Below are 62,583 nucleotides of genomic sequence, written 5' to 3'. Positions count from 1 at the left end.
ATTTTCTGCACGCTCAATTTACAAACCATTAATCTAATGGGTAATTTCCAGCGGCGGAGGCCAGCGCTGCAATCACACGCTCTCCCGCTAGGAGGAAACAAACGCTGTGCAATTGGTAAGGCTAGACGTGGAGAATGCTCTTCTGGAGGTGTTTTTATAATTGCATCTGTTTATGTCTGTTTTTTCAGCAGCTTGCTGCCTGTCTGAGCCCAGGTATCTAACTAAGAGTGCTGCAGAAACAAGCTTGGCACAAAGCACCTTTTCATCTGCAGAGGCTCATGGGGTTTGAATCCAGGAACTGGTTGTTATCACCAGTTCCCCAAAAGCCAGCAGCAGAGCTGACCACAGACCTTCCTGAAATCTTTGGGATACCCTAGGGTTTTGGGCCTTTTTCTGGGGCCGTCAGGGCAGCCTGCAGAAGAAGTTGGGGTCTGTGAAATTCATGTTACAGAATCGCATAGCAGTTGCATGGGGATTTTCCTTTGAAGTGTGATACAGCCAGCTAAAGACGTCGAAACGTGAGTCAGTGCTGTATCATCGTTGCTCACTGCGCTAACGGAAGAACATCTTATAATAGCAGGAAGGGTAACGCTGTAGGCGTGAAACCAAACATTAGTACGGCAAAGAAACCTTGTCAGCTGGCTTCTCTTTCCCTGTCCTGAGCACACAGGTCTTGGCTTTTTTTTGAGCTCCTGAGGCTGCCTTCAAGGCTGATAAAACCCACCCAGGGCCCTGGCTGGCTTGGGCAGGAGGTTGTGCTGTCCCTGTGGCACGTCGGTGGTGAGGTTGGGCCCCGGCACGTCGTTGGTGAGGTTGGGCCCCAGCACGGCTGCCACCAGCCTGAGTTCATCGGGGCTCAGCATCGCTATTTTGGGCCGGTCAGACACATCCCACGGACCTGCTGAGAAGACCAAATGCCTCCTTGGTTGTCACTGCAGATACTGATACTGTCAGATACTACAAACACTGTCATGTATTAAGTCGAGCAGCTTTGGATAACCATTCCCCAAAAAGTTTTGTGCACTCAGGCTTGCTCTGCTGTCTTTTCCCTGTATCAGCGTGACTCTTCTGCACCATCAGGAGAACGACCATTTTCCTAGAGCCATCATTAATTTAGGATGGGTATCGGGGCTGCTGCTAATGCAGCGAGGAGCAAGCTAGAGAAGATTTAATGCCACATAACATTGCTGGGTGGTATCAATGGGATAAATCAAAGCACAGAAGACAATGTGTCGCACTTCATTATCCCTCTTAATAGGGTGAAGTGTAAGATGTACAAAGTGACTCTTCATTAGCTCCAGAGACGAGGCAAATTTGTTATCCAAAATCTTTCCCTTGGAGAGCCTGCGGGGTTATGTGCCTTGAACAGACCTCTGCTAGTTACCGTGTGTTCCCTCCTCAACTGTTTGTGAAATGCTGCAGTACTGCACAGAAAGCAGCATATGCTTACACCATGGGTCCCCCATTAGCAGGCCAATGTTCGTGCATGCCTACCTTTGTAAAGTGTTTAATTAGTTGTGCAATTATAGTAAATAGGAGTGTTTACCTGTATTCTTCCTGAAGCTGGTAAAACTGCAGCAGGCTTATGTCATTGCAGCACAGGGGAATTCGGTCCACCTCGCTCACCTATGGTTTGGACACATTTATACACACACCCCCAAAAAAAGTGCCTTCTGCTCTCCAGGAGAAGCCTGTGCGTAGAAGTGGAGCTTCCTGAGCACACCAGAAATTACAGCTCCGATGTGTGAAGCATTCAAAATTCAGCATTCTGCAAAGATCCGCTCAGTAGCTGGAATGTTTGCGCTGTTCAGTCAAGTCAGCTGGCAACAGGAACGCAGCAAAATGAATGATAAGGTCACTGACTGTGTAACTTTTCTCAAATACTTTTCTGCAGCTGGCAAATATAACCATACATGGATAAAACGTGGTCAAGACGCACTGTCTGTTCACAGCCAGGACTCTTGCTCTAGACTTGAGTACCAAAACAACGGCCAGAACTGACTTACGCTTCAGTAATTATTGAATTTGTTGCTCTTTTTAAACAATGTGATCTTGCTCTTTCCGTCTCTTCTTGGCTCCAACATCTGTGCAGGTTAAATTACTTTTTAAGGGTTGAAATTCTTTTGCTTTGCAGACAAAGTTCAGGCAAAAAATACCGTTTAGTAGAAGAGACCTATTTTTTAAATGCCACTTGGCAGTGGGTTTAGTCAATAAATAGGTGTTTAATTTTACAGCACATGGAGGCAATGTAACTGGCCTCTAGGGAAAGACAAAGAGGCATTTTAAATAAACCTCTTGGCATGTTAATCATCTTAAACCAAGAACCAGGGTCATCTTAAAGCATTAGGATGTGACTGGTAAAATGCCATCATGCATTTGTAAAACCTGAGCAATGCTCTGGTAGAGATACAAGACTGTACTCATAAAATCTTTGTTTAGAAAGGCAAAGGGAGTAGTCTTTAGCTACCTGCAATCTACAAGACCAGGTGACAGTACTAAAGACATTGCTCTCATGCCACTGTTTCAGAACTAAGTGTAACTTGTTGCCCCAAGATGTCAAAGTTACACATCTCTCCTGGCTGTTTTCTGGGTCTGGAGGCAGTAAAACCAAGTTTCCACAAATCACGGTGTAATTCCATCTTCTGCATTGATTAAGTAATGGTACGTTCTATCCTCCACAAGAGACCAGGCATGCAAGCCGGACTTGGTACACGGCATGCTGGGGCTATGCAAAGCAGCTCAATGATGCCTTTTGTCTTTCTCAACGCTCTTCCTGATGTTGCCCAACATTTTGTTGGCTGGTTTTGGCTGCAGATGCATGCTGAGCTGATGATCTCAGACAACTGTCAACAGTGACTTGAGGATCTCTTTCCTGGGCAGTGACAGCCAGTTCCAGGTTCAGCTTTGGCGTGGATTATTTTCCTTTACGTGTGTTATCTTAGGCTGATCCACGCAGAAGCTCCTGTGCCAACGTTGTGCCTTTCATTGGACTGCCCCGAGGTCAGGAGCATCCGCAGACCTGACGATTTCGTGCACACTTCCTTCTGCAGGTCATGAATGAAGATGATGAATAAAACTGATCTCGGTACCCACCCTCTGCTGCCTCCTCTCCACCCTTCTATTTGCTGCCTGGCCTTTAACCTCCTTTCAGTCCAAAAATGAACCTTTCCTCCAAATCCAGTGCTTGGTTTATTTAATGATACATAAAAAAAAAAAGTCCACTAACTTTGAGGAAGAAAGAAACTATTGAAATTAGCCTCCTATCTTTACTGCCCTTGTAGCTTTCTAATACAAAACAGACTTCCAAAATGTAAAGCTGCAGCTCAGTTTGTAGAAGAGGTGATCTGGAAAATGCACAACGAATTAACCTCAAAATAAATTTTTTAAAGGTTCTGTATTATCTCTGGAGAGTGTAGGTTGTTGTTTGACAATGTCGCTCTGTTTTCACACTGGAAAACCCCAGGCGTACCTGGTTGCTAGGGCGGAGAGTAATGTCAGAGAGGTTGCATCAGTCACGGCCAAGTAAAATATTAATCAGAGAGGCTCCTGTTGTGGGACCCGATGCTTAAGTGAAAAGGCAATGGCTGGGAAAGAAAATGGGATAGCGCAGTGAGCTTTAGAGCTACAACAGGTGAAGGTAACTGAGATTTTAGAACAAAAAAGCATAGAACTACTGTGAATTTACTAAACAATTAAAAACCTCAAGCTATTTTAAGAGGGTGTGATATAGCAGTGCCTCTGCTGTGGAATGGAGAGAAGAAAGCAACGTGGCTACAACCTTCACACTGCTGCAATTTCTACCGTACACCATATGAGCAGGATGCTCGCAGAAGCACCACTGCAGATGCTCTCGTCTGTCCACAGAAGTGCTGGTTTTGTTGATTAACATTTCTTATCAGGACCGCGTATTCGGTCCTTGTCACCTCTGCTGCAATCTACTTGGTGGCCAGAAGCTACGCAAGCGCGGCCGTGTGCTGCAGGAAGTGGCTCTGTGGGCAGCAGGATTCGCTTCTCTCACTCAGACCCCGCCACGAAGACGGGTCCCTGGCAGAGGAGCGGTGTTTCTGGCAAAACGGAGGACAAGCAGCACTGAAACACGCTAAGGGTTGGTGAAAAACCTGGCAGTGCCCCTTGTCAGCACACCTCTAGAGCACGAGCATTTTGGCCAAAATCCAGCTGCTCTAAAGTGTTTACCTAATGTCCCCCTGCTCTTCCACTGAAGTGTGAGCTTATTTCCTGTACTAAACTACCGTGTGTCTTGCGGTTAGTTATTAACTAGCTGTTCTCTTTGAAAAAGGGCTTTATTTCAGCAGAAAGTGATTCTCTGGTAATCCTTACTCAGTTTGGGGGAGCTTTGCAGCCTGCTGGCAAGACACCCTCTTGCAGTGTGCAGCAGTTTCTGCAAAATAAATGCATGCATAACACTTTCTAGGCATCAGTGGTATTTACGTTTTGGTCAGGCTGACTGAGGTAAAATTGTTTTTCAGCAGAAGAGAGAAGGAGTAATCCAGAATTAAGCATATTTTCGCCAAAAGCATTTGGTTGGTGGTGGATTCCCAATTGCCTGCCCGTTCTGTAGGAGCTGTTTGCAGCCCCTTTCGCTTTCTCTTTGAGTGCAATTGCACAGCCCTGAGCCGAGAAGTTTCCTTGGGAATCTTGCTGGTCGGTTCAGCTTTCGACGCAAGCTCTTACAAAATCACACTCTGGAGAAATTCGTTATTTATCTTTTCCGGTACTCTCTCGGTTTCACTTGTTTTATTTTAGGATAAGCTCCCAGATAAGATTAGTGAACTCCATGTGCAGAAGCGTGAGGGTGGAATGAGTGAGAGAAAGATAGAGTCCCACGTCACTTGATTTCTATATGCATAAATCTGACTAAAGCAAATACCAGGAAAAAGGAAATAGTCCATGTTTACTTATTCCAATTACTCATGCTTTTGTATTTCTTTCAATCCCCTCCAGGTCCACTTCTGTTAGCTCTAAGGATATCTAGAAACTATTTGTTCAGGACTAGGTATTTGAAGAGCTTTTCAATTTCAATTTTTTAGCCTTTTAATGCTCTTTTTTTTCCAATAAGATTTCAAGCTCAGGTAGATGGCGCTGGTTCAAGTCTGAAATGACATCTGTGTTTTTCTCTGTACATTTAGATCCTGATCAGCCAAAGTGTCTCACACCTCTGCAGGGAAGAAATCTTTCTGGAGGCTCAGGTCGGCATCCGAACCTTATGGCAGCTGCTGCCGAGACCGGGGGTGTTCTTTCCGCCAGACATGTACCTCTTGTGCTTTTTTTTCACAGTAATTTTTTGGTGCAAGGGCTGACCAAGCTGTGGAGTTTCTCTCCTGCGTCAGCATCCCTGTGGAAAAATCCAGCGTTGGGGAAGTGAAGATGGGAGTTTGCACTTGCAACCATCCGACTCCTTGTCTTTATGGCTGGACACTACTACCTGATGAGAACCGGACATTTAGGAGGGAGAAATGTAACTTTCCTGTCAAGTTTTGCTCCTTCAGAAAGGATCCTGCTTTTTTAGTCAATTAAGTCAGTGAAACAAGTTGTTCCATGGGACTAATGAAACTGGATTTTCACAAATCTATACTCCATCCTCTTTCCTCTCACTCACCCTACACCAATAACCTCATTTCCCCTGTGACTTTTCCGTTCCTCCGACACTGTAATTTCCCCAGTAAATCCCCTCAATAACCATGAAGGTCTAGCAGCCACCTGTCACATCTCCCAGCCACGGGATGAGGAAGAGGGTGCACATAATACCTGAGCTCACCGTGCCACCCTTCCTCTAACACCTGTGCTGATTTCCTCCGTACATCTGCCAATTTTTATAAAATATGTGGGAATGCCGTATATCTGTTATGATTCATTTTCCATCTCTGGCCTTGTTTTCCCATTTGTGTCTCCTACTAATGCTAAACAAGATACAGATGGATACAGCTTCATTTTCCATCTTGTTTTCCCATTCCTATGTCCTACTAATGCTAAACATGACTTGATACTGATGGATATGGCACCAAAATCGACATTGGTAGTAAAAATTGACATTGGTAGTAGGGTGATGGTTGGACCTAATGATCTTGAAGGTCTTTTCCAACCTTAATGATTCTATAAAAAGTGCAGGACTGGTATTTGCAGAGTTCATTTTATTTTATAAGGAAAGGAATGTGAGAAGGAAAAGCAGGAATTGCAGGGTGGCAAATAGGGCTGATACATGCCCTAGTGAAACAAGTGGTAATACGGTCTCAGGCTGCGGGGTGCTGTGAGCAAACTCAGGGCTTCACCTTCCCCTTGGGGGCAAAATTCAGATTAGACATTAATCCCTTAGCCAGTCCTGATCTGGTGTGAGGCCAGGTGCGCCCGGCTCAACTCGGAGACAAGCAGTTCTGCGCTCGATAAGCCATTTTAAAGGCCCTTATCCACTTGAGAGGCCTGATACTCTTTGTGCGCTCCGTTCTGTCACCGCTGCTCCGAGGGGCAGACAACAAACTCCTCAGCGCCCGGGGCCGCGGCGGGGCCGGCCGCCAGCAACCCCTGATGGGGAACCGGGCCCCGGGGCCTCCCCCGGCCGCCAGCACCACACGGCGGCGACCCCTGGCGGCCCCGGGCCGGGGCGGAGCGGGGTGGCGGGGCCGGGGCGGAGCGGGGCGGCGCCGGGGCCGCTCGCTGCCTCAGCGCTGGGGGTGGGCGGCGCGGTGCGGCGCGGCGGGCTGCGGGGTGATGGAGCCGCGGGCCCTCGCCCCGCCACGCAGCGCCCGCTGAGGCCCGGCCGCCGCCACCGCCATCGTCCCCGGGGAAATGGCCACCGAGCCCCCGCGGCCAGCGGAGGAGGCCGAGGCCCAGCCGCCGCTCGGCGCCGCCCCGGGCCCGGCGGCGGCTGTGGAGGGCGGCGGGCGGCGGCGGGGGCTGAACGGCTGCGTGCCGCTGTCGCACCAGGTGGCCGGGCACATGTACGGCAAGGATAAAGGCGGTGAGCGGCGGCCGGCCGGGACGGGAGGCGGAGGGGGGACCGAGGTGGCGGCCCCCGGCCCGGGGAGGGGACGGGAGCCGTTGTATAACCGGGGAAGCGGCTGCACGGCGGTGCTGAGGGGAAGGCGGGCTCGCCGGGCTCCTGCCAGCCGCCCCTGGCTCGGCTTCGCCTCCGCAGCCGCCTCAAAGGGGGAGACTGAGGTGGCGGCATGCTGGGAGGCTGGGTGTGTGCCCCCGAGGGTGCTGTGGCTGAGGTGGTTCCCGTGTGGATGAGGACCAGAGGCGTTTACCTGCTTCCAGACGCTGCTCTGCAAGTGCCTGTTGTAGGTTTAGAAGAGAAGGGATAACTTCGTAGTTGCTTGCTTATCTGATGACAGGAGCAAGCCCAAAACATCAGCTAATAATGTCGAATGATATTGGTGTAGGACTGGGAGTGTGTGAAGAGATTGTAAAGATCCTCTACCTCCTTATGGTGAGGATGTAGCATTCTTGAAGCTCCTCCCCCCAGCCTTTAATTTTTATTTTAATTTCAGGTTGAGGACTGAGGTCTTCTGATAAAGGTTCCTTTCAGTGTAGGCAGCGGTCAGTGCTTTGCGAGTGGCCTCAGTAAAGCTAACATTGCTAAAGGTTGTTATTATGACCCTTCCAAGTCATCATATTTGGTATAATGCCTGCCTCTGAGCCAAGCGTGAGGTACACATCCATTCAGTTTTCATGGTGACCTTCTAGAATAGCTGTAAGGAGTACGTACTGTTACGTTGCCTTTGAACCCTGTCTGTAGGAGCTGCCCCTGCTGAACAGGCCAAAGACTGAACCTCATAACCCCTTCAGCCATCAGTAGATGGAATTGCAACACTAATGGCACTGTGAGTTTGTCTTATCTGTAGCTCATGTTCATGGCATGTCTTGCTGCTGATTATCTCCACAGCAGAGTAATTCTCACCTGCTGTCCCTGCTGCCACTGAGGCAATAAAACGTCGAGGGGGCACGTTGGGTCCCTGGAGCTGTACGTCGGTCTCGTTGCTCGTGTTTTGTAATATGGGGTGGGGTCAGGCAAGAAAGGCTCACCTTCAGGGAGAGTCTCACCTTTGGCACGTCAGTTGTTATCAGAGTTCCATCAACTGAATCTTTGTCACCTGGGTGATACACCATCTCTCTTGTGGGTGCTGATCAAACGGATTAGGTAATGCCAGATCCATTAGATCGAAGGAGCGGAACTAACATTTACTTGCAAGGGGTACTGCCACTGTTGATCTCCTCTTAGAAACTTGAGTTTTACCTTTAAGTGAAGACCGAAGCTGCTCTGTGGTACTCACAATTCTATAATTTTTGTAACTGAATCTTCTCATTTTATTTCTTTACAGATATTGTTTGTAGGAGTACAGGCAGTTGAGATGCTAAAGATACAGGGTCATGTAAAATTCTGCAGCGCTGCTCGCCATGGTGTCTTTGTTATGAAGCGAGTGGCCGGATGTGTGGATATATGTAGTTACTAATAGCTCTGGTAAGGAATATCACAGACAATATGTGCGCCAAAATCTGTGATAATTTTAAGTCTGTGTAAGGAGACCAGCATGTCTTGTACCTTCTCCATTGCATTTTCTGCATTTTCCCACAGTAGTTACCCTTCCTGCTGTTTTCCGTTCTACCCTTTCCTACCTCATTAAACCTTGAGCATTTTAAAAGCCTAAAATTATAAAAGCAGTAGTTCTTTTTATGTGGATGCCTCTGTCACTATGCACAAAACATAGCAAATGCACCTTGAAGGATGTACCCTGCTGGTGTTAGTGTCTGAGCTGTCTGCTGATTCAAGCTCAGAACCTTCCTTGTTCTGCCAAGCTTCCTCCTGCATGTCGCTGCTGTCCTCTGGGCTTGACTTCCCTTCTGTGCCCACATACAGACATAGAAAGGACTTGAAGTAATTTTTTTTTTTTTTGTTAAAGTGCACATTAAAATGTCTTTGTCACCAGCTTTTCTTCCTTTCTAATAACCTTTCCCTTTTCCCTTTGCTTCCTGTGGCTGTCACTGCTGTGCGAAGACAGGGCTCTAGCAGTCTCCTTGCACGGACACGTATCACTCTGGCATTTGGGCGTTGGGTTTGACCTTTTGGTGAATGCTCTGTTCAATAGCGCTTTCCCCCAAAGACAGTAAATCGTGTAGTAAGGTTGTGGCCTTGGGTTGTGGCTTTTCTCTATGGGCAGGTAGAAAGACGCAGGAGCTGAGGAGATACACTACTTTTTACAGTGTGTTTGTGCAAAATGGGTGAAGCATGTGGATTAAATTTTTTTTAAAACGCACATACATCTATATTGGTTATGTTTGCTGTAGATAAGAGCTTCAGTATGCTAGCAAACTTTGCATGCAAAGCCACAGATAAACGTTTTTGAGATATTTCAGAATTTTAATTTTGGTATGGTTCTGCTGCTTATTCAGAAACACTAAATTGCTAATTCGCTTATTAAAACAAAGACTCTCCCTGTGCATGCAGGAAAAAAAAAAAAAGCAGGAATCCTGAAACAAAGCCATGACGAATGTTCTAATGTTAGTATGATCTGCAGGTGATGGTATCTCATGTGGTAGATCAGGAGAAGCTTATGGAGTGTTCATCTTTATGGTGAGTGCTAAAACACGAGTCCTTGGTTTCCAGCCTGCCTTTGTCACAGATGTAGGGTAGGTGCTCTGTTCTGTCAAGAAATACAGAGTATGAGGGGATTCAGACAACATCAGGCTCTTCAAATAATAAATCTTGTCATCCATCTTGATCCACAGTGTGGTGTTCTGGTGGAAAGTACTTACTGAAACTTGTCGTGAAAGCCCAGGTTTCAGCCTAGTAGCATATGGGTTCTACCTGTAGGAATGTTTGCCTGGTCTTTGTACCTTGTAGGCTGTCCGCTTGTCTTATCACCAGTGCCAACATGCAGGCTTTAAGGAGTGCTATAAAACCTTCTTTAATGTTGTGATTGCTAGTAATTCATTCAAAACATATCATTCAGAAGCTTTGTGCACTCTGCTAAGTGCTTTCCAGCACATGTAAAAGGGTACAGGGAGGGCAGGGGGAAGCTGTTGTGTCTTGAAGATGTGGTAGTTGGCATGGCTCGGTAATATTTTTATCTAGTCTGGAAAGTGTAAAAAAAAAAAATCCAGCTTTTAGCAAGCAGCTTGACTTGAGAATTGTTTTACACAAATTTTTAACCACTCTTTCTTTGTTGGCACAGCCAACAACTTCACAAAGTTTGGTGGTTGTTTTACAGTAAGTATGTCGGGCTTTAAAGGTTTTGTTTAGTTTCCAAGTCTGCACAACAGAGCCCATTCAGAGATTATGCTTTCCAAAAGGTGAAAACACAATTGCTGTTACAACTGTTTTTGGGTCACAAAGTTCCTGGCTTGGTCTGCTGCTTCTCCTCAAGTGGTAAGCTGAAGATGGAACGTATTTTGGATACAGCTGACATATTTTTGTCTTCCTTTTAAACAAAATAAATTACCATATGAAAAACTATGAATAAATCCAAGGAGAAAATTTATGTTCTGGAAGTGTTGTTTTTTTTCCTTTTCCCTTGTAACTGGTGATTTGAAACTTAGAGCATGGTTCACAGAGATGCAATTACTTTTCTCCATTGCTGTCCATATCCATCTTTTGAGTACCCTCAGATATTAAGGAGAGTTTCTCATGCGGCTACTCAGCAATACTGCTGACTGCAGAGTCACTAAGGCTGTTTGGGGAGGATATTTTGCTTTTTGGGGGTCACAATGAAAGTGGTTGCCAGCTGAGATGAAACTCTACATTGTGTTATAATTATGTGTGATACAAATAGCAGTATATCATTAGCATGGAGTGCTATAAGGGTGCTACCTCTAGCAATACAGAAGTGCTCTTTCGATGCAGCTTGTATAGAAATATGTCTGCAGGCCATATATTTCTACTTTAGCTTGTGAAAAAAGTGTTAAACACATCCTTTAACTTCAGCTTCTTAACACTGTTGGAAAAACAACTTATCAGTTATTTAAAAAGGGAGTGTCTATGTAATCTTCCATAGTGAAATGAACGTGTTTTTTTGGGTGGAACTTTTCACGTCAAATCCCAGTGCTGTGTTGGCCTTGAGCAGAACTAGACCCGGGAATTCATCCGATGGGTTGAAAAAAAGCAAGCAAACCTCTGCTAAGGATTTTGTATAGGAGCTGCCAAGTTCTCCTCTACTGTGCGTGTACTGAAAACAGTAGAACTGAACAAATAGGCTGTCCCTGATGTGTATTTTCTATTTTTGAAAAAAATAAAAGTTCTCTCTTAAAACTTGGCCCTGAAGGAAATGCTTCTCTTCTAGGTATACTGCAGCATCCAGATGGGACTGTCCTGAAGCAGCTGCAGCCACCACCTCGAGGTCCCAGGGAGCAGGAGTTCTACAACAAGGTGAGGGTCCTGCATAGCAGAGGGAGCCGCCTCGCTAAAGGTGGAGTGATGGCTGGTATTCACGTCACAGTATATCATTATTGTCGCCGTTGTAAAGGTGTAAGGTGAATATCTGAATGGTACGTCACTGACAGTCTTGTCCCAGTATCTGCAAGCTGTCTAGAACTGTCTCCTCCTTGAGTATCTGTCCCCGTGCCAGGCCTACTTCACTCGCAGGATTTAGGCTTGATTATTTGATCCCAGGACAGGAGGGTTTACACAACATCTAAGGTTTTATTGGAAAGCCTCGTGTGATGTCCATCTGTGAGTAAAGGGTGGCATGTGTGATCCCATCAGTTTTCTTTCTCACGTTGGTGAGCATCTCAGAATCAGTTGCTTGTAAAACTTAGTGTATTACACATCCATATAGTGTGGTTTATTGCTAGAAGTATTGCTGTGTTCACTGTGTTAAAACTCAGCTCCTTTAAAACATCAATAAAAAGTGCAGTTCTCCAGTTTTAACTTTTGTTTGTTGTATTTTCTTTGTGAACCAAACTCATTGCTCATCTCCAGTTCGATTTATCGGTCACTGGAATAGCACAAATCAGGAAGGCTGTCGATGGTTCTTACTTGAAGGTAAACTGTTTTGGGGGTCTCTTTCCCTTAATGGCCACCTGCCCATCATAGTCTGCCACATGCTTTTCCATATCATCTTGATCTGTTATCCCTTTCCGTGGCTTACTAAGTACTGCAGAAATCTTCATGCAGGATGGAAGAGGAGTCTTGAGACTCTTTTGTTGTTGTTATTTGGGTTTATTTGAAAAGTATTAATTTAATCTACCGAAAGATGTTGCATATTTTGCAGAAATGTGTCACGTAACACTGACTAAACAACGAACTCCAAGCTAACAATGTGTTTGCATACTAGCATTGCTCGATAATTCTCATGATAGGACTGCTAGACAAAACAGCAGCTCTTGAGTTAGTAGGAGCTCAGCGGGAGCCAGTTAAACCCAAAAGTAAATATTTCTCTGAGGTTTCACAGGGGCTGTCGTTTAGGTGAGGTTAAGAATGATACAACCCAGGCTGAGCAGTATCTCTTCACTAGAAGAGAAAGCTTGAACAGACTCCTTTGAGTACCAGGTTACTTGCTCTTCTGGGAACTCCTCGAGTACAGTAACGTACTCCTACTGTCTAAAGCCAGAGGGTAAGAGGTGTAAGTTTGGACGTTGCGTAGATGTTAACTTTTCACAAGTTTATCGCTTTGCCTGCTGCTTAGACTCATGTGAAAAGCTGTGAGCAAGACCGTGGGCGAAATCATCTGTGTCAGTGCCCTTGTGACTAGACCCTGTCGCAGTGGAAGAAGGCAGGTCTTGATTGTACCAAGAGCAACAACGCAAACTCCAATGATATCTGCTGGGGCCTTGCCAAGTTGCTCTTGATGCTGAATTTTTGTTGGTTACAAGCCATTTGGGAAAAAAGGGGCTTGGCCATTCCTGAAGAATTATGGAGAAGGGGAAAGCTGTATAGCAATTACTTGTGTGGGGACTAGACTGCCTTTTTGTGGCAGAAGGGAGAGGGAGAAAATGCACGTACCTGGATAGGTGAAAGTACAGGAGAAAGGTCTTAGGGTTTTGTTGCTCTTCAATGATTAACTGCTATCATGTTTGCTCACAGGCAGGAATCACATGATGCAGGTATAGACACCTAAGCACCCCATACGTTTGTTACAAGGCGAGGATTACTGCAGGTTGTGAGGTTCATCGAAAGGTACGCAGTTTCGCGGAGAGCTTGAGCTGAGGCAATAGCTCATCGCTGCCAAGAGGGAAGGGCCTTTCTTCCCCTATTGCCATTCACCTTGTGCTGTGCTGGTGCTTCTCAGACATGGGGGAACTCTGTTGACTTACTAAAAAGTCAGCAACACTTCCTCAGGTTGGAAGCCTTTTGTCAGTTGAGCGATTAAACTGATAAGCAGTGGGAACAACAGCAAGACTGCCCCATTTTGGTGACTGAGCTCACTGCATCTTCTGATCTACAAAGAGACATAGCACCTTGGGATAGGCTAATGAACCTCCAGAGAACAGGGAAAGGAGAATTTTACTGCTCCTTGAGACGAGGGGTTGTTTACAAGGCAGTCAGGAAGAGAAGGTGATGAGAAATAGTGCAGAAATCCAGCAACGGTGCTTCTAGATAGATGTACGATAGGGCTGTCTTCTGGATGCAGGTGGGATAGAAGTAGTTTTGAGGCAGAAGACTAAATCTTTCTGGATCCTGGAAAGATTTTTGGTGCAGATGAGCAACAAGAGTTGGCGTATTCTGCGAGGACAAAGCTGGAGTGGATCTGAAGGCTGTTTGTAGGGTCTTCTCTGATGGAGCCTTCATCGGTTGTATCTATTACACCATGAAGTGTGTGAAGACTGAGGAATCCCAGACTGTCACTCAGCCAGGACTAGACAGCAAGTGTGTTGTTAAGATCAAACCAGAGGTGGCCCCTTAGTGTATGCAGGTTAATCAAGATGTTTTTTTCATTCCTGCATCTATGTCTTCATAAGCGCTTTTAACTATTTTGCATGTATAGATATTACCAGTTATTCCTTACCTGGGCAAGAAACAAGACCTTCTTCACTTAGGGGTAAGGCAAAGCTCCTCAGCTGAAGCAGCTGAGTGCCAATGTAGTTCATGGTAGCAGGAAGATGTGTATGTCTTGGTTTCTGCACGTGTCAGCCGGAGAGCAGCTATTGCAGGTCTGAGGCAGAAGTGTCTTCAATAACCAGCAGTGACTGGCAGCGTGCTGGTGAGTGCTCATGGGCTGAAGGTTGCAGGGGGTGTGTCATGACAGCAGACAAGTTTGAATTATGGCCCTGATAATTTTAACCTGATAACAGGCTCATATCAGGTAGATACTGTCTTTATCTGGACAAGATGTTCCGAACTGCTGGATTAGCCTTCTGCTGGCTGTCTTGTGAACGAGACAGAGGGCCGTAGCCTGCGTGAGCAAGTCACCAGAAATTTGCTCCCCTATCGTGGGCAAATGATGGGTGTTTCCTACAGAGCACAAAGTAGGGTGCTGACTGGTAGAGCCCAGACAAAGCGGGCTACCTGCAGTGTCAGAAATGGCAGAAAACGTAAGCGAGACACTGTAGTGCAAAATACTCACGGCGATCTGAAACTATGATCCGTGTGTCAGCCCGCTCAGAAGTAGGTGGCAACTGGAAGTTTTGGAGAATTTCACAGGTCTCTATCCAAGAGGAAAACTGGAAAATCTCCCTAGCAATTCCTACTCAGACTGTCGTTAGCTCACTTTTCTATTTTCCAGATAGAATACCTTCAGTTTAGCAGTTTATAAAAAAAAAAAAAAAAAAAGAAAAAAAAAAAGAAAAAAAGGCAAACTTCTAAATACTGGGCTTCTTCCTTACAAGATTGTTTTACCACTACAACAGCATGTGACATCCTCTACTGATGCGAGAAAGGCTTCCTACGATTCTCTGTTATAAGGGAGCAGAAAAAATGGAGCATAACAAGGTTATCATGAATTGCTTCTATGATAAAATGGAGTGGAATAATAAGGTGTTTGTAGCCATTGTTAATAACTTGCTATGTGTAGTGAGCTTAACTTAGTGTTGGAGTGTGACTTCCCAGTGGTAACGTCCCCTCTCTATTGATTCTGTAAATATGAATAGTTATCAAATTAAAATAATAATGTTTTAGTTTTGTTTCTGCAAACTCCCTTCCTAAACCTGAGGGCATGAACTTGGTATAAACACAGGCTGTGTAACCGTGAAGTGTTCTACCAGGTCTTCTGATACCCTTATCTGATTAAAAAGTTGGACTTTTTAAACCTTGAATAGCTACAAAATACTTTGTTTTCAGTAGATATGAGCAGCAAGAGCAGGAAAAGGAGTTGATGTAGAAGGGTTGTGGTTTTTTAAGGACTATCTACGCCGATGATCAGTTGTTTCCATCTAATGGAAATACTCGGTGAGGACGTATAGGCGGAGACACCGTGAAGGACTGCTTTTAAAGGAGGTTCAGGAGGGAGCAGGGATGTGGAAACATGAAAATAGTGATGTTTGAAAATGCCGTCTAATACATTATGTATATATTATATTTCCATTAAAGAAAATAAATTGCTGCAAGGCAGTATGTGTTTATGGTAGGCTGCCTACACGTGCGTACTAAGAAATCCATAAAAGCACACTGCTTCTCAGTCCATTTTGGTTTTTAACTTCATCCTGCCTTATGCCAGGGCACACGTGTACATGCTGAAGCAGTCTGATTCAATCCAGCAGTGTCAGGAGAGGGAAGAGGCCCATCAGCCCTCCTACAGTCATCTCTTCTGGCAGATGAGCTGGGACCTGTGAGAAAAGCATCCTTTAGAAAGGTCAGCACAGCCTCTGGAAGAGGTAAAACCTTTGTGCTTTACAGGGTACAGAGCTTGTCTCAACCATACCAGGCTGTACCTAAGAGCACCGTGTGCTAACATAACTCTCTCTTCCTATTTAAGAGCTCTCCTGTTCAGTAGAGGGGTTTTCTTAATTTGTCACGTCAAGAATGTAGCTTTGCAGAAACGACTGTCCTGTTGGTGCCCTGCAGAGGGGGAGGAAGCTGGAATGTCATGCTTTAAATAGGGCAGCTGCTTTTGTGGGCACAAAAGGATAGAGCTTAGGCTGCAAATATTTAAAACTAAGGAAGAGAATTTACAGTTGTTGAAGCTGGCTTCCCAGCTACAGTTTCCTACAAGCTCTCTGTTTAGCAGGAAGAGGCGGAGGGTTTCTCTTCTTACATTCAGCAGGCCAACAGAAGGTTGGTGGGCCATTTGGAATGATGGCACTTTCAATTCTGATTTCTGGCAGTTGCTTCACGGGGCTGTAAACCTCTGTTAGTACGTGTACCTGTTCTGAGCGTGGCATATTGACATTTTAAAGGTTGGTAATTCACTAGCTAATAAACTGGGATTTTATGCTTAACAGATCAATAAATGTCCTCATAAGCTTTTACTTGAATTGCCCTTTTGCTCTCCTGCAGTGACTGCGTGATGGTTGGGGTGCATGATGTACGCCTTCCCCCCTCATCCTGCCAGCCGAAAACTGTCCTATCTGAGAAATTTCTTGCAGCATGGACAACTTCCAACAGTTAGCATTTTTTTTTCCCTCTTTGCTAGTGGCTGCATGTCAGAATTGTCATAGCTGGTGCTCGTGTTGTTGCCAAATCATGGCTCCAAATAGCATACCTGCAATACTAATAACGTTTCCAAGGCTGTTGTGAGGTGAGTCTTACCCGGATTCTCAGATACCCTTGTCCCAGAGGGCACGTTTGTGATTTTGGGGGTTGGAGTGAAAAGGCAGACGGGGTTCTCCCGGTCCCAGCTCAGCTCTGGCAACTTCCTACCTCTGCCTGAGTGCTTGGGAGCCGAGAGCTGATTCACCCCACGTAGCATTGGGAAAAGATAATTGGGCTAGTCATTTGGCCCTTCTGGAGAACAGTTCTTCTCCCATTGCCAATTACTGACGGCTCTGTTAACTCCTCTAGCAGTACTCGGAAAGTTCAGGGTTCGAGCCCTGCTGACATATTATATGAATGCAAGGAAGCTGTTACCGCTGTAGATAGTAGAAATTGTTTTTTGCTCTTGTTACATGTCTGGAAAACAAAGCCAGGATGTAGGAGACGCAAATAACTCCAGCATGTAAAAGAGATTTACGTTAGGTGAGAGTCAGGCGCTTGAAAGCTAGGAAGTAATGGTTGCATGGTCGCCCGCACGATTGTTTTTCTGAACTTTTGTTGGATGCATTATAATGCAACTTTCAGTAGGGTGATGACCTGTCTTTTTGTTTTCTTTCCCCTAAAGAGCTTACCCATTTTACAACCTGTACATGAGGCAGAATGAAAATTGTTTGTGCAGCTTGTGTTGTCCCTCTTGCAACAGTTAGTCTTTGACTTTGTGACCAGAGGATAACGTGTGTGTTAGAGAATTACCACTTAGATTAACGTTCCTTGTGTTCCTGTGGGTACAGAGAAGAAAAGGGCAGAAAGTATGCCTGTTTGGACCATTATCAATACTTTTATCCTTATTTTATTTCATTCTCTATAACCTGTTGTTGCTTTTGTGCCACAGCTTTTCATTAGTTTGATGCTTTCTTTTTTTTTTTCCTTTTTGCATCATCTGATTTTAATTGGTATTCGAGCAGCTTCAGGCAGTGCAGAAGACTTCTAGTGACTTCCCTCCCCCTCCATGGCATAAAATCAAGCCAGCAGCCTGAAAGATGTGTTTTGGCCTGGAAGCTTTTGCACAGAGTTGCAAGAACTGACTCATAAAGCTCAGCCCTCTTTCAGCCTATATAGCACAAATCACGATAAGGCAGCCTGTGTTCTGTAAACTGTTCTGTGCTAGTGACAGAAGACAACAGGGATCAGGGAGGGAAAGCATGTCTTGCTTCAGGATGAATTACCCTATTTTATAAACTCAGCTAACTGGTTTTATAGTCTTGATTTAGATGATTATTCTTGACTGAAAAAGGAGTGGATGATGGCCATAGTGCTGCTATTGTGTACTAAAATATCCTTATCCCGTGATCAAGTCTCCAGCTAAGGTTCTGAGTTTGTCTTGTATGGACAAAGCTTCAAGAAATAGGATGCACCCTTCTCTTAACATCTCATATGGGGGATGCAATGCCTTGCCTGAACCTTTCTGTACCCCTGTGCCCAGAGCTGTAGCTCGATACCCTGAAATGTTGGCTTTTGCTGTGTCTCGTTCTGGGACGTCCACATCTGCTGCATCTCCAGAAGAGGTAGTGGCACTGCAGTGACACAAGTTGCCTGCTTGCAAACATAGTGAGTGCGTTCTGATACACTCCCTGTCTGCCCTCGTCATTGTTCCTCCTGCTGAGAAAATGCTCAGGACGGATTTGTTGCGTTGGGGATATGAGCAAATTGAAGTTCCCAAACCAGTGGGTGAAACTGTCTTGTGCTCTGTACTTAAAACCACAAGCCTAGACAGAAGTATTGTAATAAAGGGAAGGACATGCAGTACTCCTCAGCTAATGAGAAGAAAATGACTTTGTGACCAAATTGTGAAATACTTACTGCTTGTATTTGTGTATTTTTTAAATTAGGAGTTGTCTAAGGAGAATGAAGGATGAGGTCTAGTAATCTGCTGAGTTCTTCTACTGTTCTATAAGCACTCAGATTTTTCTGTACTTCAGGTCACTATTAAATGACTTAAAGCCTGCTGTACCAGGACAATAGGGCTTAAATTTGTGGCAAATTTTTGTGCAGCAAAAACAAGTTTGGGAGGGCCACGCTCTGCGGTAGAAAATTACCCTAAAGAGTCTGCTGAGCATCTGTTTGCTGTGTTCCTTGTACATTGTGTGCCACAATAATCTACAGTCCCCTTCAATAAATCTAAGAAAAACTGTAAAAGGAGGCAGTCAAAGGCCATTATTGCAATTTGATGCTAGCAGGGAACTACTGGGTGGAGTTCGTAACAGACCAGGTTGCCTACAGTCCATGCTGTGCAAGCATGCAGGAAAAAAACAATCTCCTTGTCTTATTAACCTGATTTTGAGGAAAATTCCTTTCCAAGAGTAGGTCCCGCTGAAAATGAAGCAAAAATACAGGGTTTTAATATGCATGTCCACGGAATGTTAAATTGGGTTAAGTTGCAGTGCCCTTGCTATGCTAGAGGGTAATGCAAGCACTAACTTTTTCAGACTGAATCAAGTCTTATGAGTGAAGTTTCAATTCATTTATGATGGTAAGTATTTCAAAATCAGGATGAAGTTCTAAAGGTATGTTGTAGTTAGGCAGAAAATACAGCACTTGATGCATCACAGGCTTATTTCAGAAAAAGATATGGTTGGTAAGCTGCTGGTATGGTGTTCATCATCCACGTACCAGATTAACCATCAGTGAACTTAAAAGTCCGTTTGGCATGATGTTGAATGTCTTGCTGTGCGTGTAACGTGCTTGTTGAAATTCCTCCAATGTCCAATACTTACAGAGCAACTTGGTAGTAATTATTTTTTAGCCTTTTGTGTGTTTGTTTTTTCTGAGCACGTGTATGTGAGTGTGTGTGTGTGTGTGTATATATGTATATATATATAAATACAAAAAAAACAAACCTCTCCCTGAAGACAAAGCAAAGTGAATGACTTGACTCACCATGCCCAAGTGTAACATTTCCCTTACCCAGATTTGTTTTTTTCCTGTGCCTGACTGGAGCAGACTATGCCCAAAGGCGTGCTAAGGTTTCTTAGTGTTATTACTGTTCCTGTAGCTGGTTCTGTAAATTCCAGTTTTGCTCAGGGCATGTGGGTGTGGGACTCCAAAGGGTTACTTATTCAAGGCAACCAAAAAAATGCCTCCAGCTATTACAAAACAGCTACTTGGATGTTAGTAAAATAGCTTAGATGACTAAAATTATCAAAATTTCATCGAGCACGAATGGATGTTCTCAAGGGAAGATACAGACGTGGCTTTAAGTGTTTCAGGAGTGTTAGTGGCAGAATGTACCTGGAAGGCGGTTTTAGCAGGGTGCCTTGGCCTGGCACTTTCTCAGTGAGCCAACTTGAGGAGCGAAACAGACTGGGGGATCAGCTGGATGATGGCAACACCGCCAGGCTCAGATTGGTTTAAGCTACCATGAAACTGCACCTTTAGGGTAATGCTGCAGTACATTCTTCGTGAGAGCTGCCTCTTGCAGCATTGGAAAAGAAAAATCCTACTTGTGTCTGTCAGGACTTGTCTTCCTTTTCCGTCTCTTTGAAATGCAAAATTAAGTTTTGCCTATATAACTGCTTGAGGGTTCCTCCCACCCCTTGTTCTCTCTCGCTGCCTAGCTTGAATCTTCAGATTCAGTGCTTTCCAGAAACAAAGGGTAGTGCTTATTAATGTTCACAGAAAGTGGGACGGTGATTGTGGCTTATTTCTCTTTTTATCCTATTGTTCTACCATTTTACTTTTTTTTCAATAGTTCCAGTGATAATTCAAACTCATAAATAGTTGGAGTTGGTTCAAAATACCTTCTTGAAGCAGAAAGTTCGTATGGAACAGTCTAGCTGCTGCCCTTGCTCAGCTTGGTTTTACATCTATGAGGATCTCAAGGTAGTGGTTTCTGACCAGGTCAGTATCTTTCTTCCCTGAACACGCAAAACAGTGGTCATGTTGCACCACTTAGAGCATTGCAGTAACAGAGCTATTATTTTCATGTAATAGTTGTACAGATAGATGAGAACTGGCTGTACTGTATTTCTTTGAGGAAGGTATGGATTAGCAAAGGGACTTGACTTTTTGCCTTGACATTTGCTGGATTTCTCTGACCGCTGATGGCTTGACTTTTTGCAATGGGTAACTTGAGGACAGCGTCACTACGGCGCTGTTGGGTGGACGGTAAGTGCTGTTGAACTCAGAAGGAAGAGTAGGGGGAGAAGTGTTTAGTGTGTTAAAATTGAAACTTCCTTATCAGATGACCAGCTAGGCTATGTTCTCCTTAGTTTGGCTGCTAGCGGAGAGTACCAAGCACAAACATGATGCTTCTGTCTCTGTTGTACGTACAAATGCATATACCAAACAAACATAGGTTTCGGAATAGCAAACTTCATCTGCAGTTTGTCTTGTGTTTTTGAATTAGATTCAACTTAGGAGTCTCTTGACCTACTCAGAAGGCTGCTTAGCAGGTGTCCATGCTGTTGATATAAATATAATCATCTACACTTTCCTGGGTATCTTCTTCAAGAGCGTGCTTTTTTAAAAAAAAAAAAAAAAAAATCTGATTATGGTGTCTGAGGGACCAGGCTTTGTTGCACATCCTGACAGAAGAATTATCTTTGACTTCAAAGAGCCCTCAAGTTGATTGGAGACTCCAGCTTCCTACACAGCTGACACTGCGCATATCATCTGCCTGTGTTCATGAGTTGCGAACCTAGGAGAGGAGGAAGGGCAGGAGGAAGCTCAATTCTGTGGCAAGAGGTTTGTGATGAAACATCATCTCTAATTTGTGATTTTGACTGAGAACTTCCTAATGCCCACTACCCTGCACTGTGCACAGCTGGGTGGCTTCCAGCAGCTGCAGGGTGTATGTGTGGGTAAAGCAAATAATTTAAACTTGCTTTCTTGTTAATTTTTTGTTGCCTGGGAGTCTTGTGGGATGAAAGATGAGATGGGAGTTTGCTGTCTCGTGAAGAGGGAAACAGCCCTTTTGTGCTTGTGATGGGGTAGGGTGGAGTGCCTGCTTGCATCTTCCAAATATTTCCTGCCTTGCTTCTGGAGTAAGTGGCTGTGGGAAAGGAAGGGGGTCTAGACGGTCTGTCCCTACCCAGTTTACCTCTGGCTGTTTTGGAGAACTTGCTGCTTGTGGCATCCACTGCTCTCTGCTCACAGCCCTGCAGAGGGGTTTGTTGGGTGCTGCTGCTGGTGGTTGTGCCCGACTGCTGCCTTTTAGCTGCTGCTGCTGAAGGTCTGAAGCTCTGCCACATCCTCGGAAATGGGTCAGGGTTTGCTTCCCCTCTTGTGAGGATAATTCCATGCCTCAGACTGCAAATCTTGCTAGGGTCAGCTCAATTTTGACTATATAAAACATGTGGAAGCGGATAAAATAGGACCTACTCTTTTTTTGGCATTGCTAGAAAATGTCTGTTTTGATAAACATCACCAAATAAGTATCTCTTTGGGAGATGTCAAAGCTTACTTTCACAGCCTTCATTTTTTGGAAGCTAAGATGGCCAGCTCCTTTCTGTAACTTTTTTTTCCCTGACTCCTGGGAGAAGGATAGAATTGTTGCAGGTGTACGCCGTTCTTATTTGAAAATTCATCTGCATGATCAGACTGTGGAAACGTAAATATATCCTGAACTGTTTTAAGCTTTTCTAGTCTTTCTGTAGGTATTTTCTGTGAGTGACTATAATCTAATGCATAGTGCAGCTATATTTTGGATAGTAAAATAGCAATTCATTAAAATAGCATTTAGTACAACAGCATTCGTAAATATTTAACTTTTGGAATTACTCTGGTATCAGATTTTTTTTTTTTGGATATAAACAGAGCTGGCTCAACTCCAGTCATATTTGTGGAAAGAAATACTGCAGACAAGTCAAAACATGATGGTACTACTTTGAAAAAGAACCAAAAGATTTCCGAGTTGTAAAGCTGTGCAGTTATGAATTGCTAAATGCAGAACTGCTGTTAGAACCTCAGTTTTTTTGGCCCTCGTACTTGCCTGGTATAACTGGGCGATGTAGGAGTCCGGAGGGAAATGCGGTGCACACTCAGGTAATTAAAGTCTGTGATATAATGCGTACACGCAGGGAGACAGATTTAAGGTTGCACTATCATCTGTAAATCTTGTATTTGCTAGTTTGAGTGTGTGGCTTCTCAACTGTTTGCCACCCAGGAACCCCCTAAGAAATAAGCTTGGAACTGAACTCTGCACCTGCTGCTGGTGGCTGGTTGTGTACCTTGAGGCTCTGCAAGCGACAGCACCACTGCTCAGGGCCAGCTTATGGTAACAAGCAACAAGAAAAGGAGATGGTTGGGACTGGCGTGCCTGCCCCGGCATTTCTAGTTTCGAACTCAAATCGCTTTTAAATAAATGCATGTTTTAAAATCCATGTTTTCTAAATCAGTTCTTTTACGTACTTGAGGAAATTCTGTTGAAACTGCATTTTCATCAAAGCGGTGTCTTTCCACCAGGACACTTGAAGATGGGTCTCTACTGCCAGAACTAGTTTCCTGTTGAAATTTAAACATTTGTTCTACCCTCCCTCAGTCATTTATGCGATTAGCTAGTCTTTACAAAACAAAGGAGAGCGAATGTCACGCTGCTTTAAATACAGAAAAGAACATTCCCATTCTCCCAAGCAGCCCCCTGTTTGCATTAAAAAACAGATGAATCTGTTTGGATCAGACTTAGCAAAACAAACAGAATGTACTTTGGATTAAAAACTAGGGGAGGGTGAATTTGTCTCGGAATTAAAACATTCTGAATAGCTGGAAATTATGACTTCATGGTGTCTGTTAGACTATCGAGCTGCCACAGAACATATCTGAGGCATGTTCTTCCTATGAGTTAGCTGCAGTACTTTGTAATGGACATGTTGTGAGCCCTCCAAATGTCAGCATCCTGTTTACTTGCTTTTAAGCCCAGCAGCAACTGCGTTTCATGTCTCCAGTTTGCGCTGTTGGAAGAATACATCCTGTGATGTGTAGGAGGGATGCCTACCCTGGCTGAACTGATGCCAACTTGTTCTGCAATTCTCGATTTGTTGGATGAAGAGGTCATGTACAGTAAAGCAGAAAGAGCTTAGGTTTTTCAGTGTGTGCTCAAGAAACAGGCCTGTCATTACGTGCAAAACCCAGCAGCTGCTTTTCCAATAAAGGTGGAGTATTGCTAACATAAATGAAAGCACAATGGTTTACTTCTAAAGGTTGTTCCAGGGTAAGCGATAACCTCTTCTCCAGTGAGTTTCCCAGCTCTGTCAGCAGCAATACCTTCCGGGGTATGGGATGTGTGGTTTATTTCCTCTGTAAATTTAGGGTTGTTTTTGTCAGATACCCATTTGTATTAATCACTCTGAATGACATTTAAATGTGTAGCTTGCTACTGGGTTGGGTGAAACGAGCTGAAATGCCCGTTGTTGCTGGTTTAGGCCCTTTCTAATGAGCAGGAGTGGTTTTGTCCTGTCTAAGAATGATTGTAATTCCTGAAATGTCTGTTTTTCTTGCTTCTGCCCACACCAAATGACTTCCTCTGATCTTCATTATCTGAGTGCTTATTCTTGTTCGACATACAAATACATTACAGGCTGAGATTGAGGTCTATATTAAGGTCAAATAAGTGCTTTGTATGTGTTACGTCAAACTTAAGGGAGTTTATTACTGCTTCAGGGAGCAAGATGACTTCTGGAGAGACAGAAGTAATGCACTTAATTCTGTTATGCTGAGGTAATGATACTGAACGCTACGTTACTGTGAGTTCTTTCTCCATTTAAAATATCTTATATCAGTGTATTAAGGATGGGCTATGTAGAAGATACCTCTTCTGGAGGGGTTTTCTTTCCTCGTTTGGCCTTGACTTTGGGCTATTACACCCACTTACCTGAACATCTCTGTTGTATCCTGCTTCTTGAAATACCCAGAAGCATACTGCTAAGTCTTTAGCACTGGAACCTACTGTCAGGGTTTAAAAAGTAAGTCACAACAAGAGTCTTTTCTTTTTAGTGTTCTCCCAATACGCTACTTTTTCTGTCTTTCCTAAAATCCTGTTTTGCCAGTAAGTTAAGCGAGCACGTTCTTACACAGTTTGCCTGTGTCTCAGCTGCATTCAGCATTTGTCCTCCTTGTCTGCTGCACTTCTTGCTTCCAGCTGTCTCCTCTGTGTCCAGTCTTAAATGCACACACTTGTTGCCACGTCAGGGCTGTGCCTTGATGGTTGCTGCACCTCAGACCTGTTTGCGTTCACCTAGGAGAAGAGTATTTGTGCAGGGTGCAGCCTAATTTCCTACTAGTTAGCTGGGGGGTGCCACAACAGCAGGCTTCTGCGGTGAGCAGAAATGGGCTTTGTGCTGCTCGTCTGCAAACAGCCATGGTGGGAAGTCATCCTGGCAGTCTGTGCTCCAGTCCTGGCCCAGGAGTGGCATCGGTCAGCGGGGACAGTGATCGCTGCCAAAGGTAGGGTCTATGCCCCAGCATCAGGTCTATCTCTCTTCCCCTCCACCTGCATTTTTTTTCCCTTCCTTCCTTCATTTTCTTCTTTCAGAGCAAGCTGCATCGCAGTCTCCCGGGGAGATCACTGTCTTCTGCTGGCAACATCTGATGCTTATCAAAGCAATGTTGCATCAATAAAAATAAACAGCAGCAGCTGATCCCAGAGACGAGCAAAGTTGTTTTTCTTTTTTTTTTGTCTCTGCACGCAAAATACCAGCCTACCAGCTTGCCTTAGCAGGGGGGAAAGCCACTGTTACCTGTAGTCCTTGGAGATTTGAGTTTGCCCCGTACAAGGTTTCTGCAATGAAAACTAAATTTAGCACAAACCCACCCCGACCAACTTCATCTTCCTGCTGCTTGAGGCTCTGCCTAGAGTCACACCGCAGTGGTGGTTGTAGCCGAGGCTGCCTGGTGTGAAATAGCGGCTGGACTTCAAGTTCGGGGTTTTTTCCTCTCTAGAGGTATTAATATTAGAAATGTAGGGTTGTGTATGCTGACATGTGAGCTGCCTGTGGCTCCTGTTGCGGGGTGTTCTCCACCGTGGCCGAATGTCATTCTCGAAGCAAGGAGCTAAGCCAACTCTGCAGAGCTCTGAGATGGGAAATTTATTCTTTTTGCATTGCTTCTGACTTCGCAGCGTGCTCTGTCTGCACTTCTGTGCATTGCATACTGAAGTGAGAGCAGAGCTGTGGCTTGTCCCTGTCACCCGTGTGTGGTGTCTGGGGATATTGCTGTGCAGCTCCTGCAGTACTGGGGCAGGACACGAGCCTGGGGGCATCAGAGCCGATGTAGCTGCGAGGGTATTAGGATGAAGTGGTTCCTAAATGCACTAATATTAATTGTAACCTGTACTCCTGTGGGTGTGGATCCCTTAGTCAGAAAGCCACGTTAGTCAAATGGTGCTGTAGGCAGTCCTCTGTGTCTGTAACTAGATCTGCTGTGGGGGTCAAAGGAAAGGGTTTGAAACCCTTCTAACATCAGCATTGAAAACTGGTGACAGTCGTGCAATCCCATGGCAGATAGTATCCCAGGCTTCGTTGTAACTGTGTGAAGGTTTGTTCCTTCAGCAGCATAAGCCCGCTGCTGTTTGCAAACTGTTCTTGTTTTCTTAACAGAAGTTGGGGAAAAAAAAATGTTAAAAGACTTGAAGCAGATGAAGACACATGCATTTGAATTGTTCATTGTTTGTCTGGAGTAGTTACAGGATGAGTTGTTTGGAGGAAATAAGGAAATGCTAGCCAGTCTGAGTTTGTGTGCTTTACCTGATAAAGCTTTAGATTTGTGATACAGTGGAGTAATCCCAAACAGCCTTGGATTCAGGATGGGAGGACTCCCTTTTTGCTGAATAGACTTTAACGCTAACAATTACAGTTAAGATTTTTATTGAAGTTAAGCCATACATTATTCTTAGTTAGAGTTGATCTGTCTTTTCCACTTGAAAAATTGAAAGCAAGGATACCATTCACTTGTCTCAGATTGTGATAATTCTTATTTTCATCTTGTATGTTTTTAAACGTGAAGTAGGAATCCTGAATTTATGAAAATAAACACTGCCAGAAATGATAATTATGGGACAACAGGAAGTATAAAGTGAATGTTTTAAACTCATTATTTGTCTCCCCCTCCCCTTAATTTATTTCAGGTTTATGACTCTGACTGTTGCGACAGCATTCTTCTGGAGCTGCGGGAGTATCTGCCAAAATACTTCGGTGTCTGGTCACCACCTACTGCACCAAATGGTACTGTTCTAATTTTATCTATTAATCCAAACCTCCTGGAAAAATCTTATGGAGCCTGATTTTTGGCAGTTGCAAGCTCTGTAGTTTTTTTTCGTTTTTTTTTTTTCTTTTTGGTTTCGTTTTGTAACTCGCTTCTTTCCCACTAAGAACACGTTCCAGTTGGCAGTTCTCTGGCTAGGTTCGTTCTTTGGGATCGTCCTCGTGGCCCAGGGTAGATGAGGCACGGCCGTTCACATGGCAAATGTTTTCCAAGTAGCTGAACCTGATGCATATGGCCCCAGAGCTGCAGCTTTGGTCTGGGTCATGCTGGAGGGGTGGGCTGGATGCCCATTTGTCTGATTAGGCCATCAAAGCAGGACACAGATGCCGTATGGGTGTGTAAGAAGGAAAAAAGAGACAGGATGTGGTCTGAGGTGAGGCATTCAAGCTGGAATCTGCTACTGGATCTCCAGAGGTTGGATCCCATCACCTTGCCATATCATACCAAACGTATTTTTTCGTAGTTGCCTTGTTTAAGAGCACTGCTTGTCAACCTTTGTTACTGTTTTGAATGGAACAAAGCTCTGGTAGCTTAACTTTGTATAACATGTTAGGAGTCAGAAAGAAAAGGTGTTTTTGGAGGACAATTGGAAGATTGTCTCTTCAAGAGAAGATGGAGATATTTCTGATGTATATTTAAAATAGCAACTATTTTTCTTCTGCTCTTTCTCATTTACATTGGGAGATGGAGCTTCTGGAACATGCAGAAACAAAAGGATGCCCTCGAGTTTATTTAAAGGCAAAGGCACTGAAACTAGAAGCCGTGCTCCTTTAACAGCTCTATCTTCTTTTGCTTGTGCTGTCCCTTGATAGACTTGTTTTCCCAAGACAGTGGTGAGGCGGCATCCAAAGTCACTGTCTAAATTCTGTAAAAATAAATGCAGTGAGGACTGTGTCAGTACGTAACGCTTTCTTGGCTCAGATTCGCCTTCACGCTTTCATATTTGGCACTAACCCACATAGCTCTGCCAGAGCTATCTTTTTCCTTCCCTCTTAATTTTATGCGTGTCACGGAGCTCACTAGTGTCCCCTCCAAACTGCAAATCAATTTTTCCTACTTAGAGTAGGATCTTAAAATGTGTGGTCTAGCTGAGATATGGTAATTCAACACATCCCTAGTTTACATTGGGAATTAACTAGCACTGTGCAGCATGGGGCTGAATTTTGGCAGGTCTCCACCAGTAGTAGAGAAGTAGCCTGTAGGAATGGATGTAGCTGGTTTAAAGGAAAAGCAACACTTGATTTTTTTTTTTTGTTCCTGAAAAAACTCTGCAATATTGGGAGCTCTGTTCATAGAGAGCAGCAGTGGAGGTTCAAACAAAACGCTTGGCTGTAAACTCTGTTACCTGCAGTATGAACGAGCTTTGTGTAGTCTTGACAAAATTCAAGTGCAGTGGAGATCGTGGACCTTAGCAGAACATGTGCATGCTGGGGTACATCCAAAGCTAAGGAGGTGGCCATTCAATGTGGAAGTGCTCTGTTGACCAGCAGGCATTTGCAAATGCAGTTTTGCTAATGCCAGGTGTGGAGGAAAACCTCTGTGATGAATTTGCCTTTGTGCATCAGTGCCTGACAGCAGAAGACACCAGAGGTGAGAAGAATCACCACAGTTGTGTTTCAACTGCATAAAAAGTAGGAAATGGAGTTTACAAAAATAGGAAGAGGTGAAGTAGACCCGCAGAGTATAGAGAGAGCATGGAAAGGCTATTTTGGGAAGATCAGGGGTGGGGTTTGTTCCCTGTTCCCCCCAGATGAACTGTGGAGTAATCTCTGGCACCACTGAAAAGATTGGACCTTATGATTGCTTAGCTGCTATGGCATGTCCCCGTGACACTAGATGAAGGAATCTAGCTGCTGCAAAGATAACTAGTTATTATGTTCAGATTAGGGTTGTATGTGTAGCTTTTTGCAATCTTGACTTTGCATCCCTGACCTTTCCTTCATCAGTAACTCCTCCACGTCCTGTGGGGGGACAGCTCCAGACAGCCTCTGAGCGGTGAACCCAGTAACTCCTCACTGCCGCGGAACTGGGCGTAGGTGACTGCACTTAAATAAAATGAAATAAATCTGTTGGTTACCAGAGCCCCGCTGTGTGCTGCTTGTTCTGGTCTATCTATATATATTCCAACAGTGTTTGCGTGGAGGAGCAACTGCTCGCCCAGAGAGGGGGGATGGCCATAAGCACCTTTGGTTAACATAAAACTCCTTTATTTATGAGACAGTGAAGTTCTTTCATGAGTGGTGTTTTGTATGTGTAGCGTCTGAGTTGTTATCTTGGGAAGAGGGTTGGGAGTTTGAGTAGGTTCACCCAGACAAGAGAACCATAGGTTTCCTGTAGAAAAAAGCAAAAACAAAACAGCAACTGAATTTAGGACCACTCTGAACATAATTTGTGCGCATTTCTAAGTTTCCATATAACAGGTAAGGAGTTCCTTCTGCTGAACTTCAAACCTCTAGGTAGAAAAGATGGAGCAATATTCAAAATAGAGTATCAATAAAAGCTTATAAATAACTCTTGTTATGCAGAAATCCCATACCGAGTGCTACTGCATGGCAGCCAGGGTGAGAGAGGGATGACACCCCATCTCCCGAAGATAATCTGAAATTGGAGTGAGACAATTTAATTTCAACTTCGGGCTCCCTGGCATTGTCGGTGTTGGGAATTTATTAATAAGCAAGTGGAAAAGTTGCTGCAAAGATATGTCGGACCATGTTAAGCTTTTTATATCTCCTGCTGAAGAGTTGTGCTTTCTGCTGCCTACTTTTTGCTCCTGCATATTTTTTGCAAGCAACTTTACCACTGCTCATTTCATACTGGGCTCTACTTTCTGATGCCTAAACTGAGAACAGGGTAGAAAAACACAAGACAACTTCAAACCTTGCTTTTCTTTTGCTGCTGAGAGCAACTGAGGCTTTTTTTTTTTCCTGTTTATTCATATGTTTTGAGAGATGCCTTGCAGATTATGAAAAGAAGTCAGATGCCTGGAGTTATTTTGTGACTTCTGACTCCGGCAAGTACTGAATGCTTCAGCATGTACGTGCTCAAGTCTGCAGTGGTTCGTGCCATACATACTTGCTGAATTTTGGTGGTCTTTCGGTTTGTCTCCTTTGGGACTGCAATAAAATATGTAAATAATATGTCAAACCACATCTTCCCTTCTTTCTCTTCTGCTGAAACATAGAAAGGGGGGAGGAGAAGCCTCTGAGGAATGATTTGTTTAAGTTGTTGAAATACATGTTCAGGATTATCTACCAAAGCTAAGATACAAAAATCCCAATGAATTCTTTTCTCTGCAGGGGATTTTAATTTAAATTATTTTTAGATAGTTGAAATGTAATTTATTGGTATGAAGCATATCTACATCAGAGATTGTTATTTACTTGTGCAATAGAAAATTTGTGTTGGTGAATGCATGATTTTCAGACGCACTTTGGGCTAGGAGCATTCCACATAACAACTTAGAAAATCTGAAGTGCTTGAAAAATCTGCATTTGTCTTTTTCACAAAACAGGAAGGAGAGCTCTCTGGTTACCTCTTCACAAGATACCGTAAGGGTTGCTGTGTTAAAAATCCTGGTGTGTACTGATCCTCTGATTTTGGGGTCTGGAACAGTTGACCACAGATGTTGAACACAACACAAACAGTGCCAGGAAAAACAATTTGTAAACACCTGATGCATTTTCTGAAGCTGTAATCAGAAAAAAAAATAGCTCAGTACCATGATTTATCTGTGGTGCCACTGCCCTCCCCGCAAGGACAAAAAGCTTTTTGAGAGTGGGGGTGTGCTCTGAACAGATGGGACATAATCTTGACTGAGCTGGCAGCTAGCTGAAGATGAAGACTTAAATTATAATTCCAGAAAGTGTGAGAGATGAATCATTTCTGGATAATACACAGACTTTTCCAAGTAATTAGTATTTCCCAGGGTTAATGTTAGCTCCAAAGCTATTTTAATGCCTTTTTTTTTTTAATAGTAATTGTTATGTTTTAGGAGGTTTTTAGGGGGGATACTCTAGCTTAGCAGCTCTGAAATGGAAGGAGAAATAAAAAGTTAAATATCTTAAGAAATGCTGAATTTTGGTGCTGTATGCTTAAAAAGAGGGATTTGGATGAGTGGAGCAGAGGATGGCGGATACCCGTGAGTGCTCTTCAAATGTCTGTGATGGAAAGAGCCGAACTACCACGCCTGCATGTTGTCTGAAAGAATAAGGGCTTGTTTGGGAGATCTGGTTCTACTTTTCAAACTAGTTGTTTTTATGGGCTCGGTTGTTGTTGCTTTATGGAAACAGATGTTTTACACTACTTCACATACACATGGTTTAGGGTTTACAAAATAACTCAGACAAACAACATTGCATCTAAATAATTTGAATAATTTGTGGTAATTTACAGTTTGGATAATTTTAGTATTTGTAACAGTGAGTCTGGAGCTGCTCACGAGATAATCCAACGCATTTGGGGTTGGTGGTGAAGGACAACAGCCATTTTTTGAGATGTTTTTATATTTTCCCTGCCCCTGTCCCATGCCATATCTCTGGCTCGGTGCTTTTGAGAGCCAAGTTCTGAAATCCTTACATTTCATTTAGATGTTGTTTCCTGGATTGTTTTAGTGATGACAAAAATATATTGATTACCTTAGTTTAGATAGTGTGAAAAAGGCTGGGTGTGAAAGATGATGCTTAGATTTTTACTATTTTTGTTTCAATAATAGAGAGCTGAGAGGTTGTAGGACTCCTCCGGAGTCAGTAGTGGTCCCCAAAACCTCAAAAATTAAAGCTTTGCCAATATCTGACTGAATTTGACCTGTGTATGAACACTTTGAATAGAACAAGTGGCACATGCAGTCCAGCTTATACAGAATATGCTCCCTAATAGGGAGAGCGTTTGTCTACCTTCCCCTTAGGGGACATCTAATGAGCAAATGTTGGGTTTGTTTGCTGTCTGTGGCTTTCTCAAAGTTAAGTGTGAGTTATTTTAGCTTGGGTATCCCTGCAGTTATAGTTAACAAACCTTGTATGTGAGTGAGCTAGTCTATAACCAAACTCTTTTTGCTGTAGACAGATTGATTCTGTAGCCCTGAGGACACTGAAAAGTAATGTAAGCTGGTGCACTGAGTTAGCAGAAGACTGGATTTTTAAAATAGTATATTGATTTGACACACTTTCCTGGTCATGACTATAGTTAAAAACATGCTTAGTTCCATTTATAGATAAAGCAAACATCTAAGGATTGAATCAAATCTGTTTCTCAGATTGATGCACGTGTACTTTGGGGAATTGGGTCGTTTGATCATGGTGATAATGGTGTAAAAATCGAAGCTCTAAATAGGACGTAAGTAAATAAAAAACAGTTTCATATCTTTAAGGAAGAGTCTCTACTTACTGAGTAGAAAGGAACATTATTTGTTCCTTTTTTCTTGACTCTAACTGACTTTGTTACTTTTCTGTACAGCTGTGAAATTAAGGCACTTTGTCCCTCTTCCTTCTTTAAAATTTAACTGCAGAGGTTTTTGCTTTCTTTGGCAATCCCATTTGAGATTATTCTGAAGGAATGGGGAAGAACACAGCGTCCGTGTGTATGCAGATTGCATTAAAGCCAAGGAAACATGCTCATGGAGTAGGCTGGACTCCAAAAGAAAAATGGATTTTTATGGGAGGTTTGGGCCTGATAAAAGCAGGCTTAGCAGAAGCTGATGTGAAGAATGAGAGGGGTGTTGATGCCCAGCTTTTCCTTCGTACACGTCGTGCCCTCCCAAGGGCTGGAGATGTGTGCACGCTTTCTCCAACCGAGTTGTAGGCAGTTACTGGGGGAGTTGGTTTTCTTGGTGTGCTCTGACTATCAGTGTCATAAATCATGCTGGAAAATAATCTCTTACCTGTGTTGGAGAAAAGCATAAACCAGTTTGACCAGGTTTTACATCCTCCTTTAAATCTTCAGGCACTCTGAGGGGCTGGGGCTGTTGTAGTCCACTCACCCAAAAGGACTTCTGGAAATGGCCAAGAGGCAGCCTAGGATTTGAGGAGTGTTGTCCCCAAAAGGTGCCCAAGGAGAAAGGGGGCGAGGGAGGAGAAAAAGGAGACTCGTTGCACTATGAAATGTTAATTTCCTTTCTAAAATGACAGAAAGAGAAAACTGCAGTTTGAATTCTACCCCTCTCACACAGAAAGAAAACGCAGTCTCCGTTGAAAAAACAGCCATGCAGTAACCAGTGTGTGTATGTGCTTATTAATGTGATTTGAAATATGTTACTGGCTTAATAACAGCTCCTCCTCGGTTTCATTTTGGCAATAATTTGAATTTGAGTGCCAGGCTAGCACTCTTTAATTATATATTATTTTCTAAACCAGAATGCATTCAGAATTTAATGCCAACGGAGTTTGTGGCTGCCAGTGACCGTAACTTAGGCTGTGTTCAGAGACAAACGTGACTCTGAGGCCTAACATCATGTGAGCCCTTTAACTATTCTCCCTCCTCCACAGAAGCTCAGCAGAAACTCTGTGATTATTTTGCTTTGCCCCACTGCTAACCAAAGTTTTGTCTTTTCTACAGATATGTATCTAAAACTGGAAGATGTGACCCGTAAGTTTAATAAGCCTTGCATAATGGACGTAAAAATAGGGCAGAAAAGTTACGATCCGTATGCTTCAGCTGAGAAGATACAGCAGCAGGTCAGCAAGTACCCGCTGATGGAAGAGATTGGCTTTTTGGTACTTGGCATGAGGGTAAGGACTTGTTTTGTTTTCAAATTCAGCTTATGCTCTGGTCTGTTGTCCAACACCAGATACAGCAGCTAGTTTATCTAGCAAATGACAGTGCTTTTGAGTTTTGTGTAAATAAAGTGTTATCTCAGTGTGTTGGTAGTACTGGTATCAACTGTCATGCGAAGTATGTTTCAAAACATTGCTTCCCTTCACAAGTGTTTAACTTGGCTGTGCCCCTTCTGAGAGTTTATTTGCAGCCTCTCTCTCTATATATACACACATACAGGAAAGGTGTTGGGCTAGATGGTATTCATTCAAAACTGAATTTAGTTGCAATCGTTTTTTGTTGCACAGCTATTGGTTTTAAAGATTGTAAAGCATTTTTTTTTGTGTTTAGGCTTATATCAGAGATTTACAGAAAGGACCAGTCTTCATAATTTAGTAACAATCTGTGTCCTCTCCAAGTCTTTTTTTATTTTTGATTTGCTTTTATAAAAATAATGTAATTTTTATATTTAGGGAAGAGTAAGTTAGCTTTTCAGAGGTGATATGCATAGTTATAAATAGCTGCTTACAGTCTGCAGTTAAAAAAGCTTTCAATCAAAAGAAAATGTCTTTGATGCATACGTGCTTGAGGAACGACTGTCAGTTGGAGCTTAGTCTGAGGTGGGTAAAGGCCTTCAGATGTCCTTAGTGACTCCATTAGATTTCCTTCTTTTAAACGTGGAGAAAGATGAATGAGTATTAGTGTATTGACTGCTGTAATATTTAAGCATAAGGAAAAGCTTTACAGAACGTTTATGGATCAGTAACACAAATGCGTTAATGTCAGTAATGATTGCCTGATGCTATGCATTTGAAGTATTTTTTACCTGCCACAACTGGCTCAGGAATACTGTTGGTTTTGATGTGAGGTTTTATTTGCCATACTCGCATGGAGGAAGCCAGGGCTTTGCGGCTTGCATCAGCAAACATAAATGGCTGGAGACTTTGGTAAGCCTCTACATTGCTTAGAAGGCAACAGTACCCAGATTGCACCATTGTCTGAAATAATTCTAATCTCTGCAGTGTTTTGTACCTAATTGCCTAGGCTCTCAGCCTTAACTTTGTCTTGAGATAAGCTTTTACAGCTATAAATTATAGTGGTCATGAGTAGTAATTATGCAAGCCTGTGAGAGAGCATGTGGGAGTTGAGTCAAAAACCAGTCCAACAGTTTGGATCGAGAAGGAAGGCTGAAGATTATAGCCTTGGATTTGGCTTGTATCATTACATAACCTTTCTTATCTCATCCGTAAAACAACGTACTTCACGTTCTTTGTGTCCTGACAGCGTAAAAGGGGTGCTTGCTTCCACGGTGTTCTGTGTATTTGTTTGTAACCTTGTCGTTTACTGGCATCTTGATCCTGTTGCAGAAATTCTTTTGATTCCCTAATTAAAGCTGTGTTTATAATGATGGTTCTCCCAAGCACTGCAGTTTCCCATCCGGTGTTTAACTAGATGAGATGTGTTTTGTGCGTTTGGAACCAAATTGCATGTTGAAGTTATTTTCCAGAAAGATTTCAAAAGGTTCTTCCTCCCCTCACGCAGCACTTAGCAAAGCCCACATTCACAAACAAGGCATTTTCTGTGCTCAGCTTGCCTCCTCTCGATTATGGGGTGCTCTCTGCCTGTCTGCTGGCTTTATTATTCCAGGATTCAGGACATGATGTAAAACCCTCTCCTGTACAGGCATTTTCTGCCTGTAACAGCTAACATGCTGGGTAAGGGATGCTGGCGTTTGCTGGGCAAACATGTTTGCGTGGTATCACACAACCTAGAAAGAAGAGAGTTTTGATTTTAATCTCTTGGTTCAGTGTTATTTGCAATACTGGGGATGAAGGAGGTATCTCACTCTTCCTATTTTGGAAAAGCAAGAAAGGGGGTACCAGGAAAAAAAAAAAGGAAAAATGCAGTTCTCTATGCTTTTAAAGCACACAGCATAAAAGCTGTCACAAAGAAAGATACGAGCAAAAATGTTACACCTTTTTTTAAAACAAAAATGTATTTATAGTCCTTTTTTTACCCAAAAGTCATCAATACAGCTTTTTCATGCACTGATAAGTAAGTAATCATCTAGTTATACATACATACATAGGGTTTATCCTTTAAAAAATGATGATAATCTAACTGGCAGAGCTTTGTTTTATGGACATGGCTCTGGCATTTGGCACGTGCTAAAGCATGCTCATCTTTATTCACTGAATAGGCAGAAGAAATGCATGGAGCCACATTTAGAAAGCACAGTCAGTTCAGTAACATTTGTTAAAAACCTATTTCATAGTCAGTGCAGGGGTTCCTTCCTTCAGATGGTTGAGGACATACATTTGTTACAGAAGTAGGGAGAGCTCAAATATAAGTCAGAACACTAAGTTACAGTTTCAGTAACAGAAATACAGGTTGCAGTATGGTTTTACTAGTAGACATAAATATACAAGAAATATCTTAGCAGTGTATGCAGTATTAAAAATAGTGTTTTATTTGCTGTTGAATAAAAGCAGAATGTGTGGGTTGTGATCTTGATTCACAGCCCTTTCAGACTCCACAATTCCCAATTTCTACAGGTTTTTGTTTTTTTTTTTCTTTTTCAGAGCATCTTGATTGCAGTATTACATAGCTCACAATTTTTGTGAAACATGTTTTTAAAGCACGGAGCGATGATTATGTAACTTTGCCTGTATAATCCATCATGTACTTTTGTTTGTGCCTATGATTTATTGCATACATTAATGCAGATACCTTATCAAAGCTGTTTCTAAAAGCAAATTTCCTAATCTACAGCACATGTTCCTGCAAGATATTTTAAAACTAACTGCAGCTGAGACCATTTTCTTTCTGTATGAACCTTTTCTAACATTGCAATTTTTGTAAGCCCTGATATATCAATTAAGATTTAGTAGGGGAACAATAAGAAAGCTATTAAATCCTGCATCTAGCATTCATATTTTTCCTTGAAAAAAAAAGGCTTTTTTTTGTTTGTTTTATATTTCTATAATCTAATTCAAGCTTTGTTTCAGAAAATAGAGGAAGACAAAACAAAAGCAAAAAAGAAAATGTTCACAAATTCAACAGTGCCCAATCCGTGCCGCAGAACTGAGCGCAGCAATTCCCCTGAGTCCCGTATCTGCCAGTCAATTGAAGGATGTTTCAGAAATTTATTTCTAGAGTTCAGGATGCTCATCTGTCATCCTCTTGGGTGAGGGACTCATCAGATAAACGACAGCTGGTACAGTTGTGTCCTTATGGCTGATAACAGCTCCTGTATGTTAGGAAAAAGCAGGGGATGGATGACTTGAGAGGTGGCCTCCTTTTTCTCCCCGTTATTATAAAAAGCAGGCATAAGAGAAATTTATTCTAACGAGCTGCTCTGTGGAAGTTTTGGGAATCCAAAATAATGTATTCAGCTATTTTAAAAGTGCTTCAGGACTTAACTGCAATGTCTCTGTTTCTTTTATTTAGGAGGTTATTGTTCTGCTCTGTCACTGAATAGGTTTCATCATAATTTCATTCTACAACTTACTAAATTTATTAAAGATAGGGTTTATTAAAACTCAGTGTTTAAGTCTTCCATAGTGGCAGGAACAAGTCCCTGAGGGATCACAGGGCTGCGGAGAAACCCGGCTTCTTCAGACATAAAGGAAAACTGTGCATTGCATGGGGATAATGATGAGGTGTGAGCAAAAAGTGTGAAAATACATATTTCAGTGATAATTCTACAAGTTAGGGAGTTTTCATAGGTAAGTATTTGAACAGTTGTGTATTTTTCTGCTTCACCATGTAAGCCAGCACTGAATTAGTGTAAATAACACTGTATAATGTTTGATATTTTGCTTTCCTGGAGTCAGTCTTCAACTTAACGTTCTAAAGCTGCAGCTGCAAGGTTTCCAAACTGTCTCACTGTACTAACACCATAATTTTAAAAATGGTACAAAAATGTGTGCATATGCAAACAGTAATAATTTAACACCTCATGTGGGGAACCAAAAGCCAAATGCTTTTGGAAGAGAAACTCCAAAAATAATTTCCCTTGTCAGCTAATTATCAGGATTGTTTGACATGCTGCCCACACAGAGTCCCTACTACTAATAATTAAAACCAAAAAACTTTTTATCTTGCTGGATTCCAGCTCTGTTTATGCAGAAACCTCACTGAACTGGGAGTGCTTGTAGGCACAAGGAGGAGCCTACACGCTGTTGACCGAAACATCTCCATTCTTGCCTGGTAGTAATGTGCAAAAATCCCTGATCAAGCAGGACTTTTCTTACAGATGATTTGCAGATCTCATTCATTTTCTTTGTCTTGCACTATGCAGTGGAACTCCTTATGTGAATGCAGAGCAAACGCGTAACGAGCCGTGGCAGGTGGACAAGAAATGAGATTTTCCTGTCTAATAATTTCTTGGCTGTTGTTGAGGCTACAGATGTGACTTATTTGACTTGCCATTGTTTTGACAGAAATGGGCTAGTACAGGCAGTCGCAACAACAGGGTTACAGAAGAAAAGTTGGTTCAAAGGCAAATATCCTTTTGGGAAGGGTTGGGAGCAGATTAGCCGCAGTGACAGTGTGAACAAAAGCACGGTGAGGCAAGAAGCCTCTCGGCTCGGAAGTCAATTTCGGCCTCGTGCCGCTACAGCACAGCGATCCCTTTGTTTTTGGGGTGAGGACCAAGCAAGATGTGGTGAAAGATTGCTCCTATCTGAGCTGGGGTTTCTGTTCCTCTGCTTTCAGTACGGGGCTTAATGTGTTTGTGTTTCGCTGAGGTCTTCCAGGAATGGTTCAGGCAGCCACTTCCTTGCCATTGAGAGAAGGCTTTGAGGAGAATTAAGAGACAGCTCTTTGGCTAACGTGGAGAATACTTTCACGATTACCTGCATGTGTTGTCCTTCAATACTATTGTCTTCAAGAAAAGAAAAATAGCTTAGAAATGCAGTCAAGCCCTTTGGTAACCAAGGGTATTCTGAGCATGCTTATTCACAAGATAGTTAAATATGTACGTTGCAGTGCTGGTATGTGTGGGACTTAGCAATTTGTCACCAACCATTTTGTATAGTTAAAAATGCCCAACTGATGCAAAACTTGCACATAAGAGTTTTAAACCTCTAAAACTGGGGGGAATGGGTCTGTGCAAGTTATGAGAAGAGGTAGGGTGGCTTCGTGGGAAACTCCGCTCAGAGGCACAGGGGGCTTATGCGCTGTTCCAGCATTTCTTTGGAAAAGAAAATGAGCTTGCAGATCTTAATCAGCATTTTTGAGCAACTGCCCGTGTCGCAGAAACGGTTAGCTCCTATGGCTAAGAGATAAGGTTCTGGTAAACAGGATTATGTGTTCGTCAGCGTGCTGCTGTGCAGATGTGTGCAGGCAGCTGCCCCTAGACCAACTGAACGTGCACGCTTGATGCCATTGAAACGAAGATGCAGCTTGTAAAAACATGGATGCAGTCTCCAGACTTTTGCTCCTCTACCCAAGGAACACTTTATTATTCTTGATGTATTTAATTACCTTTTGCATGTGTTCTTTTTTGAAATTCTGAAAGTTTTTGAAAGCTTTTGAAAGTAGTTCTGGTACTTGAAGTATTTAAATAAGTTGTCTTTGTCTTCGTATGTTTTATACTCTATCTAATGTGCTTTAAAGAAAAGAAGTGGAGAAAAACGATTGTTTTAGTGAAACCAAAGTCACACTAGTCAGATGTTCTTTTAAAATAACTTGCCTCTTTCACTGCGCTCTTCTGCAATTTATAGGCAGCAGGACCTCACTTTCTGTAGCTGTTACAGCAGTAGAAGTTGGAGTCATAACAGTGGGAAGTAATCGCCGCTACCAAGCGAGTTGAAACACTCAGGCTTACTACTGTTGTTTCTTTAGTACAATCAGAATTATTTACTGCCCTTTCAATGTGTGGCTGGTGGCTGGAGTCTGTTTCCACACACCAGGATCTGAGTTCCTTGGGGACACTGAGTGTAATTACTTGAATCTTTTTGTCACAGTAAGAATTTTTTGAGACGTTTCCTTCTAGCTGCTCTGCAAAGCAAGAGTTTGGGCCTGTGTTTTCAGACTGTGCTCATCGCGGTTTGGATGAGGGAGAGAAGTTTTGGTGTGGGAGGCTGCAAAAAAACCAACCAAACAAAAAACAAGCAAACAAAAAACAGGGAATTCTGCTTTTTTGTTATTACTATTTTTCATATACCACTCAATTTTATACACCAATTTTCACTGCCCGTGGCCAGGCGCCTCACCGGTGCAGCCCCACTTGCTCTCTGTGGGATCCTCTCTCTGTGCGGCGGGTGAAGTGAGGGCAGAGCGCGGCAGCCGGGATGGGTGCCGCAGGGTTGGGTGGTCTGAACAAATGCCAAGCAGAAAGTTTCTGCCAGAGACAACCGCCTGCTTGGTAACACCATTATTTCTGCAAGTAGGAATTGTCTACACTCTCATAAACAAATTATATTTGGGCCTGGCTGGCTGGCACGTTTCTACAATGGAAATTATTTCAGTTAGAGAGAAAATGTGTCTCTGTATAAAACAGTTTTTAATTAAGTTGTTAAGCTTGTGCAATTCCTGATATGGGCAAAACTGTACCCATGTGATTCGCCTCTCTTTCAGGCGAGGGTGTTTTGCTGGTTGTACCAGTATCTGCTGGAATCGAGCTTTCACTCGGCTACTGTCTTTATTTCATGTAACCTCATTTGTGCCAAAAATCGTAGTTTCAGATGGGTCTTGTGTACTGGGCACTGCTGGTCACATCATAGCACTTTTTGTTGTTTTGCTGTTGTACCAAATATTTATAAGAACTGCAAAATAGTTGTAGTGAATGCATGAGCATGTTAAGTCTTACAGAATTAATATTTGTAGCAACATTAGTAGGAGTGTGATGGTTTCACATCTTAGCATTGATCTGCAAGGTATGTACTATGTAAAATGTTTTCTGTAACTAGTATGATGTCTTTCTGATGCAGGAAAATACAACTTGTAGATTAACCCCAAGATATGCAGGGGCACTGTTTTGCAGATCGGAGCACTAGAGGGCAGTGCTGACCTCTTAACTAACTTACAGCTACAGAAGGGATAAGTGGTACCAAAGACTTGTAACCTGTCTGTAAGGCGTCTCATGCAGAAAATCTTGGTTGCCCTAAATAAGAACAGATGTACCTTCTTGTTTCTTGCAGGTTTACCATGTCTCTTCTGACAGCTACGAGACGCAAAACCAGCACTACGGAAGGGGCTTGACGAAGGAAACAGTAAAGGATGGTAAGGGAGCTCAGTGCTGTTGGGTATTTGATATTACTATTATTTTAGAACTGTGTGAAAAAGTAGTCTCTGTGCTCCCATTTAAAAACTCCCTTTCTCTCCTCTTGCCAGATGGGTCTTTAGCTGTGCCCTGTATCATCTGAACTACCTGTCAACCCTAAGTTAAATGTGCAGTTGGCTGTAACAACAGTTATAAGAATTTCCGCATCACACATCCCTTTTACTATTAATAAGGGAGTAATTGTGGTAGAATCCAATCTCTTTGCAGAATTGAGGCTTGATACTCCATTGAGGTAGAAATCTTAGAAGTGTTAATGTTTTTAATCTGTATATTTATATTTCTGGTTGTATTCCGTGAGTAAGTGCTGTCTGTTATATTAAAAAGCTGCTATAAACACACTTTTCACTGACCATCTCACTTGAAATCAATTCTTACCTTGCTCTACACTAACAATAAATAAAAAGGTTACCACTGTATGTCTATTTGGTGATAAATATTTCAAACTAGTCATTAACTGACATCTGTTTTTTCTGTCCCCCCCAGGGACAGAAGGACAGACAGACACACACACACACACCCCTCTCTAGAGCTGGCACCAACTTGTCAGCTCTGTCACTTGTGATAAAGAAGCTGGGAGCTGCTGAAGCTTGTTTATCCCTGGAGAATTTAGTGGGTCCCTGCCCAAAACAGTTGAGATGCTTGCTTTAAATGATGAGGGGAGCAGGAACCGTGTTCATCTACTGCTTGATACATAGAGTGGCTATTTTTTTATGATCCAAGCCCAACATAGGTTCTGTATATGTATAGCCCAGCTGTTCTGTACAGCAGGACCTGTGTGGGGAGGTGACTGAAAGTACCTGAGTTCCTCAGTTCAGTTCTGATTCATTTAATAACTGTGCTTGAAAGGAAACTGAATGCTTCCTGTCCCTTCAAATCAGGACTCGTTCCCATCCCCAAATAAATGAACAGCATTTGATTTCATTTCAGAGGTGAAAATAATCCTCAAAAACGTCTATTTCTTGCAGGCATCGCCAAGTTTTTCCACAATGGGTACTGCCTGAGAAAAGACGCGATTGCTGCCAGCATTCAGAAGATTGAAAAAATTTTGGCGTGGTTTGAGGGCCAGAAGCAACTCAACTTTTATGCAAGCTCGTTACTGTTTGTTTATGAAGGTTCGTGTCAGGCAACAACCGTGCGATTGAGCGATGTCACCTTGGCAGAGAAGAGGGGAGTGCCCAAAGGACTGTTATCAGGTGGAGACATACTGGAGTATAATAATAACATTCATGTAATAAATTCTACAGAGAATGGAAAAATTGAGGCCTCCGTAAGTAAAGGCTTGTCCAAATTTTATGCACTTCACAAAAAGGCATACTCTAAGAGGCACCACAGTCAGCTCTCGCTAAAAGTTGAAAACTTGGAGCAAGACAACGTGTGGAAAAGCAGCACTTGCATCACACAGGAGCATCTGAATGGAAACGTTATACCCCAACTGGAAAAAGTTTTCTGTCACATGCCAGCAGAGATCAAGGAAAGCGTAAACGTAGAAGTGCGAATGATAGATTTTGCTCACGTGTTTCCTAGCAACACAAAGGATGAGGGATACATTTATGGTCTGAAAAATTTAATCACAGTACTTCAAAATATTTTGGATAACTAGATTCTTTGTTATGGTTTTTACTGGGGGCCAACGATAATGAAGAGCAACAACATGACGAATTTCTGCACTTGTAATGCTGTATAACTGGGTTTGTATTGTTCTACTCTATTTTATTTGTCTTTGTACTTTTGGTAGAAGGGTTTAACTTTTTATAATCTCACTCAGGAAAATAATTGGTAGTTAATTGGGGAATGCAAAAGGGTGAAGATACTTGAGATTATGCAGGATAGGCAAATTGGTAGGATGCAGCGTATTTGGCTGGCTGAAATCCAAGGAGTACAGTTGTACAATAAGCAGGGGTTGTGTTAGTTCCCATAACAACTTTAGCTTAGATAACATTTGCTCACTTAGCCTTGACACTGAGCCATATCTCCATTAACAGGTTTTTAGAGAACGGACTGAAAACTATGAAGTACGGGACTGACGTCCTCAGTACTGCCCTCTTGTGTTTACTGTATTCGAATAACTGGAGTTAACCCTGTTTTGAGAGAAATCCTGTTTAGATTCAGTCATCTAACCTGGGAACCAGCGTATCAAAAAGTGCTTCTCAATGTAACGGGGCGATGTCGCTGTTCTTCTAACCCTGCTGTGGGCGCTTCCTCTCTCAGTGGTTGTCTGTAGCCGATGTTTATTGCAGGCAAGCTGTGATGTAATTTGTGTTGAGGTGCTAAGAAAATGCTGGACTAAAATGTGGTAACAAGTTTAAACTGCACAACTGCTAGAGAAACTTTCTGAGAAAAGGTGAAGAAAAAAAAAATGAGCGTGAGATATTCCAGGAACTAATTTGGTTTAGGAGATTAAGTCAGTCTGTTAATGGAGAGTCTGATGTTGTGACTAAGGGAAATGCTTCACTCCTTTGTTCTGATGGCCCTTCTCCAAAAAACGTTGCTTTTAAAAGCAAACTAATTGAACGGGGAGATGAAGCATTTTGTGTAAGCATACAGAGATTTCCTCAAGCCGTTTGCCACTTGTATTTTTGCAAGAAGCATTCCAGGTTCCAACCGCCAGGGAGCACCAGCTGGAAGCGATGAGCGATGCGGATGAAGGACCCTGTGCTGTGAAGATCCAGTCAAGCCCTGGAGCAACCAGACGAACCTCCGTGGGTTTCGATGGAGTCGTGGTTCTGTTACCCTGGGCTAAAGCAGCTTTTTTTTTTTTTTTTAATTAACACCCAAGCAAGCCGTATGATTTGAAAGTTGTCCCACTTCATTCTTTTTCACAGGAAAAATTAAGGCTTTCATATGGAATACTTGAGGTTGGGATGATGGTGTGTCTCCTCTGTATGCTGTGTACGTGGCTGTCCTAACATGCACGTGTAGTCAGCTATACACAAGTCATGTCGGAGCGTGATCCGTAAAGTAAGATTTTAATACTTTAAGCAAGCCCCACGAGTAAAACTTTTTAGAATGGATTCGGTCATTGGCAACATACAGCTTTTAAGTGTGGACTTCATGTGACATTGTGGCCTTGCTGCTCTCTCTGTGATGTTCTGCACTATGCACTCCTCTGTGTATGCAGCTTTGCATGTTCTTGATTTGACATCTGTTTTCTATGTCAGAGACAAACACTTTTTGAACAAATACGCCGTTTTAAATAAAGCTGAAATTTTAGCTCCTTTTTAGATCCTGGGTTAATTGGAAGAAACAGGGTATCATGCGTAGAACTACATTATTTAAGTGTTAGACCTAATATTGGCCAATACACTGAGGAGTTGAAGCAATCAGTTAGCAACACAATGTTCTGAAGCATAGGGAAAGATGCTTGCAGGAGGAGCAGTATCATTGTGTTGAAATTTTTACGCAAATTATGGTGAAGGCTGAGGGGAAAATTATCAGGAAGATAAAGTATTTTTTCCACCTGCTATTTCCATTGCACTATATAGTTAATATATTCCCAACTCTCTGTGAACTAATTTAGCCATATTCTAGGAAGAGTTGGTGGTTTTGTTTGCTTTAATGCTGGGTTGTGTGTTATGATGTTGTTGTTTTATCCCGTAACTAGTCAACACTAGGGTAGTCTAGGCTGATAGTGGCCATGTAATAAAAAGTCACAATGTTTTGTAGAAAATACAGGGGAAAACATTTTTACTTCTGAATTTTTGTCCTCTGTAATTCATCTCTTCTGGATTTTAATCCATTTTTTGTGCCAGAGAATTCAGACATCTGCCTCAAAGGAGTCAGTTATTGGAAAATGACCTGTATGCTCTTAGTGTAAGCGCATTCTCCTGTCTCTGCTTTAAGATATGTCTTCAGTGTTTGAATGCTCTTTAAGTATTGATTGTTGTGTTGACTATGGCAGTGTTTGTAATGCACCTGGAATATTGTTAAACTGTCAGATTATTTTGAATAAAAAAAAATAAATCATTTTATCATTTTTTTTTTACTGGTAGTACATTATGGATGTATTTCTGTTAATTTAAAATGTAGCTTGAGAGATAACAGTATTTTTAATTGGAAGTTGTGTAAATAAAGCTTGCCATAGAGGTGTTTTGGCATAGTACCGAATGTGAATTTAAGCCCACAAAGGCATTATGTTCACATTGTTCTTGCACACTTTAGATTTGGTGTTTGTAGTGTCTTGTATCTGATCAGATCAGATTGTTTTCAGTTACAGTTGGAGATGTTTCACAGAATTAATTAGAAAACGTAAAGGGAGACGCTGGACACTAAAAGTATGTATTACCTTCGATCTCCCTCCCTGCCAGTGATGCCTCTTGTTTGTTCTCTGTGCAGAACGTACAGGACAGGCAACAGCTACGTGGACATCTTCACAGAACTGGTAACGAGACTGATAGGTATTTCTGTCCATAAAGCTGAAAGCAGGTCTCTTCCCCAGGCTGGCGTGGTATTCGAGTGCTGTTGTCGTTGATGAAACCTGTCTGTTTTGATTTTAAGCAATAAGAGTTTGATTTAGCAGAATCAATTGTCAAAAGGGAAGATGCATGGAAGCATTGTCATTCATGTATTCTCTGAGAATATACTTATTCTGAAGACTTTCTACCTAGGTGATTGTGAGAATTGTGTATAGGCTTATTTAAGGAGAGTTTGAATTGTATACAGTTTTGTAAAAAACAAAAACAAAAACCACATAAGTATTTACATATATGGTATTTTTGGATATGGGTGGAATTTGTTGCATAAAGTACATTGGAAAAATTATACCATTATGAAACATGTAAAGTATTTTAACCAAATCATTTTATGAACTAAAACTGAGACTTATTGTGATTCACATGAACCTTGTACTGTTTTCTATTTTTCTGCTGTAGTGCATAGCCAGACTGTTCTTTTCTGTAACTCTACAGTTTCATGGAGGAACTTTTAAAGTCTAAGTCAGTGGATTAAGAAACCACTAATTCCCTTTAGTTTGATTAACAAAGTGCACATGATTTTGTTTAAGTAATTTTAGCTTACCATACATCTAAAGCTCCAGCAGCACTCTCACCTGCCGCGAGCTCAGGCTGGTTTGAGCCTGGATCACACAGTACTGAGCGTGAGCCTATAACAGCAGCACAGGGAAGACATGACCTGCACTGGCATGTCACCAGTGGTGTTCACAGCCCAAGCTTACAAACCATTCTCATTGTTTTTTTAACTTCATGATGTGAACCATTGTCAGGTATAGGAAGACAGTGGTAGGACTGTTTAAAGTTATTTGTTGTTCATTCTCCTCTTTTTTTTTTTTTTTCTCCCCAAGTAAGCTTTCCTCCAGAGTGCCTTCTTCAGTCCTTGCTCTGGTACCACAGGTGACCTCCTGTAGCATCATTGTAGAATAATTTAAAATGAAACTTTGATTTCCTAAACAAAACAACAACAAAACACTCGTGCCCCGTAACTGCTCTTAAAGTGCAGGTATTGAAAAATGCCATCAAAATGCCTCAATGTGGGAAATACAATCTCCCTTTTGCACTTTCTACCGTGAAGAAGTAGAAGTGGAATTTTAGTACAGAACATACTTTGGAGATTAGATAGTAGGTTTTGTGATATTTGCTTGTGTGTGTTTTCCAGAGAACATTTTGGGGGCAAGGTGAGTGACAGCCAAACCGTGCATGAAGTTTTCCTTTTCTTACTGCAATTAATGTTGAGGCTTGGGTTTAACAAGGTAGTGGAGTGGGAAGTAGTGAAAGTTCGTAAGAAGCACAGGACGGCTGGTCAGTTCTGCAGTGCAGATAATCCTGATATGATCCAAAGGCTGTGAAGTCTTCAAGTATCTCTCAGGTAGGCTGATGCTGTCCACCTATATTCATCAAATTACAACAGGCTGTTGCAGGATGCTGTTTGTAACGGACATTCCTCTCCATAGTTGCAGGCCAAATGCTGCCTTTACTGTTTTTGTGGCAATCTGTAAGTGAAAGCTGCAGAGAAGGTCGTCATCAAAAGGACAAATGTGATTATTTTAGCAGTGTTTGAAAGGGGAGAAAAGGAAGACAGCTAAGGATTACACAACAGAAAACATACTTCCAGAAACAGCTTCTGTGGTCTTGTTTAATGGAGATGGGCCCCATGTATTTGGAGTTTAATTTCTGTGTTACATGACATTCAACAGAAAATAGTCACCAAGAACAAAGGTACTTTTAAAACACCTCCGTTTGAATTGTGTACATTGGTTCAAATAGTTATTTTATTAGGAAAAAAGTGACCTATGAACTAACTTCCAAATATGTGTATTGCACCTGACTATAAATGAAACTAGAGTGCACAAAGGCACTTTAATACTCTGGGAACTGTACTGGAAGATAAACGAAAGCATGTGAAATTGCACCTGATGCTGTGTTGTTAATTGTTTTTAAAATCTAAAGTTCTACATTTATTATGCTTGAGGGATGAATGTATCTAGTCTGGTGTCAGTTTCTTTGATTCAAGTGTCTAATGCCGTCACTCAGTCTCCTCTGATTTGTATGTGTTTGTAATTTCATTTGCTATTTTTGCCATTATCGGACTGCAGGGGGTATTGTTAATATTACATGTCTTTATTTTATAGGACATTGTACTATGCTATCTACCAACTTTTGTAATTTAATTATAATTGATATTTAGGGTAATTCTAATAGCTGTATATTTGGCAAATTATTAAAAGTTTCTGCAAGTGACTTGCAAGTATAATTGGTTTGTTTTTAATACCGGAAGACTCTTGAAAAAATGTTTTCTTGAATCTACCTGCACTGACTGATTCCCCTCTTTCTCTTCTTTCCCATATTCTGTATATGTGTACATTGGATTTACCAGTTTACCACCATATTTTTTTCACGGCATCCATTGCTATTGTTCATTGCAAATACCTGCCTTGGTACACAGGAGTCGTCTTTAAAAATTAAAACAAAAGAATTTGGCTTTTCGACAAAAGTCCATGCTTTGCTGTATTGCACATGAATTGTTGGTCAGCATCACATTTGATGTCTGTAACAGTCCAGTCTTTCCTAAAACCTTCTTCCCTGTTAGGAAATCATTCTCTGAACAGGGAGAGGATTGGGAAAGACAAAGCCATACCCCTAACGGAGCAAAAAAAGCAGGATTTTTCAGAAAGTTGGGGCAGTTCAGGCCTTGATGAGTAAGTAGGAAGTGGCTATTTCACTCCAGATGAATCGAACCTGAAGATTACCTTTAATGTTTGATTGAAAGCTGTGAAAAAGCCCATCTTTTGGGGGTTTAAGCTGGCTTGTTTTTCTCCCTTTTCTTTCAGAAGAGGGGAGGCAGGCAGGCAGCAAAAGGAATGCAGAGATGGAAACACGGAAAAGCTACACTTCACCTTTGTGCTCTGGGTTGTCAAGCAGGAACCTGTGGGTTGTCCTCAAAGAGAGCTTAATCTGAGCTTTATGTGAAATTTAAATGAGTCAGAAATTCAAAGCAGGCGCGTTCTTTGTGCATATCACAGGGTTGAGGCTGTGAAAATAAAACACTGTAGACTGCAACCTGCCAAATTACCTAGAAGGGGGGGGACAATGTTGCTGTTAGACTTCTGTCTGATAACAAAATTCACAGGAAAGAATTTGCTGCCTATGGTAAGGTAGTTATTGCTTTGCAGATGTGAAAAACAAATTAAATTAATCAGCTGATGGGTATCATGGCTGTAATTATATTGGAACAGTTGGTGCCAATTTTCCAGCTAAGGGATATTTGCAGACAATGCCCACTAGTTATTTTGGAGTATAGAACACAGTGGTCTCATTTTACACCATACCTTTGAGTAAAATAATTAAATTGTTTATGCAGGAGGCCATTGTTTTGGGGAAAAGACAATTAAAAAAAAAAAAAAGCTATATAAACCTTGGGCACATAACTAATTTTTGTTGAAGTTTTAACCCTTTATTATCTCTGAAAGGTTATTGTTCCTCATGTGTTAAGGGGGTCTAAAGAGAAATCAGTATCTAAATTTTTTATAATCCTGTAAGACGACATGCTGGAAAACATACAGGTCCATGAGAGGGGCTGCATTTGTTATTGATTACAAACCCTTTTACATCCATGATCAGGTCCCTAATTCCGAATGGCTGGGAGAACAGCCTTCCATTTTAATTGTCAATACATTTTTAAAATGTGTTGTCTTACTTTTATAGCAGAAACTTCTAAATGTATTGCATAGCCTTAGTATTTTCCTGGGGGTCTGTGCAGCCTTCCTTCCCATACTCCAGAGTTGGAGAAGGAGTAAAAATTGGGTGAGGTGAGAACAGTGGCAAGAAGCATGGTTTTGCAAGGATGGAGTGTTTATTAATTTTTATATCATAAAAATCTGAATTGTGTTTATGCATTGAAGCCTTGGGGAGTTGATGTGACTGAGAACTTGACCCAGACAAAATTAAACATGGGTAATGGTTATGGAGCTGGTAACTGCACAGAGCCACCCCGCAAGGCAATTCCCCTCAGGACAGATAGGGAGTTACAGCTGTTTGGGCATGGGCCCTGTGTGAGGCACAAATCCACTGCTCTTTCATCACAAAGACCTACTTGCAGGTCTTTGCTATCACAGCTATTAGTTTTATTTTTGTCCTCTGTTGCACGAAGCATGGGTGATGGCTAACGGATGCTAAGTGTTTGTCCCCCTCTCACCTTGCTCTGGGCAATCTGTTCCTGCTCCCTTTCCAGTTCAGCCCAGGCTTTCTGCAGTGAGTTGGTTCAGAGAGCTGAACTCATTGGAAACCAAGCCCACACATAATTACTGCTTTTCTGCTGTCTTGATTTCCTTGATTTGGCTCATTCTGGGAGGGACGAGTGCCTTTTCTAGATGCAATGGAAAAGGTGAAAGTCTGTGGCTGGGGAAGGGGAACAGGATTGCTAGACTGTCATTAAAGAGGCTTAACTTCAACATCACATGTTGCTCTTTATCTCCTGTTGCCACTCTTCTATCTTTGCACAAGATTTGAGGACAAATGTAACCTGGAATAGGAACTGTGAAATACCTGCTGTCAAAACATATTTTCCTTTGGTCATCTCTGTTTAGTTTGACCCTCACCAGAATAAATAATACCTACCTATTGTGCAGCGGATCTGAAGGGCGACCTGCAGCGGGCTGCTCTGTACCTACCCACTGCTGGCAGCAAAGACACTGGCATTGCATCAGCTCACGCTTGGATTGATGAAGCATAAGGAGAAATTGAGTGCAACCTATTTTCCCATAACTATATAAGCTTTGCAATGTGGCTAGCAATAAAAACTGGATTTTGTTAACAAATTCAGTAGATGTAAATTGGGCAAGCAGATGGGAAGCTATCAAATAGATACTGTGCCAAAGTAACAATGTTGCAAAATCACTTTTTAAAAGAAAAGCCAGAAACAAACCAGGATCTGCTACATTAAAAAATGCTGACTTCTTGGACTTCAGTCAACACAAACCTTTCCTTCTCAAATAGTGGGACTCTGCAACTGGAGCAGTCTCCTTCAGGATGTTTTGGCATCTCATTCACTGACAAAAAGCTGTTCCTGTGGCTTTCTGCTTCTCCAATATGTGTTCATGTAAATTGGTGGGTAGGAGAGGTAATTGCAGGAAAATACCACATTCAGTGGCAATCAAAGTCTGTTGGGAATTTGTGTTGAACAAATAGAGAGCCAAGAAGAAAAGTGTTAGTGTTACGCTATGGTGTAAGTACGTAAAAGCAACAGGCCTCCTGTAGCTTGAATATTCTGTGTAGTTTTCAAAATACTGGTGTTAAGCAGAGCTGGACGGGCCCTCATGCAGAATCACACCTCTTTCATTAGGTCTTACCCCACTTAAAGTCACTGTGGTCTCAGCTGAGGACGATGCATCCCTTGGGATCTTGACCTGGTCACCCGTGACCTCTCTCCTCTCCTTTTTTTCTGGATGCAGATCCAGATGTTCATGTTGACCATGTTCCTTTTTCATATCACTGCTCTAATCCATCTGTGGGAAAACAAGCAGCACGTTTGATCTGTGAAGCATGGTGGGGTGCTCCGGATCGTAGGCAGCTGACTGGCTGTCGGAGACCTCCTTCAGCAGTCTGCTGCTGTCCTTAACATGTAGCAAAACCCCAGAACAGCCCATAAAGCTACAGTTATTGGCACGAGCTTAAGTAATAATTATTAATATGGCGTTGTGCAAATTTCATAAAGAAAAATAATGTTCCTGTGAATGGACAGTGGGGCCTCAGCCTCCCTACTTTCTTCTCTTTTAAATCTGATATTGACTAAACCTGCATATTAAAAACATACTTCTAAAATGAAGGAAGGAAGACATATCAATTGCTTTTGTCAGCTCAACTGTTTTTGTGATCTGCATGAGGAAAATGAGGGTGATAAAATGGAAAAAGCAATCCAGGCATCAAAGCACCGGTAACGATCTGTCTGGGTCAGCAGATGTATTTTTATGAGTTTGAAATTATCATTGCAAATTAGAAAAATGGACTGCATTATGGTGAGACCAAGAGCTGGGCAGTTTGCACAAGTGCTTCTCTTTGCTTTTGTGTTGCTAAACAAATTAAACCAAAATCATGGCCTGTACACATCCTTTTAATTAAATTACAGTTATTCTTAAAGCTAATTAAAAGTCATCTAACTGGATGTGGAGCAAGCAGACTCCAGATCTCCTCCCCTCTGTGGTGGTGCCTCAAAGGGTCTGACAAGCAGCCAGGCTTAATAACCAACCCCTCTGAGCCGATAACCAACCCCTCTGAGCTTCAGCATCGCTTGGGGCAAGGCTAGGAGCTGTTTTGACGCTGATAACCTGCATTTGCTTTGCAAAGTCTGTCTGGAGAAGTAAAACAATGAATCGCTTGGTCTGTGGAGGCTGGCATACCTCTAGGAGAACAGCAAAGATGGAAATCTTGAGCACGTCCTTGATTTATGCTTCTTTCTTGACCCCTTTTCACTTTCAAAGCTTCCATCTCACCTGGTTTCACAAGCAGCTGCGCCGTGCATTGGAGTGGCTGGCAGGACAGCTGGCGTGGGAAGCCGGAGAAGTGAATCAGAGGTCCTTATAATGCAGAATGTTTTTGCCAGCAGGAAAGGAAGGTGCCGCTTTCAGGCCTCAATTATGCTAGCTTTGGTTTAAATGGAAGTAGCTCCCCGGGCACAAAAATCAGCTAGGTTCAAGAGAGGACAAAGGGAGAATAAAAGTGGGAGAGAATCAGACAGTTGAAAAGCAGTTGCAGGAAAGGGAATTTTCCCTTAGAGTGCATCAAAATAAAAGAATTTTAACTTTGTTGCTTGTGAAGCACACTAGCATGATGGGACAGTAAGAGAAATCCTTGATTTATTCACACAAAAATAGAGCCAGGGAATTGCAGAAGAGCTCCCTTAATGTCACCTGTATTGTCCTTAAATCCCAATGTGGCTCTCTCTGTTGGGGCCACGGCTCTATATTCCACGTGACTCTCGAGACAGTGGAAACCAAGGCTCAGTTTTTGCCTTTCGGTGACTCTATCACGTGGCACAGAAAATTCCAGCTCTTGCACTGCGGTTCATGTTACTAAATGCAAAATATTTGGGTTGTCTTTTCTCAAGGATGTCAGTGGGAGCTTTCCTCTTGGAATACGTTTGGAAAAGATCCTTTGGTCCTCTCATATAATTCAGTGCCATTTCCACGCTGCACCCCTGACTGCGGAGTGTTGCCAAATATGCTGAGTTTGGAGGCTGATATGTTGGTCTGCGGCAGCCTCCTAGAGCCTCGTCTCTTGCTGATGCAATTCCTATGTGTGAAATAAGCAGTTTTCCTCTTCAAAGGAACAGTGTTTAGCCTACATGGTCCATCTGCAGGTCAGACCCCTATGACGAACGTCTGTGGGTTTCCCCAGCCCCTGGCTACTACTTAATGCGAGGTTATGAAACCTGTGGGCCCCAACTCTCCCTCTTCAGCCTCCCTCAGCAGCACAAAGGTTCCAGCATTACAAGAGCAAATCACTGTGCTGCTAATAACGAAAGCTGCCTACATACCATGCATGTCCTGACAGCTGCTTAAACTCCTGCCCTTGCACAGCTCACATAGCAAAGGCCAATGCACGACCGTCTGTGAAGGGAAGGTGATTTTATTTCTAACAAAATCGATTTTTCTCGCTCGTGTTCCTTCTTGCCTTTCTCAGGTCCTCAGCTGCTTCCCCAGGAGATGCCAGGTGCTAGTGTGGGACGTGTCCCAGACTGGGCACAGCAGCAGCTTTAGGCCACGCTGCTGATTTATTGTTTGTCTCCTTCCTCCCATCGGGGCTTTGTCGGGTGCTCAGAGCCAGGGAACTGAGCCTCTGGGTTTCTCCTGCAAGGCCGGGGAGGCTGCTGCATGGGGCTGCTGCGCCCTGTGCCTGTAGCCCTGCGTGGGTCAGCTCAGCTTTGCACTTACTCTTCCTGATTTTCAGAGCTGAAGCATCTTTTTGTTATATTTTTCTTCAGTGTCTCATGACAAGGATCCTGTTTGCTTGTGGAGAGCATTCCAATTTCGAGCTCTCTTGACTCTGGTCCCACAGTTGCTAGCGACCTTCCTGGGACGCTTTGACAGCTTCAGATTTCTTTTCTTTTTCCCTGCCTTTCCTCCAGGAGATAAAACTCACCACCAGCAGCTTAATTCCACCATTGGCACATTTTTTCCAAAACACATTGCAGGAATTCTGGCTTGTACACCACTGTCTATCTTAAACATAACAAATATCCCACGCACCATTCCTACACATGGGAATATTCTTTATTTTTTATTTTTGGCATTTTCCCTGGCTGCAGATCCTCGTCGCAGTGAGGAGACCCTGGAGCCCCACAGGTCCCCCTCTGCTCTGTGGTGCTGCCCTGGCCCTGCTCTTACTGACGACGTGAGCATCCCACCGGCATGGCAAGATAAACCCTGGGATGGGTCTGGATGAAGAGATGCAAAACTCGTGGCCGAGCTGGCTGCTCCCCATGGGGCTTTTAGCTTTTGGCCTAAAGCTATTTTAATTAAAAATAATTTTAATGCATTGTTCATGGTCAAAGACTGATCAGACTTGATTTTTGTTCTGCACCAGTATTGTCCATTGGTGGTGATTGCTTTTTGCTATTTTTTTTTTGTACTCAGATGCAGACAGCATAAGCTGGACTCTGTTTGCGTTTCAGCTGTGCAATGCCTTTAGCTGCCCAGTGAGACATCCCAACAAATCAATGCTCTACTTACCTGGGCAGGCGGTGACAACCTTGTCAGTCCGGCGTTGCACCTGGGTTAACATGGGGATTTGGGTAAATAAGGATAACACTTCGTATATCATGAGAGTATTTTGTGGAGGGCCAGAGCTGCTGTGGTGCTGGAGATGCTCTGTGACTTGTGCCACTCACTGCTGGAAACCTCCCTGAATTTCTCTCTCCTGCATAGAGATCTACATTTATTTTCTTCAGCAGCAGCTGAGGTACTGCCGACGTTAAAAAGAGCTGCTCTGCCCCGATAAAATGCACAGACAGTGCATTAAACTTGACCAAGACAGGTTTACTACAGCCTACCTCTTGGCTTTGTAAATGTGTACAAGAGAAACCATTCTATAGAGAAGGCACAGAGAAGTAATGGAGCTCTTATATCACCAGAGTTGTGGTAACTAACGTTAGGACTAATTATTAGTTACTGGTGGTAATAAGCAGCAGCACTCTCCCAGGGGAAGCTGTCGCACATGCTCAGTGCGATGTGTTACTGAGAAATATTGACACATTTTATTTTAAGAAAAGGTGTTTTTAAGGACATCTGTCCATGATTCCCTCAGCTGTGTGGCTGTAACAGATACGTGCTTTTAAAATCTGTGAGGGTTATGCTGCCTTGCAAAATCAGGTGGACAAAAACGAGACCCCCTAGAAGATAGCGGTATGAATACTGGGCAGTGCAGTGCCTCCAGGAGGAAAGGCCATGGCCTTTGAACGAGATAAGGATCGGAAGAAACGTCTAAATCCTCTGTGCAGCCTCATGAGGTGACAGGCAGTGAGAGGGTGGTGGTGAGGGAGGGGGACGCTGCAGCGTCTGGATGCATTTGGCAGCTGGGATGTGGGAGAAATCCCAGCTTTTGCCTCTGATTGAGCCTCCACCCCTCAGATGAAGCTCATTAATCACAATTTCCTCAATAAATTGGCCTTTGGAAGTAGGTTAGTGATGAGCTGATAACCAGCAGCAATGCCAGGGTCAGGAAAGAGGGTTTTGAGCAAGAGGGCACTGGCTGCTGCCTGCAATGTTTCCTCTTGCCCCTGAGGATGGCAGCAGTGATATTTGCCAGCAGCACGCACAGCAGCCCAGCTGTGCAGCGGGACTTCAAGCAGAAACCTTAGCAGTGTGCCTGAGAGCATCGTGTTAACCTGCTGACTTATGGAGAAAAAAAAAAAGGAAAACACTGTTTTTCAAAATCTCCCTACTTATTTACTAAGGTAATAGTCAGTAGGAATTGAAATAATAACAGGATTAATTATTTTATTTCTTTATTTCCCTCCTAGTGGAGGGGCTTGCAGGGAGCTTCTCGCCCCTACCAGCAGCAAGGAGAGGCATCTTCCTCCCTCTGGCACCTACAGGCAGAGGGGGAGATGGCCAGAGAAGCCCACCCCCACCTCCTCTGGTGGGCAGAGTCTGAACTTGGAGCCAGCTCCCCTGCAGGTACACAGAACTTAATGGAAGGCTGCTCAAGTTTTTTTTAATCTCCTCAGCTGGGCTCTGGATACAACATTTCCTGCAGGTGAATGCCTGTGTTGTGAGAGTTGCAGCCCCTCGTACCCAGCAAGGGTTCACTAGGACATCATCATAAGGGCAGAGCCCTCCAAATCAAGGGCGGTATTGAGCTGTAAGGTGCAACCAAGGAATCAATTCTCTGTCACTTGATGAAGACTCTTCCTTTTTTTTATTTTTTTAATAGTAAGTAAGGATTTGATTTGGCAGTCTATCTCATCCGAAATTGTTGCTAAGAGAGACCACATGGGACCTGGCTATCCCCACCCTTGGTGAAAGGGTACTTGAGAGTCCTCAACAGCTACTGGGGCTGCATGTTACAGCAGTGCCCCCTCCTTGGATCCATGCTGCCAAATATTCCTGCCATATGAAGTCACTCCACTCTTCCCAAACGTCTTCCCTATTTTTTTGAAGTAAAGGGACTTTGCTGGCTTCCCCCTTCCAAGCACATGCCTGGAAGGTTTCCCTGGCTGGTTGTCCCCAGCTCGTGTCTGCGCATACAGGCACGAGGCTACTGAGATGCCAGACCGTGGAAGGAAGGCAGCTTGTATTTTAAGGAAATCCAAAAGTATATAAAAGAAAAATAATAATGCTATTTCAGGCCTTCCAGCTGCTTCTCAGCCTTTAGGAGCATTAATAATGCTGCAAAATAACAGAGTTATTTGTGGAAAAAGTGAGACTGTTGAAAGTCATTCTGATTTTCTCTCCTTCTCTGATTCTCTAATTTTCCCTCCCATCACTCCTTCTTGGTGGTTCTTGAAATAGCAGCCACAAAATGTGTTTTTAATTAAATAGAAGAGAGCAAAAACTTTCCAAAGCATCCTCCTGCATTGGTGCCAGGGCACATACAGCTCCCTCTGACAGGATGATGGGACAGCCTGTTCCCACTAATGCACCGATGTCTGGGATTATTGTGGAAGAGTTTGAGTAACCTGTTAGGTGGTAGCTGCCTTCACTGAGAACACACTACCTGCTGCTATCCCAGCTGGGATGGGAAAACAGCTCCTTTGGGGCTGAGTGGATTGCATCAGGGCAACTCAGCTGATTTTGGCAGAAATAATGACTGTAGCTGTTGAGGCTCAGGTGCAAATGGCCCAACCAGCAGCACCTTCCCTTCCTTTTAAAGCCCACGAGAGAGCAGCCAGGCAGGTATTGCAGTTTGGCTCTTTAATGGTGTGTTGTGGTCTTTTTATTTTATTTGGCCTACTGGTATGACATTGTTGGACATCAACAGAAACTATGAAATATGTTCCTCTTTTCATTTGGGGGAGCTATTACATTAATTTATGGAGGACCTGAGTTTGTTCTGCTGCTAGTCAGCCATCCTATCTGATTGCATCCTCTGACTGGTGCAGGGGAAACATCGTAGTGGAGCTTGCAAGTTCATCAGGAAAACGGCTCTGTCATGCACAAAATGCAATGCTGAATTAACAAAGCACCCTGGTATGCCTGTGTGCTGTCTTGTAGAGGTGAGGTCTTCCCACAGCTCCCCACTTTCCCCTTTGTGCTCAAACTGACTTTTCAAAGTCTTCCAAGTCTTCCTGTTTTTTTTTTTTTTGAAATAACAGAATATTGTCTCTTCTATTTTATATTACTATTTCTCATCTTGTGAGAAATACAATTTTCTGTTTGCTTTTGTGATGGAGATAGAAATATCATGGTGACTGATTCTTAACTTTTTTTTTTTAAACATTCAGCTTGTGCACTGGTATTTCTCCTTAAAATCCACTCAGAAGAAGTTTGTGGGGATTGGGGTGGTGAACAGGTGAGATGCTGACATGGGTCCTCGCATGTGAAATAGAGGTCGCTGCTCTGCTCCCTACTGCTTCTTGTTCGAGGGAGTCTGAAAGAGCCAGCGTCTGCTTTGGGAATGAAATACATGAAGTGAGTAAGGGATCAGTAAAGCTGGGAATTTCTTGGGAAAGCTTCTCCTTCCTGATGAGAGGTTGAGGGGAGTGCTGCTTGTAGCAGGGTTCCCCAAGAGGCTCCAGCAACAGAAGCCCTGTGGAGGGAGCTTTGTCTCAGCACAGCTTTACCACTTTTCCTTGAAGCAAAACTTGAGCTTTAAAGAGGTGGTGTCGGGCATGTGAAGGTAGATGTATTGGTGTGCGATGCAAAAGGGAACTACTTGATTTACCCCTGCTTTTTATAAGCCTCAGATGTTGTTAGTGAAGTGAGTGTGAGCTGTACTCACCCCTTCCTCTGCTGGTCGTGTTCAAGAGGTTTTCATCAGTGCTTAAGGCCAGCTCTATCTTCTGTGCTAAATACTGTCTCTTTCTGGAATAGAGAAACAGTAAATTAAGTAAGACTACAAATTATAGGCTGCAGGAGTCTTTTCTGGATTTTTGTATTTTCTTTTTGGTAAAGGCTTTTCAGGTCTTTTAAGTATTATTGCTGTCTTTAAGGGGCCAATTATGTGACAGGATGGGCAAATTGAGACCCAGCCACCTGAGATCTTTGTTTAAAGACAAAGCCAACAAAAAGCAGCACTCTTCTGTGTGATGTTTCTAAATTGGGAGGACTTAATTGTTGAAGCGTTTACAAATCTCTGAAGAGGGCCTGCTGAGAAGCCATACAACCTCAAACGGGAGAAAAGAAAGGAGGAGAAAATGAAAAACAACAACAAAACGCATAGTTTAAACCCTCCCCACGCTAGAGGCTGACCTGGGGTTCGTATGGCTTCCTCAGCTGAGGGCAGGTGGGCGAGACTTGCCGCCTCGGGCTCTCTGTTGGTGTTTCTGAGGGGAGCCAGGTCAGAAGTGCCGACAGGAAACCTCGTGGTAAGAAACGCGCTATTTCTTCTGGTGAACTACCAGTTGTTTTCAGTGAAAAGCTTTTGAGTAAAATATGCTGCTGGCTTTTTTGAAGGAAAACACCTGTTTGGAGGCAGTTTCGCGCCCTGAGGAGAGCAAGGCACTGCTGATGGCGACCATTACCAGCACTGGCAGTCATTACCGCCTCATTGCTGCGTAGCTCGTTAATGCTCCATTTACCCCAAAAACAAGCGCAGGTTTTATTTTATCTTTAACCTCATGGTGTAGCCGCTCTGCTCCCTGGGGGGCGGTGAGATGGGCCTGGGCTACCCTGAGGAGAGCCCCTGGCCGTGAGGGAGCCTTTGGTGCCTGCCGCTGTTCAGGTGGGTAAACCCAATTTTACTGCTTTGAAACCACTCGCTGCCTCTGAAGCATGTTCTTGTGTGGAAAAATAATTGAGGGTGTGGAAACAAAAGGGAGGACTGCAGTTTGGGTCCTCTGGGATACCGCTCAGGGTGTTTGGCCTCATGTCTGGGGATGTCTACTGAGATACTGGAAAGGTCTGTGGGAGCAGCAGCCACCATCTTCTATGTTAGATAGCATACTGTATGCTATGTGTACAGGTGATCTTAGCCTACGTGACAGAAAACTTAATTTCCTCCTCAGCTAATGAGGGGGAAGGCAACATACACTTCTAAATACATAGTCTTTGGGTTGTCTTGTACTCCTAGGTCTGCAGAAGTTGAGGATGTGTGAAGCAGTCCTGGAACCGCATGAAGCCACACAGAGGCCAGCGTGCCAGGTGAGCACCGGCGGCTTCTGAAGAGAAGCTGTGTCTTCACTGTCCTTTGGGCAGTGAGGCTGTGTACCTACCATCTTTAAACCCCCTCCTGCTCCCCCTGTGGGTTGCCTGCATGTGCTCTCTTTGGGGAAAGGTGGCTTATATTTTCAGTCTGCTCCATTTGAGCAAGTGCCACTCTGACACACGTCTAGTTGTGGCATATGTGACAGTTCTAATGTAAAAAATGGAAAAGAAGCTCCCAGACAGCAGTCTGGTCTCACATATGTGATGTGCAGCAATGTAAAACCTGTAGGAGGAATAGCAATGTCTCTTATGAGTCACTGTGGGCCAAGTGATACACCTGCAAAAATGATTGCTTATTCAAAAGCTTGATGGAAGAGAACTTGTTTGGGTGGGGGAACTGAGTCAGACCCAAGTTCCTTCTAAGGCAAACAAGTTTTCAAGGCTTTGAGTTGTTCTGGAAATGCAACCTTGAAGGTGGCATAAGGACAGCTATAGTTTGGTGCTTGTAAGCCACTGGTTGTTACCCCACTGCACAGCAAGCAGGAGCAGGGCTAGCAAGGATGCTGGAGATGCAAGACTCTGTTTTTAAAAAAAAAAAGTATTACATGAAGGGTTTTTCTTTTCTGGGGGAAGAGGCAGTTGGTGGTGGTGATTGCTTTTTTTTTTTTTTTTTTTTTTTTCCCTGTTATAAAAATGAAGTTGTCAAAAAGGTTGAACCTGGAGCTTATCACATCATATCCTGTCAGCAAAGCTAGCCTTTATCCAAAAGCAAATCTAGTTTGAAGTCCTGGAGTGAAACTCTACCCAGCTGCCACAGTGGGAGCGATGCCACTGACTTGAGGAGGTCAAGGGCTCAGTTCCTAGTGATGATCTCTTGTGAGGCTTTGACTGCACTTCCAGACTCTTTTCTCCCTGGTTGTTGCTTTTTACCTGAGGCTGAAGATGGTCAAGCTCAGGTAAAGTTAGGGCTCAGGGTTGGGAGCAGCTGCTGTCCTCCTGACCTGTCATGCTCAAACACTGTCACGTGAGTCAAGGTATCACAGAAGCAAACCTTTCCCAATATTAGCGGGCACTATACTGCCTTCACAGTGCGTGAATATGAAATGTGGCCTCTGGTCTGTGCTAAGATGGGAGATAAAGGAGAGGGAGGAGGGGGGGAAAAAAAAAAAAGCACTGGCCTTTGGTTCTTAAAAAAAAATCTTTAAATTTCCTTCTGTCATTATCTCAGATCTAGTTTTGACTTAATTTTGGGGCTGAAACTGAACTAGCTGCTTTTGCAGAGCACCAGTTTAATGATAACAAACAGCTGTGTAGCACTAGATGTCAGTAGTGCTTCACCAGTTTCTGCGTCAGACCTTACAGCCTTTATTTGCTGCTGGCCTTTGGCACATGGATGTGCTCTCCTTGCTGCATGTCTTAGAGAACATACACGTACAAATATGTTGTACTCCAAAAAGGCATTTTGTCTTGTGTTGGTGAATAACCAGTTTAGGTCACCGACTTCCAAAAATGACATGTTTTTGCCATTTCAGTAGATTATGCACAGGCTTTTTTGTTAGCGTTCAGTCTGTTTAAAAAAAATAATTGCATTTGGGCTTGTAACTTGGCAAATATCACTCTTGTAGCTGCTCATTAAAACTCAGATGGCAGTTTAAAAAGTGTTTCAAAACACCTGCAAAGAACCTCTTTTTAAAGAGATACCCTTTGTCTAAAAACCCTGGTTTAGCTTCATGCCTTTATTAAACTTAAACTAGAGCCACTCTCAGCCAGATGCTTTAATGAAGTGTCCTTTTTCACACCTCAGGAAGGCAGGCATTGAAAGGAAGTGCCATAATTGCCTGAAGGACTTTTGCATTCTCTTCAAAATGCTTTAAAGCAGGACACACGTTCAGGGTGATCTTAGGCCATTTCCTGGTTCGTACAAAAAAAAAAAAAAAGACAGCTAGTGTTGTGACAGAAGCCAGATAATGCAGCTGCTACTTGCTTCTCCCTAACAAGTGTTAAATGTGTTAATGTCAAATTTCTCAAATGAAATCTTTGTTATTGAAGAGTTCCTGGAGATGGTAGGTACTTCTCAGGGGAACAGTATTGTAAAGATTCAACCTGTATCAAATAGTTACGCTGTTTGGATTCCAGGGTGGATTTAAAAATATAAATATTTCATATGTTGATTCTTGTTTTCTTCCTTTGCGGTCACTGTAGCATCTTTATGGCTAGAGAGTGATTAAATGTTGCCCAGTGTAGGAGATCTGGACCTCAGCTGTGCCCCTTGGACACAGTGCAGGGAGGAGAGATGTAAGTTTAACGGAAAAAAAAACTAGAAGCTGGGTATAGAAGGCGCTTGCTAAACTTGTTATATATGCCACAGCAAGCTCCATCACAGAATGGAACTTTGAAAATTGCTAATCTTTTCTGAGACACAGAGACCAGCAAGTTTTCCAATAACCTGTGCTCCTCATGAATGTGTAGGATTTAATGAGATGGAAGGATGTTCCCCGTTGCTCTTAATACCAGAACTGGGGATGTAACGCGCAGTGGTTAGCTGGCGGGCTCAGGGTGAACGGCGCATGTCTTTGTCAAAGTTCAGTGAAATTGGAGGCTGCATTATTACCACAGGGTGTTGCAGACAGCAGAAGTTTTGGTGCAGCCTCTTAACCTGTGTCTTTCTGGGATTTTTTTTTTAATGGTGTTTCTAAGTACCAGGCTTGCTTTGCTCTCTGTGTAGGCTAATTTCTGTGTGTGCGTTCTGGCATCTCTTATGGTCTGTATAGAAGTGAAAAATCACTAGGATGCTTGTGATATCGTAGCCCAGAGTAGTATTATCAACTGCAGTCTCAGTTTAAAGAGTAGTTAATTGTGGGATGGGTGTTGCTCATTCATGAGGTAGCTTAAGGCATCCATAGGAACCTTTTCTTAAGAGAAGAAACAATTCACGTGAGCATGATGTAAAGTGTCTGCAGAAGACCCTTGATGGATCAATCTGCTAGGCTTTAACAATTTTAGCAAATAAAATGTGAGTTATTTTACTACGTGTTTGCTAGTATATTCAAGAGCTTCTGGAGATAAAACATAGCTGTTCCAGTTAGCCCAAGTCAAAATAAGTGAAACTTCTTGTAGATTGAGACAGGTGACTTTTTAATTTACAGGACTGTGCCTGTATATCAGGTAATGTTACAGAAATGAACTCAGCTGATTGTATTGCAGGAGATGGTGTTACATTGAATTTTGTGAGGAGGTGGCTTCCCTCTGCTACACAGGCTGTCCAGGGACAAGCAGAGCGGGGGTTAAGAATGCAGATGTGTGTTTAGAAAGCAAAGGTGACAACAGAAAATGCCAGAAAACGTCTTTCCTGGGAATTACCAAGGAGGTTTTACCCTCAACAAAGGCTGTAGGATAGGGAAGAATGCAGAGGAAGTTAATAAGGAAGACAGAAAAGGCTTTTAGAAGATATTCCTGTCCTCTGTTCAG

The 62,583-nt window shown here is 43.0% G+C and overlaps 1 protein-coding gene and 1 long non-coding RNA gene across 2 annotated transcripts; both read left to right on the top strand.

Annotated features, from left to right (window-relative positions):
* Positions 1–3,971: 3,971 nt before the first annotated feature.
* Positions 3,972–6,088, top strand: LOC118245185 (uncharacterized). The gene is made up of 3 exons (XR_004777785.2): positions 3,972–4,105; positions 5,148–5,207; positions 5,296–6,088. It is a non-coding gene; the product is annotated as an uncharacterized LOC118245185 (long non-coding RNA).
* A 570-nt stretch (positions 6,089–6,658) lies between these two features.
* On the top strand, positions 6,659–44,828 carry IPMK (inositol polyphosphate multikinase). The gene is made up of 6 exons (XM_035541065.2): positions 6,659–6,973; positions 11,292–11,377; positions 26,694–26,790; positions 33,380–33,552; positions 40,726–40,807; positions 41,834–44,828. Exons 1-6 carry the CDS (start codon positions 6,802–6,804, stop codon positions 42,466–42,468), a joined length of 1,245 nt encoding a protein of 414 aa, XP_035396958.1. The 5' UTR covers positions 6,659–6,801; the 3' UTR covers positions 42,469–44,828.
* Positions 44,829–62,583: the final 17,755 nt, after the last annotated feature.

This window comes from Cygnus atratus, chromosome 7 (genome assembly GCF_013377495.2).
Source record: "Cygnus atratus isolate AKBS03 ecotype Queensland, Australia chromosome 7, CAtr_DNAZoo_HiC_assembly, whole genome shotgun sequence".
Taxonomy (NCBI): domain Eukaryota; kingdom Metazoa; phylum Chordata; class Aves; order Anseriformes; family Anatidae; genus Cygnus; species Cygnus atratus.
The sequence above is the reverse complement of the archived record's forward strand: the minus strand, read 5'-3'. Positions and strand labels throughout refer to the sequence as shown.

What these genes read in the sequence shown, in the direction of transcription:
- IPMK (XM_035541065.2), top strand. Translation starts at nt 6,802, where the DNA reads ATGGCCACCGAGCCCCCGCGGCCAGCGGAGGAGGCCGAGGCCCAGCCG. An exon ending in AGCAGGAGTTCTACAACAAG is followed by an intron (nt 11,378 to 26,693) that starts GTGAGGGTCCTG and finishes AATTTATTTCAG; the next exon opens with GTTTATGACTCTGACTGTTG. An exon ending in TTTTGGTACTTGGCATGAGG is followed by an intron (nt 33,553 to 40,725) that starts GTAAGGACTTGT and finishes TGTTTCTTGCAG; the next exon opens with GTTTACCATGTCTCTTCTGA.